This window comes from Salmo trutta, chromosome 1 (genome assembly GCF_901001165.1).
Source record: "Salmo trutta chromosome 1, fSalTru1.1, whole genome shotgun sequence".
Taxonomy (NCBI): Eukaryota; Metazoa; Chordata; class Actinopteri; order Salmoniformes; family Salmonidae; genus Salmo; species Salmo trutta.
Window position 1 is genome coordinate 41,760,093 of NC_042957.1, and position 61,500 is coordinate 41,821,592.

General features: G+C 42.4%; 1 protein-coding gene across 5 annotated transcripts; it reads right to left on the bottom strand.

Annotated features, from left to right (window-relative positions):
• Positions 1 to 3,026: 3,026 nt before the first annotated feature.
• On the bottom strand, positions 3,027 to 60,743 carry LOC115196052 (pre-B-cell leukemia transcription factor 1). Of its 5 annotated transcripts, XM_029756551.1 has the most exons (10): positions 59,306 to 60,743; positions 51,932 to 52,045; positions 50,158 to 50,231; positions 11,437 to 11,684; positions 11,039 to 11,229; positions 10,781 to 10,916; positions 10,408 to 10,456; positions 8,646 to 8,776; positions 6,908 to 6,994; positions 3,027 to 6,711 (listed from the first exon to the last, which is right to left on the bottom strand). In XM_029756551.1, exons 1-10 carry the CDS (start codon positions 59,473 to 59,475, stop codon positions 6,619 to 6,621), a joined length of 1,293 nt encoding a protein of 430 aa, XP_029612411.1. In that variant the 5' UTR covers positions 59,476 to 60,743; the 3' UTR covers positions 3,027 to 6,618. The 5 variants fall into 5 exon arrangements, with proteins under 5 accessions (XP_029612411.1, XP_029612416.1, XP_029612425.1 ...); XM_029756556.1 differs by lacking the exon at positions 51,932 to 52,045; XM_029756565.1 differs by lacking the exon at positions 8,646 to 8,776 and having other exon boundaries at positions 6,606 to 6,711; positions 10,300 to 10,456; positions 59,306 to 60,740.
• Positions 60,744 to 61,500: the final 757 nt, after the last annotated feature.

Sequence of the window (61,500 nt, forward strand, 5' to 3'; positions counted from 1 at the left end):
GACGGAGGAGCCTGTTGAAAAACCTCTTCGGCAGATTACGTCGGTAGTCTAGTCGTGATAGAACAGCGGTGCTCCGTATCGGCAGTAAAAGGGGTCCAGGCCAATTGGCAAAATAGGTATTGTAGCCCAAGGCGTGACTGATGGACCTCTTCAACTAGCCAGGAGATGGGCCTAGCATAGCCTAGCTCCAGGCTAATTGGTGCTTGTTTCAGGACAGAGACGTTAGCCAGGAGTGGCCACTCGGATAGCAGCTAGCTAGCTGGTTACTGGCCTAACACTCTAACCACTAGGCTACCTGCCACCTTTAGTGGCCCCGACTTGAAAACCATTAAATCTGTGCAGACTTAAATTGCTGTTCAGGTGGCCTCCGGAGTGGCGTAGTGCTCGCTGTGCCACCAGAGATTCTGTGTTCGAGCCCAGGCTCTGTCGCAGCCGGCCACGACGAGGAGGTCCATGGGGCGACACACAATTGGCCCAGCGTCAGTAAAATCTTTGAAATTGTTGCATGTTGCGTCTAAAATGTTGTTTAAGAGCTTGAGAACTTGCAAGGAAGAATGAGAGAAAATCCCCAAATCCAGATGTGTGAAGCTGATAGTCGACTCAAAGCTGCAATTGCTGCCAAAGGTGCTCTACAAAGCATTGACTTTGGGGGTGTGAATACTTATGTAAATGTGACTTCACTTTCAATATAGAAATTCCGACCAGAGTTAAGCACACGTAAATGGAACGTAATTCCCTTTTTTATGCACTTTTCTCTCATATTCTGACCTTGAATTTAAGCATGAGAATAGTGTGCTATTCGTTTTGGGTGGAGATCAAATAAATTGTGTGGCAGAGGTGCTTCTACAGATACGCCATATGCTGACCTTGACTTAATTCCACCACCTTTACTCGTTTGGAAACTATGAATAAAGTTGCGTGAACCTACCGGTTTAAAGTAGAGAAAGCATCTACTTCATTTTTTCCCGATAGAAATAACACCATTCTCCATGCACTGTAATTTATAACTTGGTAAGAGCTAGGTAAATTAGTTTTATTCAGAATTTAAATTATGGCCTTTTAACTTGCAGGGATGGGTACTCTTGAAAGTCTTGATTATAGATTTCCAACTTTCGCTTTCCTACTTCTATCATGTTAAATATTAACCACAATCAGTAGGCCTAATAACACATTCAACTGCCAATTTACTGTTAGTTCCCTTCATGTGGCCTAGACTACATTATCATTCCATTTAATTACAATGTTTTGATGTACTCTAATCTTCCAACATTACCATAGGTTAAACAACTTAATGTGTCAATTTTTAGAATGAATCAAACCACTTTTCTTGCTCTCCAAACCTGTTTTTATGATTCTTTAATAATTTCCTTATCTTAAGTAATCTACAAGATCAGAGTACTTTGAAATCGACCAATTGGTGCGGAAACAAAGGAGGACAACCTAGTCAGTTGTACAACTGAAATGTGTCGTCCGCATTTAACCCAACCCCTCAGAGGTGCAGGGGGCTGCCTTAAATCGGACAAAATTCGAACTAGATTGGTACACCATATTTAAAGGGATGGTTTAAGATAAATGTACTGAAAACTCAGAGAAATGTTGGCCAGCAAGTGGGAGTGTTTCCAGCTGTTGAATTATTTCAGTGTACGCAAGGGAACCGCACCTGCAAAGCCCATTACGCACCTTCATTAGGTAAGTCTGAATACCAACTATTGAGAAGTGTATAGGAAAAGCGTGCGTAAGAAAGACCTCATTTCCTAAGTCGTAATTGGGCCCTTTGTCATTATGGGTTAGTGTGTACTGTAGATGAGTGAAACAAAAAAATTGTTACAGCCTGAATTCAACAAAATGTAAAGTTAGTCAAGGTGTATGAATACTTTCTGAACGCATAGGGTACTATACGATTGATTATATTGTGTGTCTGCTCCCACAGGTAGATAATGGTTGTGAAGTAAAATCAGAGGAGAAAGCCAACTTTACTGCCCTCCAGCTGATAAAGACAGTGGTGACAAGCCTCTTCACCCTGAAGAATCAGGAGTCCTATAGACATGAGATCAACAGCCACTCATGAATTTAGGGCTCTATTCAATGTCGCTAAAGCGTTACAGATTGCACAATAGAAATTCAAAAGGTAATTTACGATTGATATACATGCAGCGTTTACTGCGAATGCAGGAACATTGTCTTTAAATTTAAAATCACACTGTTACGCTTAACCTCCACGATACAGATTGAATAAAGCCCTTAGTGAGGTTGAAACAGGAGGACAATGGACAAGCACTGGAAAATGTTATGGCACCATACTTTCACGTGTACATTTTGGGATGCTTGTTTGTACATGTACAGTATGTTTTGTTTATCTAGATGTGTTACATTAACACTGGGATACTCAGAAACATCCAAACTGTCTAGGGAAAGACTACCTCCATCTGCCACAGTTCAATTCTGTGATACATTATAAAAAGGGCCATGAGGTGCTTTAAAAATACTAGCATGGGGATATAGGGAAGCCTGGAAATTAAACTGAATCACTGTTTCACCATTTACTTCAAAAGGATATTCGATCATGCATGCATACATTTAGCGTACGGCTGGTCCCGTGAATCAAACCCACAATGCTGGCATTGCAAGTGCCATGCTCTACCTTTACCAACTTAGCTACAGAGGACCACTTATCAGGTTTCAAATCAAGTCCTCCTGCAGGCGTTTACAGGCCATTATAAACTGGGTGGTTCAAGCCAGGGATAGTATATCATAGTATATCAGACCGTATACCACAGGTATGACAAAACATTTATTTTTACTGCTCTAATTATGTTGGTAACCAGTTTATAATAGCAATAAGGCACCTCGGGGGTTTGTGATGTGGCCAACGTACCACGGCTAAGGGCTGTGTCCGTGCTTAATTTGAGTGTCGAATACACACATTGCCACACATTAATGATACCATTAAATGGTGTCATTATTTTATTTGTTTAAATGTCACAAGAGCATAGATGTAGTAATAAAAAAACTCAACCAACCCCAAATAATGAAAAGCACAAATATTTTATTAGTTTTTTTTCTTCTAAGGAGCACTACAACTTGTCATTCTTAATACTCGTTCTAGAACAATTCTAAAGTTGAGGTATAAAAAGGAGTTCATACAGACTCACAGGTCTTGAAACAGTGGGGTTTTATATACAATAGAAACTGAGAGAGACAAGAGGTAGAGAGACGAGGTGGTATTTAAAATACAGTGAGACGAGAAGAGGGAGAAATATACAAAGATACTAATAAAACAAAAAATTACATTACATTAAGCCTTTTATCGTTTGATTTGGTGCTGTGGTATTCTATGGCCGCAGGTAGAATCAAAGAATTAGAATGGTAGAATATTCTGTGGTAGAATCCTACAGTAGGTTGACTCAGTATTGGCTCAACCTGTGCTCTATTTTTGCATTGAACTGTACCGTTACTACAAAATACAGGGAAAACTCAAATTCACCAATCAAATGGCTGAAATTAAATGGATAAGGGAAATTGAGGGATTTCTAAAATGTGTGTGAAGGACGTTTTTTCCCCCCAGCCGTTGAGGTAAGAGCTGATTTATGCATTCAAGATGGCCAACAATGTGTCCAGCATTAATTCAGCGGTTATTGTTAAAAATGCAGTTTCACAAATTCTCAAGTTCCAATTGGAATTTACACAGCACCAAACTACAATACCCATAACCCCCCAACTAACAAATACCCCAAATTAAAATATGCAAATAATCATAAAAAAAAACAAAAAAAAAAACTTGACCCCAACTTCAGGAGAACGTTAATGACCAAACAACCAGGCAATTCACCCAAAAGGAAAAGCAAAAATAAAGCATTGTGTTTATAAAAAGAGAAAAACAAACATTCCAATCTGTACAGTGACATCCATTTACCGACTGGTAGAAAAAGACAGGAAGAGGGAATTAATTTGGTGTAGTAGTGGTAGCATAACTTGTAAGATATAATAAGCCATATGAAATGTTTATAATATAACAGTAAACAAGGACACTAATTTGGGTAACACAATATAAGAGCTCTCTGTAACGATGTCTGTATTTAACAAAACCCAATTTTACATTTAAAATGTCTGTATATCTGTTTAATATATAGAGTTTGTCCTTTCTTTATCAAAATGCCCAGTACTCTTAACAGTTGATGTATGATTGCAAAAAAAATTATTAAAAAAAAAGCTGAATAAAAACTACAAAGGAAATGAATCAGAGAAACTCTGATTTGACTCTAAAGACTACCTTGTTTATCATAAAACCAGTGCTGCCTTTTTGGTAAAAGTTATTAAGAACAGTAAAGCCCTTGCTGATTGGCCAAATCATAGGGCTAACCAATAGGACACATTTTTACCAGCAGATTCTGAGATGGAGTCAAGGGAGAAAACATGCCTTCCCATGGAACAGGTGCCCTCTACGGCAACGATGCTCCATCTCCATGGCAACAATACAATCAATTATTTAGCACTGGTGTGACGGACATAACAGCCCCCCCATATAACCCCAAACTTAAACGCCATGAGGCCTGACAAAACTATTAAAAAAAAAGTACAAATACAATTCCCTCTACCAAAACTGGAGACTTTTTATTCACCAACTTTTTGGTGTGAAATATAATCATCCTAATTACATTGATAACAGGTATTTTTGGTACGATGCAAAGTTGTAGTGTGGCCTGTGAGCTAAACAGATTATTATGAGTAGATGCTAGTTGTCAAGCCCTGTTTGCAACCAAAAAAACATGTTCCTATTGGCTAAGTTCAGGCAGTAGCATCTCCCCATATCACTCGGTTTTAAAAGGTTTTCACCCTACTGAACAATACCCTGCTAGTGGGGAGGCTACAGTTGTTAAATACACCAAAGAAGAACTGATAAAAACAAAAAAAATGTAAAGGCTGAATCTACACTAGATGTACTCCATAACCGCTTTGTGACTTCACGCACTTCGGTGCACGTAGCACACCCCAGGAAAGTTCTGATCCAGAGACCATTTGGTGGAGTATAAACCCAGGGTCCTATTCATTAGTGTACACCATAAGCTAAATGTTTTGCACCGTAGCAAAAATGTATAGCAACGGCAAACGAAAACAAGCATTTCTTGACGGACAAATTCAGGTAAGTCCCTCCCTGTTTCAGTCAGTTACGTTCCTAATGAATACAGCCCATCCTTAGCCCATAAGGCTGGGACCTATTTATTAAGCCATCCCGACTGAGACATCTGAGAACTCTGTACATACAGCATAACGCATCTACTCCTTTTTGGTCTGTGTCTTTGAGAAAACAAAAGTGAAGAAGCTAAATAACTTGAATATGTAAATGAGAACCATCACTGAACACCTAAAAAAGCCTACATGCATTGGAAGACTGTCACAAATATTTTAAAACATTGTCATGTTACATTTCCCCCCCCCAATGACATAGCTATCTCTGCCCCAAAACATATTTCATTCCATCCATTTCACCATCCCAACACCACATTTAGGTTCTATCAACAAACTGTTTATTTGGTGGCTGGTGCATTTCTTTGTGAAACAGCATTGGGGGGGGAGGGGGGGGGGGAAGAGGGGAAAAAAAGGGCTACAATCAACTAAAAGTAGTTGACAGAGGAAAGTAACATCTACAAAGAGTCTACAGCTTTTCATGACTAAGCGAAGGGGGACGCAATAGAAACGACCTCTGGAGGACTAAAGAGGATCGTTCATTTCCCCACTCCCTTCATCTTCAGTCCTGTCCTCAAGCTTACTGCTCAACTCCCCAGAACTGTCACCAGGTAAAAGCACCTGGAAAAAGGTGCAAAAGTTTGTGCTTGACAGATCTGTGTCCATGTACCATATAAGGGGTTGTAAAAGGTGGGTGGTGTGTGCATATATGACCTATAAAGCACTCACTTAAAAATCTTCCCCCCCAAACTGAAAGCATCAGCAATACTAAAAGATGGAAGGTGTCTTTGTGTTACTAGTTGGTTCTCAGAGGAACAGAAGGAGGGTGACAACTATTAGGTTGGGGGAAGGAGAGAGGACATCACTTTGGTACAAGCAAGGTGAGCAGAGCTCGTCTTGTGATCCGTATCGCCACAGCGCCTGGCGTTAAGAGTGTGTGTGTGACCACTATCACATGAATCAACACCAGAACCTCACAAGGGATAGCTAATGGACAGGCTGTGAACACTGTGTGGAGTTGACATGAACATATACACAGGTAATGTACAGACATCATCAGTGATCATCACCTGCCCTACACAGCCAGGTTGGTTGGGTTAGTAGTTCCCCAAAGGTCCTGGAGGCGGCGAGGGGTTATGATGTCATGATCAGGCGCCAGTCAGTCTCCTCTCCTAAAATTCAATATGAAGACAAAGGAGCCTCCAGAATTTCTGTAGGATGGAAGGAAGGTAAATGTCTTCTGTTCACTTGTCCATCTTAACGGTCCACAGAAGTGTGTGTACAGTGCCTGGCATGAGTTGCCCAGTCCGGACCGGTAGTGGAGAGGCGGGCAGGAAGGAGGATGGGGGGGGGGGTAAAGTGGGTAGTGGTCAGAGCAGACCCCAAAAGAAAGCTGTCTCTGGGGTGGAAGAAAGGGGGGGGGGGGTGGGTGTCTCAGTTGGAGGTGTCAGAGTGAACGCTGCCAGGGGGGCCTGGTGGAGAGGTGACGGAGCAGGGTTGGGTGTTGTCCTGCCAGCTGTTGCTAGGCTAGAAGTAAAGAACCAGGAGAGAAAAACAAAGACAGTTTTGTTTAACTTTTTAATATAGGTGTGTTGTGACCCTAGTAAAATCCACTTGTAAAACGCTCCAAATACATTTGCCAACTTTTTTGTTAGGCATGCATTTCTTTCGGTCTAAATAAAAGGGATACAAAAAGAAAGACAATAAGGGAGGTTTGACTCACGTCGAGGCGCCGTGGGACGTAGAGGGAGCTAGTGGTCAGCTCCTCATAGCCTGCCGTCAGGTGTGTAGCACGGTGCAGGGTATCCACCTGGAGTGAGACAAGACAGGCGCCATCAGGCGAGATGCATGCACACACACTTTCCTTGTTTTACTATCCTTGTGGGGAATTTTAGGTCCCCACAAGTATAGAAGAACCCCCCCCACACACACACACAAGACATGGGTTCAAAAATAATTTGTTTCCTTTCAAATACTTTGAGCTTGTTTGATTGAGCCTGCCTGTTTGGAGTGCCACATGGGCTTGGTTCCGTTGTGCCACGCAAGCTCAATCAAAGTGTTTAGAAGATAACATACCATTTGAACCCAGGTCTGGCACGCACACAAACGTACTTGCGCATCAATCAGGGGATAGTGTCACACAAAACACAGGTGGTCATGAAAGGAACTTTAAAGCTTCCACAAACCTCTGCTGTATCTGTCAACGCAAAAGCAGCATGGCTCTTGGTTTGGACTTCTGGTTCCCTACTAGCTAACCTCTACTCACTTGTCTGTACAACCCTCACTTTGGGTTCATACACTATCGCCTCTCTGCCGTCACAATTCTAACGTTGAAAGCCAATATCTTGTTCCTGTATTAATTCATTCCAAGATTGATGAGATGAAATTATTTCCATCTAATCTATCACACAATTTGTTGTATTCTCAGTCATCACTGATGGAATGCAGAAAATGCTGCCTACCGTCTGGTTAGCCAGGGAGAATCTCAAATTGCATGTGTCCTCTCTCCTCGCCTCCTTATCAAAACCTCTCTCTGGGATGAGAAAGCCAGCGGTCTCTCCACCCTCTGACATTCTCCTCCAATGGGTTTTGAGAAGGATGGGAGGGGAGCGGACACGACAACTCAAGGAAATGCAACTGAGGATTTTCCCTCAGCCTCTGACACTGATCGTCCGGCAACTGTTTACAGCAGAAATCTGTGGCTCCTCTTCAACAACAACAGTACACTTCCACAGGTTTACAAACAGCACAGTGACGAGGTGGAGGGCAACAACAACAGCAGAGTAATGAGGGAGTAGAGGGGGCCTTAGGCTTCCGTGGTGACAGGATGGAGAGAGATAGCCATGGGCTGCATGCGTCCAAAACGGCACCATCTCTCTCAAAAGTCGTGCATTTGGAGAAGCAACTGTGGACATAGAGCGATGAAATGGATGGATAAATAACTGGGGGAGAACAGTAAGGTAGGCACACCAAAGGCTTAACTGAAACAAGGTTATATGGAGAGGGCTGGAGAGAGAGGGGAGGAGGGTCAAAATGCACCACGAGGTGTGTTTCTCTACTAAGTGGAACAGGGACAGGTGCCACAGGGGGTCTTGGGTTGGGTGTTTAGGAATCAGGGGTGATGCTAGGGCAGGGGTGAGGAGAGGGAGGTTGGGGTAATCATAGCTGGTAGGTGCTAGGAGGAGCTGGTGTCCAGGAATTTTTGGGTCACTGGTTTTGGGGGTGGCAAAGTCCTTGAAACCTCCCCAAAATGCCCTGTTTTTTCAGAAATCTTGTTTGAAGAAATTCCAGGATTGCCTTCACTAGTCACTCCTGATTCCAGAAACCTCCAACCATGATTTCATGAAAACCAGGACATTTTGGGAACGTTACAGGAATTTTGCAACCCAAAAGGGACTGGGTTGGAGGGGGATGTGGTTGGGGCATTGAGGCAGGCTTTCCTAGAGGTCCTCAGTGCCTACCTGGGGCTGCAGAGAGGGGGCGATGTTGAGGACGGCCTCCCCAGCCCCGTTGAGGTTCGAGGGATGCAGGCCAAGGTAGGCAGCAGCTGCAGCATCGCCTACATGAGACAAGCTGTATGACCCCGACAACCCTGCAGGCAACACACCTTGTGTCAGCCAATCAGGCATCTCAGTGTGGCTCTGTCAGTCAGACACCTCTGTGCGGCCGTGTCAGCCAAATCAGGCACCGCAGTGTCCCAGGGGTCAGAGATCACAGTTCAACCAGGAAGTTAAAGGACACTGGCTTTTGAAAAGAGACAGTTATACCCGTGCTCACAAACCGTTTGCTAGTGTTGAAAACATGACGATCGTGGACCACAGTCAGAGTATTTAGAATGGGTTGAGCAGTGAATTAGTGAATCAGCCTTCTGGGTGCCAAGATGATCCAATACATGTACAGACGGATCTTCAATTTCCACCTTCTTCACATTGTTGTGAATGCAGTATGAGACGAGCGCAGGAGAATATAAAAATGGCCAAACTATAGGCCAACTGCAACTTTGTTTGAAACGGACCAAAATCAAGACAACACAAATATGTCTTATTACATGAAAAAACGCAGGTCAACGTTTTAGTTACACTGTAACAAGCGAGCATCATAAAGTGTAAGTCAGAAATTTTTAGTTGGTAAGTCTTGAGTCCTAATACTCGACAGTCCACCAGCGAGCTGTAATCTTACTGCAGGAGATGCAGACCATAGAAATAGAATCCAGATAATATAATAAATTATATTTCCATGAGGCAGGCATACAGCACAGCTCACAATGACTGAATGGTACATCACCTACCTGCTCCTGTCTGCTTCCTGAGCAAATAGGGGTAGCTGGTACATATGGGCGCGTGTGTGTGCTTGCGTGCGTGTATACTGTACACTAGTGTGTGTATACTGTACACTAGTGTGTGTGTGTATACTGTACACTAATGTGTGTGTGTGTGTGTGTGTGTGTGTGTACTGTACACTAATGTAAAGGTGTGCTGGCCGCTACATAGACAGTTTGCAGTAGTAGTAGGCTAAATAAATAATGTTAGAATGATGACATCGAAAGAGGAAGGTGAAATTGAACAGAAACCAAATTGAACAGAAATAAAAAAAATACATTGGTTAGTGATTGGAATTGGATTTATGATCAGATGGGGGATGACGGTCATTTCCTACTATGAGTTATTGCTTAGGGCAATAGCGCAGCATCTTTGATGCTGCTGAGTCAAGATACATTTATCCCTGAAAATGACCACTTTCTACCACACTAAAGCAACTTTTAACGAGGAGATTATCAATCTGGTTCAAAGTAAGATAGTCTAAATAATCTCTCCTCTATAGAAAACCTGTGAGTGCAATAACATCACAGCAACGCATCAGACACCAAACAAGCAGAAGAACAGTAGAAAAGTCTGATGGAGAGCCAGACAGAGGCATACAGCCAGACAGAGAGCGAGCCAGACAGACAGAAAGAGTCCTCATTCCATGTATGTGGTCTACACTTCTGCCAGTGTGTATAAACTAGTGTGTTTGTGTAATAGCATGAACATCAGCTGATTGGTGTGAGGCGGCAGGGTGATTGAGATATGGATGGAGGGGTGGGGGTTAGGGGTGGTTGGAAGGGGCACACGGTACCTGAGGTGGGCGTCGCCGGAGAGTTAGCCTGGCTAGCCTGCGCCGACACGCTGGCAGCATCCACCGCTGTTTTAACTGCGTAGAGGTTCGCTTCCTCCTGGAACTTACCAATGTTCTTCTTGTACCGTATTCTCTTGTTGCCGAACCAATTAGAAACCTGAGGGGGAGACGGATAGACTGATTAGTCAGTGTTTCCCTTAGATTTCTTTCCAGGGTTGTATTCATCAGTGCACGCCGTAGCAAAAGGTTTCCCAACGGAAAACAAAAACAAGCGGTCTTACTGGAATATGTCAGGTAGTCCATCCCCGTTTCAGTACATTGTCAGTCACCTGACACTTTCAGTTGAAACCAAATAAAGCCAAATTATTTTAGGCAGGGGAACCGGCCCCCCCACCTATACATTAGAATGGGAAAAGCTGGTTTCAGTACTGATAAGTCCACTGGCAGCAGAAGCATGTGGTGCGGTACAGTGGTGTGGTACCTGTGAAACTGTGATGGCACACTTCTTGGCCAGCTCTTCTTTGGCCTCCTCACTGGGGTAGGGATTGGACAGGTGGGAGTAGAAGTACTCGTTCAGCACCTCTGTAGCCTGCTTGTTGAAGTTACGCCTCTTACGCCTGACAGAGACATTGATACGACACACAAAGTCAGACAATATTCATCATCTCGGAACAATTTTAAAACGTGCTGCAGATTACAAATTAAATTACTGCAAAACTCTTGAGAAGCACAGACAGACCTGGCGTCGAGGAATCTGGAGCGTAGAATCATGACGGCCTCGCAGGTGCTCTGCTTGAGCTGCATCTGGATGGAGCTGAACTTGCGGTGGATGATGGCCACCATGCGCTCGATCTCCTTGGGAGAGATGGGCCGCGTGCGACTCTGCTCCCTCAGCAGGTTCATCACGTGGTTGGTGAACTCACTGCATGCCTGGGGTGTAGGGCAGAGGAAGAGAAGGAGAGGAGGAGAAGGAGGGAGATGGGACTTTCAAAACAAATTTGAAACTTAAATTCAGTTATACAAAATAATACAAATTCTCAGGAACACACTAATCTTTGAAGGAGAGCGAAATGTGTGTGCGCTGTTCCTATTTCTCCAGCTTAGATTGAGAAATCTGTGTAAATGTGTCTCTCCCACCTGTTCATATTTCTCCAGCTCAGAGTGGTAGATCTGTCTGATCTGTGCCAGCTTGGCTCTGTAGTCTGAGTGCTCGATGCCGCCGTCGGCACCGGGCGACCCTCCTGCTGCTGCTGCGGCCGCAGCTGCTGCAGCCGAGCCCCCGCCCTTCTCCGGGCCAGACACGCCCTCGGCCAGCAGCATGTTGTCCAGACGCATGATCTGAGGGTCTGGGGGGTCCTCATCCTGAATGCCTCGGATACTCAGCACTTGAGGCAAAAAAAAGAAGAGAAATTCAGTATATCAAATCAATCAGGCATTAAGGATAAGGGAACACCATGTCTCAACTGCAATGTCAGACTCATTCAAATTCAACCCCTTATCCTACCCTAGACACTTAACTTGAAGTAGATCTGAGGAAGTTGGATAGGTATAGGCAATATGGTAAGTAAAACTCTCAGATAGAGAAATTGAATGTACTGAAGAAAAAAAATCCAAATAGGCAAAACTGTATTTTCTCTACTGGAGGGGATGATTATTCAGGGTTCCAGCGGGTACATGGGAAAGGAGGACAGCAGGACACTTTATCAATGCTAAAACCTCAAGGAGAAGTACCGAGCTGTCAAAACAACCCTGCCAATTCTCTCGTCACTTTCTTATTGGTCCCAAATGGCACCCTAAAAGTAGTGCACTATAAAGGGGATAGGGTTCTAAATTAGCAGTACCCTATTCTAACACCAGGTGGCAGTGTAGCACCTCAGTCAGTGGCAGGCTGCCAGTACAGAGCAGAAAGAGGCAGGCAGGGCAGCAGCAATGTGAGACATGGGCGGAGTAATGGGAGTGCATGTGCTGTCACTACAAGCTCGGCTGGCCATAAGTACAGCTTTCAGCCGCTCCGCTATTCCACTGTATTAAACCCAGGACCTCTGTCAGCCCCCAGCCATGCACTCATCTCTCTCTCTCTTACAGATAGACAGACACGGAGGCACACAGTACACACTCAGACGCAAAACAACGGTGCAAACAGACGCGCACACTGCTCTCAACGCACACAGACTCCTATACACAAACACACACTTCTGACTCACAGCCTTTGTTTTAACACCATCATGCCATACTGTACATTGTCCTTTCAAGCAACTATGGTAGATGTACTGTGCTAGTCTGGTTAGGTTGCACATCTTGGCTTGGTTTGGCTCACTCAGTAGAGTGAATGGGGGATTAGGGGCCTGTAGCGCTCCTGTATTAAAGCCAAGACCAGTAGCTCTCTGAGCCTGTTCTGTCCAAATTACTGTTCTGCTGCTAACAGTACAGGAATATATACTGATCAAAAATTTGTAAAGTGTTGGCCTCATGTTTCATGAGGTGAAATAATTTAAGAGAAATACGTTTTTTTGTGCATATAGAACATTTCTGGGATCTTTTGTGTGCACAAATGTCTTCACATCCCTGTTTGTGAGCATTCCTCCTTTGTCAAGATAATCCATCCACCTAACAGGTGTGACATATCAAGAAGTTGATTAAAGAGCATGGTCATTACACAGGTGCACCTTGTACTGGGGACAATAAAAGGCCACTAACAATGTGCAGTTGTGTCACACAACACAGATGTCTCAAGTTGAGGGAGCATGCAATTGGCATGCTGACTGCAGGAATGTCCACCAGAGCTGCTGCCAGAAAATGTAATGTTCGTTTCTCTACTATAAGCCGCCTCCGGTGTTTTAAAAAAATATGGCAGTACGCCCAACCGGCCTCACAACCGCAGACCACGTGAAACAATGCCAGCCCAGGATCTCCACATGAGTCTTCTTCACCTGCAGGATCATCTGAGACCAGCCACCCGGACACCCTCTGCCCTCCCCAGGCCCATCCATGGCTGCACCCCTGCCCATTCATGTGAAATCCATAGATTACGGCCTAATGAATTAATTTCAATTGACTGATTTCCTTATATGAACTGTAAGTCCGTAAAATCGTTAAAATTGTTGCATGTCAAGTTCCTATTTTTGTTCAGTATATAATGTCGAAGGGGTTGGGTACAGCTGGAGACACATTTCCCTCTTGCATGGATTAATAAAGTATTTTTGTTAAAGCCCTGTAAATGCCCTGTTCTGTACAGCTTACAGTTCTGGAACAGAGGGGAAAAACAGGACAATTCTATTTCTACCAGCTTTGTTCTCTCTGGGTTACCACAGCCATGGGAGAGAGTTATGCTGAACAGTAAATGCATCATCTGGGATATTTCCTGCAGTTCAATGTTAATGATATAGGCCTATCAATTGATTCTTGAAAAGTATACACAAAAGTGGCAGGGTTGCTGTTGGACTAGAACACAAACTCTGGATTGTGGCTTTAACATGTAGTTACTGGACACTTGAGATAAGGATGTTTGCACAATAAAGTCAGTATCCCTTCTTTTAGTGTACTACTTTAAAGTGCATCCAAACAATTCTGCCCACTATCTCCCCCATCAGTCTCCACATCCCCTAAACAATGCTCTCTTCTATCCAACTTTCCCTCCTTTTCTATAAACTTTTTTCCTCCCCTGCTGTTGCCCTCATTTTTTCTTGTTCCCTGTTTTCTCCATCTAGATCCGCTTTCTCTGTTCCATTCCTTCTCTCTGTTGCTCCCCCTCTCATGGCTCAGGAATGTAGCAGACCCAGCGGACTGAACGAATGACCCCGATTGGCCCATCCCTCTCCCTCCCTCTCCACTATCAAAGCTGTACTTTAGTACTTATAGGCTAGTTAGAGAAAAAGTGCTTTTACCATGTGTATGCAAACTATGCACCTACTAGCTACGTTTTCTAAAGTTAGGGGGAGGGCTTGTCTGAGTAGATTGTTTTAATAGTGCTAGAGGATTAGCCTGTGTATGTTGTGCATCAGCTCTCCAATAAGTTTGGAGCTTCCAGAGTGTGTGTGTGTTCGTGTAGATGTCAGTGTGAGCTGTCCGGTCCCAGACTAACCATTTCCCGATCCAGCAGAGGCAGCAGACGGTGCAATACACTAGAGGCTCAGAATATTCAGACATTGGCTCGAAAAACTTGAGTACCAAATACTTTAGCTGCGCTTGACTGAGCTTGTGTAGACCAACAACGCCAATGGAATAGTCCCAAAGGTACAAACCCCACCCATCTAGCACTCCAGGCAAAACACAATCAAATAATTTGCTTTTGGTCAGTTAGTGCTTCTGGATGCAGTGGTCATAGAAGGAGTAGCCAACTGACCTACAGCCCAAAAGGTCAACCATGCCTCTCTGGGTCCTTCCCCTCCATCCGGCCCCAACCTCTGCTGAGACACCCCCCCCAGTTTGGCATTATTATAGCCCCCAGCTGTAGCCCCTAATGACCTCAGATTTCGCTAATTACAATTATTAAGCTGTAATTTCTGACAATCACACACACATCTATTAGGGCCGACGCACTCAGTACTGAGCAGTCGTAATGCATTTTCCAATAAAGCAATAAGGAGCTGGTGTTTGCAGCCACAATACAATTCTATAGTAAAAACCACACAATAGCACCCTAGGGTTAGGCAGGTTGTGTGGCATTGAGAGACTGGCAGGGAGAAGAGAAGAGGCACAAGGCGAGAAATAGAGGAGAGCTACAGCCATACTATGAAATATTCAGGCTCTCCAGCTGGGGTTTCCACTGCATACATAATCCTGAAGCTCATTTCTGCCTCACAGTCAATATCGCTATGCTGTGTAGTAGACACACCTGGTTTCTGCACACAGGCTAGAACGCAATTGTGCGTAGTAGGCCTAGTAGGTAGCGCAGGTAGGTAGGTACACACCCACTCTCTAGGCCCCTCAAACTCAACTCTGGACTTCAAAGCCAGTTCCACTGCATTTTTTTAAACATGGTTTTTATTGTTCCCCTTTATTCAGGGAGTGATTTAGACCAGGGACACCAGGTGTGTAATTAATGATCAGGTAGAACAGAAAAGAAGCAGGCTCCGGACCTCGTTGGGTAAGAGTTGAGAAGCCCTGGCTCTCGGCCTACATGTGTGGCGGGGTGAGGTTGAAGGCCACCCTAACAGAGCAGCAGTGTCTTCAGTACATTAGGGGGAGATGCATGTACCCCGAACACATTCAGGCCATCATCCATCCCTCAGCTCATGGCACACACACTTTTTACCCCACGTCTGTCTTCTCTCGCTCTGTCCTGCATCCCCTTTTCACTCTGACGACCCCCCCACACACGTTCTCTTGTATCCCCCTTTCTCCCGGCGCCTCCCTCTCTGTTCTCCATTTTAGTCGAGTTCTCCATGTGAGCTGCAATCCCTCATGCTGTCAGCCCCCACCTCTCCTCCCTCCCCTCCTCCTCTCCCTGTAGACAGACAGGATTAGCATTTTAATTGCATCAGCTCCCTTGGGTATTCTCAGCCTTTCACTGAGGGAGAAAACCAGGGAGAGAGGGAGGGGGAGAGAGGGAGAAGGAAAAAATAAAAAAAGGTAAAGAGAAAGGGTAGCCTAGAAGGAGAACCAAGGAGAATTAGAAAAACAAGGGAGTCACAGGAGGAGACAAAAGCAGAGGGAGGCAGAAAGAAGAAAAAAAAGTGGCTAGAGGGAACACAGACTGATAATGGAAATGCTCCTACTACTATTCCATAACTGGCCATAAATAAATCCAGAAGAAAAGAATGGTTGAACAGAAAGAAGGTTAAATATAACCTTCACACAAGAAAAAACTACATACAAGTCAAGGCTTGACATTCAGGCGAATTCGCCTAGTACCAAGTGAAAGTCACTGCCCCCCCCAAAAATGACTGTCTAATGCCAACTCACAAAGAGAAGACTGTGCAGTAAACTTTTTGTGAAATAAATTCACTATGAGCTAAGTTCCCAGTCTATGACGAGGTCGAAAATATGATGAAAATATCACACACATACATATACACATATATGTATATACACATATACATATACATATACGTATATATACATATATATACGTATATATACATATATATGTATATACGTATATATACACGTATATACATACATATATATGTATATACGTATATATACGTATATACATACATACATACATATATATACACACACACACACACACACACACACACACACATATATATATATATACACACACACACACATATATATATATACACACACACATAAAACAAAATATCAAATATTTTCAACTTAGGTCTATGACATCCATTGAATTCTATAATGAGTACTCTATCATTTGAAATTTGATGAAAGCAACCTAGTGAGCGTTCTGTGGCATCAGGAAAGGAAGGATTGTAAAGTGACTCTGGGCCCCAGGAGGAAATTGAAGACTGTTACTGAACCCACAGGTTGAATTAGGATCCCTATGCTACAGCGGGAGTCATCTGAGTGCTGTCTGGAGTACTAGTCCTACTCCAGTGGTATCCTCTTCAATTTTCCCTCTCCTCCCTCTAACACAAATAATAACATAGCCCTGGTGTAAGAGGTGGTGAACCACGCTCAGATGACAACTAACCTTGCCCGAGACCTGAAGACTTCAAGGCTTTAACTCAACAGGCTAACAGTCTTGAGACCCTGGTTTGTTGTTGGTCACGTGCACCGGCAAACATGCTGTACAAAAGGTGAGGCTAGCGGTTCATAAGTAAGCAGGTAGATGAGGGCATCGTAACATCTTTTAGGTACGCAAGGTGTCAATTTGGACTACATTCTCGGGCTCCCGAGTGGCGCAGCGGTCTCAGGCGCTGCATTGCAGTGCTGGAGGTGTCAGTACAGACACCCTGGTTCGAATCTGTATCACAACCGGCCATGAGTGGGAGTCCCATAGGGCGGCACAGAATTGGCCCAGCGTCTTCGGCCGGAGTAGGCCGTCATTGTATATAAGAATGTGTTCTTAACTGACTTGCCAAGTTAAATAAAGGTTAAATAAAACATTGAAAAAATGATTCATTCCACTAAACGTTTTAGTTTTGAGTGGTACTTTTTGGAGAGGGGCAGTAGTGTGGAAGGATGTGTCAGGTCCTGCTTTAAGCAGCGTCTGTGGTTGTGTTGATCCTCTTTACTGAAACCCTGTGGCTGGCACACACACACACACACGGTCAGTGTGCTTCCTTCCTGAGTGAGGGAGTGGTGAGCAGTCAAATGTCAACAGTGTGATGAGGGGTGTGAATGGAAGATGTCCCACCCTGGGCAAACACACAACGAACACCATTAAGCATTAAATCAACCCTTCATTAACTAGAGATGACAACTATTGAGACCAGAGCAAATCAGGGACAAAGGCTTCAATCAGATCTAGGCCTATATGGCACGACACACACCATGTTCTCAGGTGCTCTATATGAGCCTATAGCATCCAACACATTCTCCATAATAAGCACCCACTAGACAAGTGGATGGTAGAGATAGAGGAGCAGCAGGCATGAGATGAAGAGGTGAGCGGCAGGAGGGTATTTAGGATTTAAAAAAAAAAGTTTTACCTTTATTTAACAAGGCAAGTCAGTGAAGAACAAATTCTTATTTACAATGACGGCCTACACCGGACGATGCTGGTCCAATTGTGCGCCACCCTATGAGACTCCCAATCACCGCCGGTTGTGATACAGCCTGGAATCGAACCAGGGTCTGTTGTGACGCTGCTAACACTGATATGCAGTGCCTTAGACCGCTGCGCCACTCGGGAGCCCTCAGAGTTTAGGCAGAGGGTAGATGTATCCCTTAAAGTGGCCGTAGTCCCTCTATCCCTCCTTAACTTTCCCAGTCTTCACTCCCTCTCCTAGTGTTGTCATGACACCAGAATTTTGACGATACCACACCCCAAAAAAAGCTTATTAGACAAAGTCACAGAATGGCACTTGATAAAGACAGAAACTTGGCTACTGCTCTGTTCAATCTCATTACATTTTAAAAGTTGAAGTCAAATTTTCAGACACAGCCAAGCATGTATTCATGAATACATTATACAAATCATACAATTACTTTGACTAAGTTTTTACCAATCTAACTACATAAATGGTAAACATTTATTTGAATTGTAAGTCTCTATTGATGTACTGGGTAAATCAAGATGTAGGCTAGGAGGCCTATTCACAATACAGGTGCATGCATTGAGTTATTGAGCTTGTTTTACCTGATTTCATGTGACTGTAGATGAAACAAATCGGTTTCCCTTCCATTTGGGACTTATTTTATAGTACTGATCAACAACATATTGCAACTTCTATGCAACTCTTCTTTTATAAAAGTGTGCACTGTCTCTTTAAACCCAGTAATGATGTCATTCATGAAGAGGCCCACACAGTCGGTTGAGGTCATGAGAAAGAGACATGACAGGCGATGGGGGAAAGTAGCGTTGGACATGGAGAGACGATTATGTGAATTAAAGTTTTTGGTGACAATGAGCATATTTTGCGTTATGCTTGTATTTTAGCACAAAAAGTAATAGGGTAGTGAATTGATGTTAGCTTCAGCAGTAAGCTAGAAAGGAAAGTTAGCCTACAAAGCTGGAAGCTACCGGTATCTTCTTGCACTGGAATGTGTTCTAGCCTATATGGACAGTTTTGCGAACAGTAATTAACAGTTAAAACATTTCTACATGCTGTGTCGCATTATTCAAGTGTTAACTTCTGTGCAGCATGAGTGGGGAGCTAACATGATGCACTCCAGACTCCAGCGAATGAGTAAGTGGAGCAGACAAGAGGCAGGAACGGTGCGCTCGAGCTATAAGGAGACATCGGTTGCACTGATAATAGACTTGATCATCTCAATCAGTATACAACGTGAGACACAAGTAGAAGTACCGAAAGTAACAAATTACAGTACCGAACCGTTTTTCATGTTCTAGTATCAAAAAAGTATGACGATTCAGTTTCCCGTACAACACTACATCTCTCCCTTTCCCCCTCTGTCTCGATCCTTCCTTCTCCTTGTCTTCCATTTCTCTCCCTCAAATAAAATGTTACGTCACATGCGCCTAATACATCAGGTGTAGACCTTACCGTGAAATGCTTACTTACAGGCCATATATATATATATATATATATATATATATATATATATATATATATATATATATATATATATATATATATATATATATATATATATATATATAATAACTGCGTTGTTGGTTAAGTAAAATATTTTAATATCATAAAAGTTACAATAAAACAAGGCTATATAAAAGGAGTGTGGGGGTATAGGTTAGTCGAGGTGATATGTACATGTAGGCACCCCATCTTCCCTCTCTCCTGTCTCATCAGCCCAGCTGCCTGCTTTCCCGTGCTCGTTAGAGTCGCCTCTGAAGGAACTCCTAAAGACTTTGAAAAATGAACTCTCATTTGAGAGGTGGTTAATTTGCAGCGTTATGCAAATGAGGTGCCAATTAAGCAATAGATCAGAGGAGCAGCGGCCATTTATAACAAACCAACGAGTACCATGACAGTCAGATGTTACCGGGGAGAGAGCTGGAGAAGCTAAGCCTGCATGGTGGTTGTCTGATTACACTAGCACTCACTCTAATCAAACACACAGATTCAGTGGTTATATTGAAATAGTATTATAGCACAGATCTAGGGAACTGGTAAGTAGGTACTACAATGTACTCTCTCTAATTAGTTAAGCTACTCACAAACATAGCCTGCTTGAAACAAATTACACAGCCTGTAGAGCAGGGTTCCCCAAGTGGTTTTATTTGACCCTCCAAGTTGTCTGAGCAAAAAATAATTTAATGAATTTTCATTGTTGGACAGAAGACTGTAAAACACCAGGAAATCAGTGATTTTAATTTAGGAAATCTGTTCCAAAGTACTCCCATGCATAAGAAAGACGTGATTGTACACAAAATGTAAGCATGGTTTTAAATTGTGTTTGGTCCAATTATATCGGTTTGGGCTTCTTGCGATGAATTTGCGGTCTACAAATTATTTGGAATTATGTTCCGGCCTCCCGACCATCCGCCCGTGGCTGAATCTAGTTGATGATCCCTGCTGCAGACCGAGTTTTGTTTATGTGTATTATTGTATGAGTGTTGTGTTTATACCTTTGTGGGAGACTGCCAGATTAGAGTAGATCCAATGCCTAAATCCAAGGTGTCACTTATCTAAACTCCCTCTCCGGAAAACAACACAGCAGCTCCACAGGTTTACCAGGAGAAGAAGTCCTTAATACTGCCAATAACCCACTACCTAATCCTGGGAAGTCTCTGTGGCAGTCACACACACACACAAAGGAAGGTGCAAGCCACCACATATGCCAGTGTGTGGTCTATTAACCTGTTTGGGATAGGGGGCAGTATTTGCACGGCCGGATAAAAAAAGGTACCTGATTTAATCTGGTTACTACTCCTGCCCAGTAACTAGAATATGCATATAAGTGTTTGATTTGGATAGAAAACACCCTAAAGTTTCTAAAACTGTTTGAATGGTGTCTGTGAGTATAACAGAACTCATTTGGCAGGCCAAAACCTGAGAAGATTCCAAACAGGAAGCGCTCTCTGACTTTCTTGGCCTTCTTGATCATCTCTAACCAAAACAGGGGATCTCTGGCATGACGTGACATTTTCTAACGCTCCCATAGGCTCTCAGAAGGCGCCAGAACGATGAATGGTGGCTTTGCAGGCCATGGCTGAAAAACATTAGCGCATTTTGTAAGTGGTCGATCTGAGAACAATGAGACTGGAGGCGCGTGCACGAGCCGACACCATGTTTACTTTCTCTCTCTTTGAACGAAAACGACTCCCGGTTGGAATATCATCGCTTTTTTTACGAGAAAAATAGCATAAAAATTGATTTTAAACAGCGTTTGACATGCTTCGAAGTACGGTAATGGAATATTTTGAAATATTTTGTCACGAAACGCGTCGGGCGCGTCACCCTTCTTTACCCTTCGGATAGTGTCTTGAACGCACGAACAAAACGCCGCTATTTGGATATAACTATGGATTATTTGGAACCAAACCAACAAGTCCTGGGAGTGCATTCTGACGAAGAACAGCAAAGGTAATCAAACTTTTCTAATAGTAAATCGGAGTTTGGTGAGTACCACACTTGGTGGGTGTCAAAATAGCTAGCCTGTTATGGCTGGGCTATCTACTCAGAATATTGCAAAATGTGCTTTCACCGAAAAGCTAATGTAAAAAGCTGGTTTTTGATATAAATATGAACTTGATTGAACAAAACATGCATGTATTGTATAACATAATGTCCTTGGATTGTCATCTGATGAAGATCATCAAAGGTTAGTGCTGCATTTAGCTGTGGTTTGGGTTTATGTGACATTATATGCTAGCTTGAAAAATGGGTGTCTGATTATTTCTGGCTGGGTACTCGCTGTAAAGCCTTTTTGAAATCGGACAGTGTGGTTAGATTAACGAGAGTCTTGTCTTTAAAATGGTGTAAAATAGTCATATGTTTGAGAAATTGAAGTAATAGCATTTCTAAGGTATTTGAATATCGCGCCACGGGATTACACTGGCTGTTGAGTAGGTGGGACGCAAGCGTCCCACTGGCCCAGAGAGGTTAAAACAAGTTGCTATGAGTTAGAGAGAATTCTATCCAAGTGAGTGAAGACCTTTATTCCTTTTTTTATGTCTAACGGGGGTCTCTGAAAGAAAGTAATGCACTTTAAAAGGCATGGGGTGTCATTTTGGACACAGTCATGGTGTATGTGTGTAAAATATACAAAAACATACTCTCTGGGACTCGGTTGGTGTGGAGGAGTCCTACAAGCGCTTAGTCTGGACCAATATCTGTTTGTGTCATCTTGCCAGCTCTTATGGTCATTGTCTGCAAGACAGCACCAACATATCTGGAACCAGGCTAGAAGGCTCCCTCCCATCAATTGTAATGAATCCTTCAATTAGTGGGGATTAGGGCACTGGGAGCTCTGACAATCCAACCGCCCACCACTGCCACCATTAATGCAATCCAGCGGAGGCCACATTTACATGTCTTTAATTAAGAGGACTGAGTGGCTGCCTTTACAACAAGCTTCCCACTGACCAGGAGAGAGGGAGAGGAGAAACAAGCTGAGGGGTATTGGCTAAGAGCACTGGAACACAGGCATGGCTCCCCATGTAGGCTAGATCTGACTTCATACACTGTCATCCCTTGCATCTATGAATTTGTGAGTAGGTAGGCCTACATTTCTCCAGCGGTATCATTCAGCTTTATAGCAAACCAAGTGACGAGGCTGTCTTGTTTCAAATTGAGGAGAGGGCCTTTAAAGCATGAAACAGAGAATCTCACTGCCAATAGGTACTTTTTTGTTTTTGCTAGAACAATAGCGGTATCTGCTGCATGCTGAACCAGTAGCAACGAACCTACTGATTCTACTTGCAGAAGCGTAATGCTCAGCAGTGACCAACAAGTTAACTTTGGGCCAATCCAAGAGCACAACCCCCCAAAAAGTGGGTATTTTCTCCATACATCCACAGATGTGCCAGTCACACTTCACATGCAATTAGGCTATGGGATGGTAGCTAGCTAAGTGCACAGACGCAATGTACTCAACACTAAATACTTCAAACTAGCTAACCAATGTAGCTAGTATTGACATAATTAAATGACAATGGATTAGCTCGTTTCCGTGTAAGAGCTGCTTGTGTTAGCTGCCGAGTTAGTGCAGTGTCCTTAGCTAGCTAGCTATGTTGTGCTAGCTATCGAATATGCTAACTTTAGCTAGCTAGCTAAACATTTGGCTATGGGCTGGCACTGGCAGTACGGGATTATGGAGAGTGAATGTAATTGTTTCACCTTGCTCAGAGCCGGTCCTGACCTCTCTGGGGCCCGAAGCAAAATTCTGCTATGGGGCACTCCTACCTGACCCGTGAGCCATGTAAACCATTTGCCATTGCCACAGTCACACCTGCCACCCCAGTGCTCCCACTACAATCCTCCCTCCTTTAAAACAGTTTGCTCCATCTGTCGGTCTAAGAATAAGTAGATCTATGCAGAACAGAATTTAATATTTTCTATAAAATCTTAAGATAAGTGAATATTAACAAGAAATTGTAGAAAATATAAAAATATAACACTGAGCTTTGGCTCTGCTGCCTGGTAATTAGTCCAGTCCTCACAATATTATACAATTAGCTTTGGCTATACAATGTAAACATAAGCCTATAGTCTATGGCTGCAGCTATATGTCTCAAAATAATAAAATAAAATCTATACAGTTGTGTGATTAGCTTTGGTACCCTCTACAACCTGGGATTTACAGCATCAGCTGATGTAATAAGGGCTTTATAAATGTATAAATACATTTGATTGATCAGCATGGGCACCAGTCTATCTGGACTGTCTGGAAGAAATTGAGAAAGTATGTCACAGTTAAGCAGTCATTTACACAAACGCATTTCTGTCATACAATCTTATAAATGTTACTAAGTGTGTAAACATTTGAATTCCTATCATTGCTATGCAGACGACACACAATTAAATCTTCTCCTTTCCCCCTTCTGTTAACCAGGCGGCGAATCGCATCTCTGCATGTCTGGCAGACATATCAGTGTGTATGACGGATCACCACCTCAAGCTGAACCTCGGCAAGACGGAGCTGCTCTTCCTCCCGGGGAAGGACTGCCCGTTCCATGATCTCGCCATCACGGTTGACAACTCCCTTGTGTCCTCCTCCCAGAGTGCTAAGAACCTTGGCGTGATCCTGGACAACACCCTGTCGTTCTCCACTAACATCAAGGCGGTGACCCGATCCTGTAGGTTCATGCTCTACAACATTCGCAGAGTACGACCCTGCCTCACACAGGAAGCGACGCAGGTCCTAATCCAGGCACTTGTCATCTCCCGTCTGGATTACTGCAACTCGCTGTTGGCTGGGCTCCCTGCCTGTGCCATTAAACCCCTACAACTCATCCAGAACGCCGCAGCCCGTCTGGTGTTCAACCTTCCCAAGTTCTCTCACGTCACCCCGCTCCTCCGCTCTCTCCACTGGCTTCCAGTTGAAGCTCGCATCCGCTACAAGACCATGGTGCTTGCCTACGGAGCTGTGAGGGGAACGGCACCTCCATACCTTCAGGCTCTGATCAGGTCCTACACCCAAACAAGGGCACTGCGTTCATCCACCTCTGGCCTGCTGGCCCCCCTACCTCTGAGGAAGCACGGTTCCCGCTCAGCCCAGTCCAAACTGTTCGCTGCTCTGGCACCCCAATGGTGGAACAAGCTCCCTCACGACGCCAGGACAGCGGAGTCAATCCCAACCTTCCGGAGACACCTGAAACCCCACCTCTTTAAGGAATACCTGGGATAGGATAAAGTAATCCTTCTAACCCCCCCCCCCTTAAAAGATTGATGCACTATTGTAAAGTGGTTGTTCCACTGGATATCATAAGGTGAATGCACCAATTTGTAAGTCGCTCTGGATAAGAGCATCTGCTAAATGACTTAAATGTAAATGTATTAAAATCTTACCATCAAAATATTCCTCTTCTGCACTTTGAGGCAAAACCAATGAAGTCATCATAGGACATGTTTCCCTACATCATGATTTATATTCATGATGGCCAGACCACTCAAACGTTCCCGTGACATGGAAGACCTCAGGTAGCTTTTGATGAGCTCACTGCCGATGCTACTGTTACTGGTAGGATGACTGCAATTCTTAGGGCTATCCAAAAGGTTAGGATAGAGTTCCTCCAGGTTTTTCCTCACAGGGAAAAGGAAAGCAGCACAAAAGGCAGTCATCTTATCTGAGTCGCGTGTTCCAGATCCATTCATTCCACGGATGTCACAGTCATCTCTGAATGCTAGAGCGTTTTAAAACTTCCATGCAGAGACCCTTTAAAGATTCACTGGACATCTGAGAGGCAGTGCTGAAGTTCAGCAGCGCTCCATATTTGGTTCAATGTTTCAAAGCTCTCATCCATGGATGTCACAGGAGAGTCGACTACAATGTTGAAGTAGTTGACTTCAAGGTTTTTCAGTGCATCAGTCACTGGTTCATCAGGAGCCTCATAGCTGAAATGCCCCTTGCTGTTTCTCAGTCTCTTCTCTTTCAGAACAGCCTCTACATTAATTTCTTCAAATGCTTTTGGTTGTCTGGGCCTCAGAGAATACAGTTTCCCAGTATGTAGTGAGGGAGGCCTTCGCATTTGCGATGAAATTCACTGCGATATCCAACTGCATTTAGGCGGATTGGAGGAGCCTGTTCACCTTGTTTGTCATTGTCAGTAACACACCATACGACAGCAAATCAAGCAGCAGCAGGACCCAACTTCCTCTGCAAGTGCATGTGCCTCCACTTTGGCCACAGGATCGGTGATCGTCTGCCTGGCTTCCAGTAATGCCTCCCGAACCTCAGAAGCCTGATACCTGATTGCATGAACACTTTGGAGCCTATTCTCTCATCTTGTGTCACTCCATGTCTTCACAGTTATGTTCACGTGTTTCTTGAAAAGACTCCATCTTTGTGCACCAGCTGAAAAGGTGAAGAGCTTTTGCAAATGCCCAAAAAACCTGTTTGGGCTTCACATGGAACAAACACAGCTCAGGGATTTTTTATGAGCAGTCTGGCTTGTACTCCTTGGTGCTTGCCCTTCATGTTGGCCCCATTATCATAAGCTTGCCCTCTGCGGTCTTCAAATGGAATCTTCAGCTCGTTCAGCTTATCTAAGATGACAGTGGACAGATTCAAGTCTGCTGTAACCTCAACATTCACAAAGCCGAGGAAGTGCTCCTTGATCTCTGGCTTTCCCTTTAAAGCAATGCGTCTCAGAATAATGGACATTTGCTCCTGGTGACTAATGTCAGGTGTACAGTCCAAGATAAATGGAGAAGTACTTTGAGTCTTACTTGACTCACTATTGCTTCCAGAATCTTGTCACTCACAATCTGTATCAGCTCATTCTGTGTGCTCTTCTTAAGGTAATGAGCATGTGTCTCTCAATCTTTAATTTTGCTGAGATGATGTTCCATAACGGGGTCAAATTGCGCCAGTAATTCAACCTCTATTAGGAAGTTTCATTTTCTGGTTGAAAGAGTTGGTCTGATGAACCCCTGAATGCTAGATTTCTTTCAGCAAGAGACCGGGTGATTCTTATTAAAACGTGTAAGGACATCCCGCCATCGCTTTCTTTCAGCCTCCAAAATTGTAATTTGTATCTGGTCAAGAGTCTGTCCCCGACTTCAGCGCAGATCAAGTTCTCTCCACTTAATCATATTATGTGTGTGTTCAGCACTACCCTCATGGCGTTGATAATTGACCAGTCATTCACGCATTCCTTTATTATTTTGTAGTCTTTTGTAGAAAAGAGCTTACAGCAAAAACAATACACAGCGTTGTTTTTGATTGAGTATGAAAGCCAGCTCCTGGTAATCTTTAAGAAAAATCCAGTCCTGGTTTAAAATGGACCTCTGCGCACTAACTCTGTTAAGACTGGGGGCCAATCTGCTGGGTCATTTGGTGGAGCAGCAACTGTCCTATTAGGGTCTGAGCTGCTTGTATCTGATGCTGGCTAACAAGTACTAACACAGACCCAGTACTGGCAGCTTCAGCAAGTACTAACACCGATCCAGTACAGCTGGATTCAGCAAATACTAACACAGACCCAGGTGAAGTACAGGCAGCCTCCACCAAATGACCCAGCAGAAACACTGGCTGAGGCTGCCTGTACTTCACCTGAGTCTGTTAGTATTTGCTATCTTCAGCAAGTACTAGCATAGACCCAATACAGCTGAAACCAGCTGTACTGGATCGGTGTTAGTACTTGCTGAAGCTGCCAGTACTGGGTCTGTGTTGGTACTGGGTGGATCAACTGAGTCTGTGCTTGTACTGGCTGATTTACATTTACGTCATTTAGCAGACGCTCTTATCCAGAGCGACTTACAAATTGGTGCATTCACCTTATGATATCCAGTGGAACAACCACTTTACAATAGTACCTTTTTTTTTTGATCCAGCATCTGACAAAACTTAAGCATAGCACCTGTAAATTATAGATAATACTATTATTAATTTTAGCAGCTGCATCAGGCCTATTCAACCTGGATCCCCCAGATTTCCTTTTATACATTTTCAAATATAAAATACTATTTAAAATGCTTGGCTGAATGGCTTGGCTGAATACTTGGTTATTATTTACTGAGAGATGTGCATCCATATTGCTCAGTATGCCCTGCTATTCAACAATTCAATATAGAAATCAATAATAATAATAATAATAATAATAATAATTCCATATTGCATTAGTCTACAGTTGTAACTAAACCTTGACTGAGAGACTAGATAATGTTTTTGCGTGGGTTTGTAAAAAAGAAATTGGGGGGGGGGGGGGGGGGGGGGAGATGTGTGGACTTTCTTTTACACATTGCACGTTTTCATTGCTTGCTAGTAAATTGATAAAAGTTGTCTTAAAAAGAAGGTTGGATGTGTCTGACTATTCATTAATTCAACAGCAGTTGACATTGTTCTGGCTCTGAGGCCTATAATGTGTTAAAGGGACAACACACCAATCCTCTGACCTGGTATAATTTGAGAGTCTTCACTTAATTTAGACTAATCAACGCTGATCAGGCCAGATCCTGGCCGATATGCCGCCCTAGGCGACACCCCCCAAAAAAGGTTGACTTTCCACGTGAAAGCTATGATCCCTGATGTCACTTTTTAAATCCACTTCAGAGTAGATGAAGGAGAGGAGACCGGTAAAAGGATTTTAAGCCTAGAGACAATTGAGACACGGATTGTGTGTCATTCAGAGGGTGAATGGGCAACACAAAAAATGTAAAGCTTCAATTACACAGACAGCGTCATTGCATTTTGGTACACCACAATTACATTAATTTCCAATGAAACGCTGCATTTGCTTTGAAGCATTGAGTTGCAGAGGCAGTTGCAGTGCGTTCGGTGCATACGCTGGATTTATCGAACGTATGCGTCAAACTGTATGCGTAGACGGCTTGACAGAAATGGTAGCAAGGTGAAGGTGAATGTTGAACTTTTGTTGCATACATATCCAAATGATGGTGAGTACCATTTTGTGCAATGACTGTCGGTGTGCTCAAAGTGAAAGTGCCTTTGAATAGGGTATGGTAGTAGGTGCCAGGTGCAGCGGTTTGGGTCAAGAACTGAAACGCTGCTGGGTTTTTCATGCTCAACAGTTTCCTGTGTGTATCAAGAATGGTCAACCACCCAAAGGACATCCACCCAAAGGACACCCAGCTTGTATTGGGGGCCGGTGATTGGGTGTCTGTCAGGTCCAGGGGTCTGTGTGATATTAGCCGTCTGCCAATCTGGCGTGGGGGAATGGACACAGTAATTACTACTGCTCTTACTGCCTCATCAATCTCTATATCGCTCCTTCTCTCCCCCACCCCTCTCACTCTTTTTCATTCTCTTCATTCCGTGAAGGAACAAACAGATTGAGTGACAGACAAACAGAATGAAATCTAGTGTGTGTGTGAGCGACTATATACCAGCGTGAACGTAAATGCAAAAAAAAAAAGTGTCCTTAGTAGAGAGTATGAACAGTCAAGGAGCTGTGTATACGAGTGTCTGACTGGGTTATCCCCATTTGTCTATGTAGTTGGTAGCATTGTCACTAGGGATGCACTATATATCAGTATCAGACGATATTAGCTAAAAATTAGGTATCGGCCAATGTCTAGTTTAAAGCAGATGTGCAAAACCGATGTCAAAGCTGACGTGCATACCTATATTACGTCATGTACCTACGTTATGACGCCACGTAAAATTTTGCACTACACGTGCAACACAGCATTCCTAACCTAGCCCACAATGTCTGCTGTGTGGATCGAGCAGTCAACAAGTCGAGCAGTCATTTGAAAGAGTAAGAACATTTCAGCGAGACAACTCAAAAAGCGAAAACTATTAATGCCAAGATAATGGAATTCATTGCCCTTGACAATCAACCGTTCTCTGTCGTGGGTGATGTAGGCTTTCTGACTGGTCGAGCACCGGTACACAATACCAAGCGTGCTATTTTTCAGATGTTGCCCTACCGGAGCTACCCAGCAATAACGTCACTGCTATTAGCTTCCATACATACATACATACATACATACATACATACATACATACATACATACATACATACATACATACATACATACATACATACATACATACATACATACATACATACATACATACATACATACATACATACATACATACACCGTTAGGGTCTTTGCATGTCAAAAAAGATACTGTCAAAGCTGTACAAAAAAAAAAAGAGTCTGCAAACAAACACCGGCCACGAACGATGTGTTTACAATACCGTGTTGGTAATAAATCATATGTTCGACGGCAACTTCTGGGGTACCTAGCTAGCACCAATACAACCAGCCTGAAAACAATGACCAGTAGAAATTGCAGTCATTTTCATTATTCTGAGCAATGATTTAGGTATCCTTGTAAGTATTAGCTAGCTTGCCACTTGTTCGCCTATTGAAATTGAACTTCAGTTCATGAAAATAAATAGCTAGCCAACTACTTAGCCCTGTTGCCCCAAAGCTAACGTTATAAGCAGCCAGCTAGCTTCATCTGGCTAGTGAGACTCGGCCGGACTTGGTTGTGTAGTGAAGCTAGCCATAATAGTGGAATTTACGGTTTGCTTTTAAAATAAGTCATTGAAAGTGATGCAAATTAATACAAATAGTAGAATTATGCCATACTTTTATTTTGAAGGCTAACCGCAAAGTCCACTTGTGGCAAACTTCACATAGATGGGTCCAACCACCATTAATCAAATATAAAACGGTCTTATAAATTAGGGTTATTTTAGTTAACTACAGCTACTGAAACAGATTGTCGTTTCGCCATGTTTTTGGGGAAGAACATTGTTCCATGAGCTAGCTAGTTTTTTTTATGACCAGCACTGTAGGTGCACGAGACAACTTGACCAGCATCATAGCATACGCATCTATGAATCATTGTGACATAAAACATGATTGTGTAATTAATGTGTAATAACTAAGTAAAAAATGTATGAACGAGTTAAATTGTGACGTGCAGTCATATTCAGGTCCTGATTGGTCAACAAGCTTATTTGACACATCAAATAGTGTTACCTACTGGTCATTGTTTTCTTTTTGACACAAAGACCCAAACGGCGTTCCATAGTAAAGACCCAAACGGCGTTCATTAAAAATCCTGGTTCAGAATGAAATGACTGAACAAATGAACAACGGAAAGAAATAAGGTTTGATTATGTTTTACTGGTAATGGGGACATACATAAATGCCAACAAAATAACTTTTTGGTCAGTGTGGTGTGTGTAACCTTTTATTTAACTAGGCAAGTCAGTTAAGAACAAATTCTTATTTACAATGACGGCCAAACCCGGACGACGCTGGGCCAATTGTGCGCCACCCTATGGGACTCCCAATCACGGCAGAATGTGATACAGCCCGGATTCGAACCACGGACTGTAGTGACGCCTCTTGCACTGAGATGCTGTGCCTTAGACCGCTGTGTCCGTGTGTTAACTATTTAACTGTACGAGAATGCTTAAAAGGCCGCTAAAATTTGAAATAATCTATGTTTTTTTTGGCAAGGAAAATATTGGATATCGTATCAGACAAAAATGTAATATCGGTGCATCACTAATTGTCACGATAGCAGAATGTTGACTTCGATACCAGGTTTAGTATCACAATACTCAATACCGAAAGGATACCATGGCAAAAATAAGTGTATTAGCTTATCACAAAATAACCACTGGGCTTTATTTTTGAAAACATTGAACAATACTTTGATAACTGGTAGAATTACCAGAATATCTTCTGTATTACATTTATTTCAAAAATAAAAACACCATATTAAATAACAGAAGAATATATTTAAAATGTTCCTTCTGCAGAACCATGAGACTCAGCGCATACAAAATAATTGTCGTACATCTAAAACCGTTTTAACATTTTAATTTGATACATATATCAGGGTTAATTTGCTCATCTACGGCCATAATATTAGGTAAAATTACATTAGACCTGATTCATTACAGCTAATTATTGTATTAAATTAATAGTTTAGTTCCAAAACAAACACTTTAGCTCGTTTCTTAAGCTTCTATATTGCAATAGTCTACACACACAATAGACACACACACACACACACACAATAGAAATACAATGGATTTTACACAGCATGCTACGATTTCCAGAGTGCATTTCAACTCCCATGGATGCTGGCTGGCTAGTGGCTACTGCTAGCAAGCCCAGACAAACGCAAAGTAGTCTTAATATATTGCTATTATAGCTAAGTTATGAGTGCATTTCACATTACTTTTTGGTTGTAATCATAGTATAATGCTCACATGAATGTCATGCTGAATACACTGTATGATCATGCCACCAACTAGGTTTCCATCCAATTGGCAACAGATTCATGACAATATTCTAGAATCAGCATAAAGAAAATATGCATATTTTCCCACCAGTGGTGTTTCCACCAAACAGACTTGTGGATAAAAATCTGTGCTTGATGACATGCACACAAAATGTATTATTTCGCTCGAGTTTTCATTTACCGAATAAAAATCTAACATTCAATGTGTTTCCATTGCATTTCTAACTCTACCAATAGTTTTGTTACAAAAACTGTTGTGTTAAATAGCCTATTCTGGTCTTGGCACGTGCGCTCTAGCCAACAGCTTGCAGATACAATGCAGGTAGGCTAGTCTACATGAGATTATTATGGATAAGAGCGAGAACGTTTTTATTTGACAAAACGGCAGTCAAACATCAATCATTATGTCACCAGAATAAGAGACTGGATATTTATTGGAAAGGGCATCAAAATCACTGTGCACTTTCACCACTCTGAAGTTCATAACTTATTTCATCTTGTAGCCTAATAAACTGCATGTTTTCCCAAGTCGACGTGGGAGGACAACACACCATATCACGTGATTCCAAGTTTACTTCGATATGGTTATTAGATCAATATTGGTGCATAAAAGGAGTTTCCACCGCCCTCTCTCGCATAATTAATTGTACAGACACAAAAAGAGCCACCATGTCGAACATGATCTGTTGACATTTATAGAAATGTACCCAAACTTCCTGTTTCCATCAGCGCTGTTGTGATTCATGTTTTACGTTATGACCTTACTCGCATAAAAACTGTGGATGGAAACGTGGTCACTGTCACTCAAACCTTATTCAAATGTTGTTGCTAGTAGAATAACGTAACAATGCAAAATGTCATGTGTAAAATAGTTTGTCGTTTTGCTACAAACTCTCCCTTACCCTGTACTGCTTTGTAACTCCTTTCACATAGTTGTTTTGATGGGCTGGCCCTCATCTGCTCTGAAAGCAAAGTATTCCCATTGTTCGCTTCTGGAGCTAGTTTTGTCGAGTTGCGGGCGTGGAGGTACAATGTTTGTTATAAGAAGCCATGCCGTCAGTATTTTCTCTCTCCTCTCGCTTCTCAAAAGTGGCTTGCACTGTGTCAATTGCATGCGCAAGTGCAAGTAGCCTGGCTAGTTTACTACAGCCCCCTTGAGAAGATTCTGAAAAATTACAAGACAGTCTCGATCCTCTCATTCCGGATATGACATGAGACATTTGACAGAAGAACCAAAAAGTACCAAACCATATTTCATGTTCTAGTATAAAAAAGTACAGAAGTGTCAGTATACCGTGCAGCACTAGTAGTTAGCCTGCTTAGGTTCAAGTTGTAAAAGGCTTAATTTACAAACCAAGTTGAGAACAATTCTATGTTCTACATTCAGTTAACCAGCTTCAACCCAGTTGTCCTACTGTGTTGTAAACGGTATGTGTTTCTCTTTTGTCCCAAGTGGCATACTGTACAAGGCCTATATGAATTTACCTTTACCCAAAGCTTGGGTGCGGCCTGCTCTTCAGCCAACAGACGCCTAAAGCTTCAACCTTGTAAAAAATGCATTAAAAAAAGTATTGAGGTTTCTCCAACAACTCATTAAGTTTTACAGGTAGGTTCAAATGAAGCTCTTTGAAAAATAATAATTAAAAGGGCTTAATTAGTCCTGTGATTCACTGGACGGCAGGGCTGATGGCTCTAGTCTGGTCAGTACTAAAGCAGAGCCAGGACCAATGCTATAGGTCTACAGCTCTGTGTGTATGAAATTGTACACATTCTGACCAGGGCAGGTAAAAAGGGTTCCTTTTTTGACACAGACAAGTATTTCTCAACCTTTTCTGTACTTGACCGGGCAAGATAGGTGTTTTGCTCCTTGGAGAACATTTTACAATAAATCTAGGCCTAAATTCTGAAAGCCGTCTAAATCAGTGTCCGAACTATCTCAAGCAGCGATCAGCATCATCCCAGGTAACAGTAGCAGTCCACAGACTGGAGGTTGACAAACACTGATCTAGAACAGTCAAGGATGTCTACGGTTAGAGACATTCAATATTTAACTGTGTTGTCCTTTATGGTTCGGTTGATAGGGCATGGCAATGCCAGGATTGTGGATTAAATTCCAGAGCCACCCATACGTAAAATGTTTGCACACATTATTAAGTCATTTTATATAAAAAAAATCAACTGCTAAACGGCATACATTACATTATATTATCGATTTTCATTGCCTAGTTCTAGACAACTAGGTTCACTTCAGGAAAGAATTACAGCTTATTGCCTTTTCAATAAACAACCAATAAAAAAAACCAGCTTCATCTGGAGGCTGAAAAACAACATGGCTGGTGCTTTTAAGTGGGTTGAAGTCGATTTCAAAACCCTGGCTTGCACCTCGGCATAAATATTTCAATAAATAGGCGTGCTTGAGGCAGTCATGTTCCGCCATTAGTTTTTACTGCTTGGTTAGAGCATTGGACTAGTAACCGAAAGGTTGCAAGATCGAATCCCCCAGCTGACAAGGTACAAATCTGTCATTCTGCCCCTGAACAAGGCAGTTAACCCACTGTTCCTAGGCCGTCATTGAAAATAAGAATGTGTTCTTAACTGACTTGCCTACTAAAATAAAGGTAAAATTAAAAATAAAAGACCTCTGTGCTGGCACATTCAGTAGAGCATGGCGCATGCAACTCCAAGGGACGTGGGTTCGTTTCCAGCTGACCCATATGTAAAAATGTACACATGCATTATGTCGCTTTGGATGAAAGCCTCTGCTAAATGGCATATTATTAACCAGGAAAAACAACAGTGCAGAGAGAGGAATGAAAGAAATGTGTAGTGTCATGTCGAGAGTGAATTTAGCTGCAGAAAAGGCAGGCGAGCACGCAAGCAAACTAGGATTAAAAAGTAATAGCAATGGCCTGACAAAACTTTCCCCATTGCACCAGCAGCTATTTTCACTGCCAATGCCCGAGAGAGAGAGAGAGAACAAGCCGTCAACCCAGAATGAAAGCAAAGGAATTGTCTCTTCAACTTTGATCAATTCCTGTCTCTCCCTTCCCATGGCTTTTAAATTTGTTTGAGTGAATCTTCAAAAGATTTTAAAATAAAATGTTCACGCGTATGAAGGTAATGTTTAACATGAGAGAAAAAGAGAGCATTTTAACATCTTGACCATGTTACATTTTAACATCTTGACCATGTTCTGTTATAACATCCACCCGGCACAGCCAGAAGAGGACTGGCCACCCCTCATAGCCTGGTTCCTCTCTAGGTTTCTTCCTAGGTTTTTGGCCTTTCTAGGGAGTTTTTCCTAGTGAGTTTTTTCCTAGGGAGTTTTTAGCCACCGTGCTTCTTTCACATGCATTGCTTGCTGTTTGGGGTTTTAGGCTGGGTTTCTGTACAGCACTTTGAGATTTCAGCTGATATACGAAGGGCTATATAAATAAATTTGATTTGAGCAGAGGGGGGGGAAGAGAAAAATAAAGAGCGAGAGACTGTGGTGGAGAAGTGAAGGGGGAGAGGGTCCTGGTATTTTGAGCAGGACATTTCCTTAACAATGAAAACAATCTACCCAATAGCAGCACTCAGAGGAATTCACCTCCCCTCCCCCATTATTACCATATCAAAGCCCGGAGTTCAGAGCAAGGCTGCTCTTTCAAGAATGGGAGCGAGGCGAAGCAAGAGAAGGAGGGGTAGAGGACAAGACCGAAGCAGCAGGAGTAGACCAGAGCACTGACTTTGCTTTTATCCCTGCTGTTCAGTGTGTGAAGACTGCAGAAAATCTAGTAGAGATACTAGAGGACTACTGATTGGGGCCTTCCATAGGCTGCAGGAGAGAGAGTGCGAGAAAGAGGCCTACGCCTTCACTATATTGAAACAAAACAAAGAAATGTGCTAAGGAAAAAGAAAGAACAGGTCAGAAATCAGCTCAATGTAATTTAGGCTTTGGTGGTATACCGTATACTGGGGTATTTGGAAATAGGGCTTACACTGCTTAAAAAGCCTTCTTCTAAAAACTTTAGGGATAGCCCACTTTTTTTCAATTTTTGCCTAAATGACATACCCAAATCTAACTGCCTGTAGCTCAGGCCCTAAAGCAAGCATATGCATATTCTTGGTACCATTTGAAAGGAAACACACTGAATGCAGGAAAATATGACACAATAGAGTTGGTAGGGGGAAAAAAAAAGTTTTTTCTACCACCATCTTTGAAAAGCAAGAGAAAGGTCTTCGTTCTAGCCATCACTCTGGTTGTAATTCCGATCGTGTCCACAAGATGGCAGCAGTGCATGTGCAAAGATTTAGGTAAATAACTTGAAGTATGAGTGAACTTCAAGACTTTTATTGTGAAATCCCCAGGTAAATTTGGGCAAATCGTGAAGGAGACACTCGCATTCATATTCCATTTTTCTGCAAGAATATCATCAAATATGTATACTTGGACTTTGATTTAGCTTTCCAAGTATTAGTAGCCATATTATAAGTTCAACATTTGCAAAACAACCAGTTTTCAAAACTCTGAATATCCTTATAATTTTTCTCCAAAATGAAAAGGCATGCTGTCATACAAGGTTAGTAGTTACATTTTACGACATATACACATGGTTTCCTGTAAAGCCCAGCTCATTGGCTATCTAGCTAGCTTTGTTTGACCCCGATTTGTGCTCATTTGACAAAGATAGTCGTTCAAGTGATGGCCGCCCGCGTCATCAGCGTGCAATGAAGGCGTCGCTCTCTGACCAAATGATGTCCTATAGGATATACTACACCCCTAATGAAATAGTGAAGTCTTGTTATCTTCTAGGATCTCTGAGGAATAGATACGAACGTGATTTGACTTGTTGAAACAACGTTTATGGTGAGATTCACAGATTCCTTTCTTTGCAAATTGAACGAGTGGAAATACAATATCAATCGTGCATGCTATATGGACCTTTTTAGGCAACAAAACGGAACTGTGTTCATGTTATGGGACCCTTTGGATGATAAATTGGAGTAGACATTTCACCTTCAAAGGTGAATTTATCAAACCTATAGCGGTGAAAAAAAAGTTGTTAGGAGCTCTCATCAAACATAGCATGGCATTTTTTAGCAGTAATATCTACTGTTAATTGGACAGTTCAGTTATATTAACAAGAATTTAAGCTTTTAGCTGATATAAGACAATTATATGTACCGACATTTGTTTCTCTAAAATCTGCGATCTTGACATAACGAGCTGCATGATTTACAACTGTCTCGTTGACGGAATGCCGATCCTTAAGTTTTAACCAGTTTCCTCTCCTTGATTGAAGGCTGAACAGCCTGATGGTATTTTGTAATACCGTCAAAACTATTTACTTGACGTTTTTTTTGGTAGCTACTCTAAGTAAATAACTGCAGTCAACTTGTGCTATACGTTAGGAGATAAAGATTGTGTTCTTCATTTCATACAATTTTCATTTTGAAACCTACCGGTAGTACCCAGTCACGTGGTGCTTGTCTACAAGCACGGCCCGCCCGCTCATTAAATGGCCACCAATGGCGGCAGATTGACAAGGGAAACATTTGAGTTAAACTGACCAAGAGGCACCTCCAACAACACATAAAACCTCACATAATTCTGCCCCAAAACAATGACAATCTCTCAACCGGCAGGATAAGGGCTTCTTAGGTGAGCAAAATATTTTGCTTGTCCATTCCCAGCACATCTCTCCAGGGTGCTGTTGGAGAGACGTCACTGCGGTGCTCCACCAACATTCCATAAAACCCCAAAAATCTAAGGGCCTACCAAGTAGTGCAGCGGTCTAAGGAACTGCATCGCAGTACTTGAGGCGTCACTACAGATCCGGGTTCAATCCCGGGCTGTGTCACAGCCGGCCGTGACCGGGAGACCCATTAGGCGGTGCACAATTGGCCCAGCGTCATCCGGGTTAGGGGAGGATTTGGCCAGCTGGGAAGTCCTTGTCCCATCGCTCTAGCGACTCCTTGTGGCGGCCGGGCGTGTGCACGTCGACTTCGGTCAACAGCTGTACGGCGTTTCAAGACTAATTACCAATCAAATAAATCACAAAATTGGGGGGAAAAAATGGGGTAAGAAGTACAACAAAAAAAAATTATGATCTAGCATAAATCATATTGCAGATATAGAACATGGTAGAAAGAGTATGTGGCCTTTTCTGTAGCCTACAGGCTGGAGATAAAATTTAATGAGATGGACACCATTTACATCATGCAGGTTTCTCCGATCAAATAGCCTAACCCAAATGGCGCCCCCCCCAAAAAAATGCACTGTCATGTTAACAAACATATCCTAAAAACAGGTCAGGTCAAAGTAAAATGTACAATCACAAGTGTTTTCCAGGAGTTTCCCCCCATTGTCATGATTAGTACTTTCAAGTTTGTATATGTCCCTTTTTGACAAGCTGATCATAGCAAAAAAGAAAAATCTGCATTTCCCGCTGTGTAAAGACATCGCAAATAGGCTCACGATAACTCCTGATAAATTTGTGTAGCTGATATTCAGAGCTTAAAATAGACAAATCAATTTGTCACAGGAATCAGGACTAATAAAGCCAATGCAACTGACTTTAAAAAATGGTGGGCATACCACATGGACGGGCATTCATAAAATTCCACTGCTGGCCGACATTGTACGCTACACCCCAGTAAATACGAGCCCACGACTTTTGAACTTTTTTTGGTCTTGTCCAGACGTTCTTTTTTTTGTGTTTTACAAAATGGTAGGCTTACCACATAAGACAGGCATTCATAAAAATCAACTTCAGGCAACAGTGTAGGCTACACCTCAGTAAGCACAGACCAACACCCTTTGGACTTTTTTTGGTGCAGTCCGAACTGGCGTTGATTTACACATCCACGGACGTTGGTTTTTGGCCCAGTCCAAATCTGAACCAGTCAGAGTGTGTGGTTCAGATTTTGTCCAGCCTGGAACAGCCTTGATTTGGCCCAAACTGATGTCTATAAATTACATTTTCTACTTTCATAGCAGAATACCTGTCACATCTGTGACTGACCCAAAATTAAGGAAAGCTTTGACTATGTACAAGCTCAGTGAGCATGCACTTGCTATCAAGAGAAGACAGGCTATGTGCCCTCTGCCCACAAAATGAGGTGGAAGTCGAGCTGCACTTCCTAACCTCCTGCCAAACGTATGACCATATTAGAGACACATATTTCCCTCAGATTACACACCAAAAATTGGAAAACAAATCCATATCCTGATAAACTCCCATATCTATTAGGTGAAATACCACAGTGTACAACCACAGCAGCAAGATGTGTGACCTGTTGCCACAAGAAAAAGGCAACCAGTGCAGCACAAACACCATTGTAAATACCTATATTAATACCTTTATTGATTCTCTTTCCTACTTCAACTATTTGCACATTGTAACATCTGAAATGTCGATCCTTTAACTTTTGTGAGTATCATGTTTACTGTTAATTTCTGATTGTTAATAACCCTTGCTTTGGCAATGTAAACATATGTTTGAATTGAGAGAGAGTGTGAGGGATACAAAGAGCAGGAGGAAGGGATGCCTTCTATTCACATTCCAGAGATACATCATGGAGCCTGCAGGGGGTCTTGTGGAGATGCAGGGAACTGGGAAATGGCAGATCAGGTAGGCCTATACAGAGCTGGTAGGAAGAGGGCCACTAAATACAGAATAACCAGCAGACTGGAGCAGTGGCTGAGATTCTTGACAATAGCATAGGCCTACATACAACCACAGGTATTGTAACTCTTTAACAAGCTGCTTTGCATGGATGCAAGTACACTGAACAAAAATATAAAACGCAACATGTTAAGTGTTTCATGAGCTGAACTAAAAGATTCCAGACATTTTCCATTTGCACAAAAAGCTTATTTCTCTCCAATTTTATGCACAAATTTCTTTACATCCCTGTTAGTGAGCATTTCTCCTTCGCCAAGATAATTCATCCACCTGACTGGTGTGGCATATCAAGAAGCCCATTAAACAGCATAATTACACAGGTGCAACCTTGTGCTGGGGACAATAAAAGGCCACTAAAATGCGCAGTTGTTATCACTAGAGGTCGGCCGATTTCAAGTTTTCATAACAAATAGGTAATATGCATTTATGGATGCCGATTACATTGCACTCCACGAGAAGACTTCGTGGCAGGCTGACCACCTGTTACGCGAGTGCAGCAAGGAGTCAAGGTAAGTTGCTACCTAGCATTAAACTTATAAAAAAAACTCTCCACATAATCACTAGTTAACTACACATGATTGATGATATCACTAGGTTAACTAGCTTGTCCTGCGTTGCAAATCAATGCAGTGCCTGTTAATTTATCATCAAATAGCCTAACGGGTGATGATTTAACAAGCGCATTCACGAAAAAAAGCACTGTCATTGCACCAATGTACCTAACCATAAACATCAACGCCTTTCTTAAAAATCAATACACAAGTATATTTTTTTTTACTTCTTACTGATCATTGGGACGCTACCGTCCCACCTGGCCAACATCCGGTGAAATTGCAGAGTGCAAAATTTAACTTACAGAAATCGTAATATTAAACATTCATGAAAATGCAAGTGTCATACATCATTTAAAAGCTTAACTTCTTGTTAATCCAGCCGTGTTGTCAGATTTCAAAAAGGCTTTACGGTGAAAGCACACCACGCGATTATCTGAGGACAGCGCCCTGCACACAAAAGCATTACAGCGATAAAATAAATCACTTACCTTTGAAGATCTTCATCTGGTTGCAATCACAAGGGCCCCAGATGCATAACAAATGGTCGTTTTGTTTGATAAAGCCCTTCTTTATATCCCCAAAAGGTTTCAATGGCGCGCTTGACTCAGTAATCCACCGGTTTCCCTCGTTCAAAATGCATACAAATGAATCCCGTAAGTTACCAATAAACTTCTTCTAAACAAGTCAAACCACGTTCCTCAGGTACCCTATTATGTAAATAAACGATCAAAATTTAAGACGGAGAATACCAGAGACCATTATCGGAGATAAATAACGAAGTACGCTCACTCAGAGGAACGTGCTACAAACACTACAGCCAAAATGGGAGCCACTTAGGAAAACTACAAATTCGAGACAAGCATGAAACTCTTTCTAAAGACGGTTAACATCTAGTGGAAGCCCTTAGGAACTGTAATCTGGGAGGACTTCCTTCTATATTCCCATTCGCAGCCATTGTAATCAGAGGTGAGCTGAAAAAAAAAAATCTGGATGGATTGTCTTCGGGTTTTCGCTTGCCATATCAGTTCTGTTATACTCACAGACATTATATTAACAGTTTTGGAAACTTTAGAGTGTTTTCTTTATCTATCTATATATATACGCATATCCTAGCTTCTGGGCCTGACTAACAGGCAGTTTACTTTGGGCACCTCATTCATCCAAACTTCTGAATACTGCCACCTAGCCCAAAGAAGTTAAACCTGCATATTTAGTTAAAAGAAATTCATGTTAGCAGGCAATACTGTTGTCCGGGCCTCTGGCAGTCTCTATGGGGGTGCCACAGGCATCAAGCCTCGGGCCAACTCTTTTCTCTGTATACATCAATGATGTCGCTCTTGCTGCTGGTGATTCTCTGATCCACCACTACGCAGACAACACCATTCTGTATACTTCTGGCCCTTCTTTGGACGCTGTGTTAACCCTCCAGACGAGTTTCAATGCCTGCACCTGCCCGCCCCTCCAGTATCACTACTCTGGACAGTTCTGACTTAGAATATGTGGACAACTACAAATACCAAGGTGTCTGGCTAGACTGTAAACTCTCCTTCCAGACTCACAAACATCTCCAATCCGAAGTTAAATCTAGAATTAGCTTCCTATTTCGCAACAAAGCATCCTTCACTCATGCTGCCAAGCATACCCTCGTAAAACTGACCATCCTACCGATCCTCGACTTCAGCGATGTCATTTACAAAAAAGCCTTCAATACCCTACTCAATAAACTGGATGCAGTCTATCACAGTGCCATCCATTTTGTCACAAAAGCCCCATATACTGCCCACCACTGCGACCTGTACGCTCTCATTGGCTGGCCCTCGCTTCATACTCGTCGCCAAACCCACTGGCTCCAGGTCATCTACAAGACCCTGCTAGGTAAAGTCCCCTCTTAGCTCGCTGGTCACCATAGCAGCACCCACCCGTAGCACGCGCTCCAGCACATATCTCACTGGTCACCCCCAAAGCCAATTCCTCCTTTGGCCGCCTCTCCTTCCAGTTCTCTGCTGCCAATGACTGGAACTACAAAAATCTCTGAAACTGGAAACACTTATCTCCCTCTCTAGCTTTAAGCACCATTTGTCAGAGCAGCTCACAGATTACTGCACCTGTACATAGCCCATCTATAATTTAGCCCAAACTACTACCTCTTCCCTTACTGTATTTATTTCTCTCCTTTGCACCCCAGCATTTCTACTTTGTACATTCATCCACTGCAAATCTACCATTCCAGTGTTTTAATTGCTATATTGTATTTACTTCGCCACCATGGCCTTTTTATTGCCTTTACCTCCCTTATCTCACCTCATTTACTCACTGTATATAGACTTGTTTTTGTACTGTATTATTGATTGTTTGTTTTACTCCATGTGTAACTCTGTGTTGTTGTATGTGTCGAACTGCTTTGCTTTATCTTGGCCAGGTCACAGTTGTAAATGAGAACTTGTTCTCAACTTGCCTACCTGGTTAACCTCTCTGGGCCACCTACTCAACAGCCAGTGCAATCCCGTGGCGCAATATTCAAATACCTTAGAAATGCTATTACTTCAATTTCTCAAACATATGACTATTTTACACCATTTTAAAGACAAGACTCTCGTTAATCTAACCACACTGTCCGATTTCAAAAAGGCTTTACAACGAAAGCAAAACATTAGATTGTCAGCAGAGTACCCAGCCAGAAATAATCAAACACCCATTTTTCAAGCTAGCATATGTCACATAAACCCAAACCACAGCTAAATGCAGCACTAACCTTTGATGATCATCAGATGACAATCCAAGGACATTATGTTATACAATACATGCATGTTTTGTTCAATCAAGTTCATATTTATATCAAAAACCAGCTTTTTACATTAGCATGTGACTAGCATGTGACTAGCATTCCCACCGAACACTTCCGGTGAATTTACTTAATTACTCATGATAAACGTTCACAAAAAAAAAATTATTTTAAGAATTATAGATACAGAACTCCTTTATGCACTCGCTATGTCCGATTTTAAAATAGCTTTTCGGTGAAAGCACATTTTGCAATATTCTGAGTAGATAGCCCGGCCATAACAGGCTAGCTATTTTGACACCCACCAAGTGTGGTACTCACCAAACTCCGATTTACTATTAGAAAAGTTTGATTACCTTTGCTGTTCTTCGTCAGAATGCACTCCCAGGACTTCTACTTAAATAACAAATGTTGGTTTGGTTCCAAATAATCCATAGTTATATCCAAATAGCGGCGTTTTGTTCGTGCGTTCAAGACACTATCCGAAGGGTAAAGAAGGGTGACGCGCCCGACGCGTTTCGTGACAAAATATTTCAAAATATTCCATTACCGTACTTCGAAGCATGTCAAACGCTGTTTAAAATCAATTTTTATGCTATTTTTCTCGTAAAAAAAGCGATGATATTCCAACCGGGAGTCGTTTTCGTTCAAAGAGAGAGAAAGTAAACATGGTGTCGGCTCGTGCACGCGCCTCCAGTCTCATTGTTCTCAGATCGACCACTTACAAAATGCGCTAATGTTTTTCAGCCATGGCCTGCAAAGCCACCATTCATCGTTCTGGCGCCTTCTGAGAGCCTATGGGAGCATTAGAAAATGTCACGTCATGCCAGAGATCCCCTGTTTTGGTTAGAGATGATCAAGAAGGCCATGAAATGGTCAGAGAGAGCGCTTCCTGTTTGGAATCTTCTCAGGTTTTGGCCTGCCAAATGAGTTCTGTTATACTCACAGACACCATTCAAACGGTTTTAGAAACTTTAGGGTGTTTTCTATCCAAATCAAACAATTATATGCATATTCTAGTTACTGGGCAGGAGTAGTAACCAGATTAAATCGGGTACGTTTTTTATCCGGCCGTGCAAATTACTGCCCCCCTATCCCAAACAGGTTAAATAAAGGTGAAATAAAAAAATAAACTAGGGAAATTATTTCACTTCTCTTGCGTTCTATGCAAGCAGAGTATATGCAGCAGTTGGGCCGCCTGGCTCGTTGCAAACTGCAAAGACCATTTCTTCCTAACAAAGACTAATTAATTTGCCTGAATTTTACATAATTATGACATAACAGTGAAGGTTGTGCAATGTAACAGCAATATTTAGACTTATGGATGACACCTGTTCGATAAAATAAAGAACGGTACCGTATTTCACTGAAAGAATAAACATTTTTTCGAAATTATAGTTTACGGATTTGACCATATTAATGACCCAAGGCTCATATTTCTGTGTGTTTATTATATTATAATTAAGTCTGATTCGATATTTGATAGAGCAGTCTGAGCGGTGGTAGGCAGCAGCAGGCTCGGAAGCATTCATTCAAACAGCACTTTCCTGCGTTTGCCAGCAGCTTGTCGCAATGCGGCAATGTTTATGACTTCAAGCCTATCAACTCACGAGATTAGGCTGGCAATACTATAGTGCCTATAAGACCATCCAGTAGTCAAAGTTATATGAAATACAAATGGTATAGAGCAAAACAGTCCTATGATTCATATAATAAACTACAACCTAAAACTTTTTAACTGGGAATATTGAACCACCAGCTTTCATATGTTCTCATGTTCTGAGCAAGGAACTTAAAAGTTAGCTTTTTTACATGGCACATATTGCACTTTTACTTTCTTCTCCATCACTGTGTTTTTGCATTATTTAAACCAAATTGAACATTCTTCATTATTTATTTGAGACTAAATTGATTTTTATTTATGTATTATATTAAGTTAAAATGTGTTAATTCAGTATTGTTGTAATTGTCATTATTACAAATAAATAAAAACTGGCCTATTAAAATCAGTATCGGCGTTAAAAATCATAAAATCGGTCGACTTCTAGTCGTGACGCAACGCCACAGATGAGGGCGCGTGCAATTGGCATGCTGACTGCAGGAATGTCGACCAGAGGTGTTGCCAGAGAATTTAATTGTTCATTTTTCTACCACCTCCAACGTTGTTTTAGAGAATTTGGCAGTACGTCCAACTGGCCTCACAAGCGCAGACCACGTGTAAGCACACCAGCCAAGGACCTCCACATCCGGCTTCTTCACCTGCGGGATCGTCTAAGATGAGCCATCCAGACAGCTGATGAAACTGCGGGTTTGCACAACAAATTGTCAGAAATCGTCTCAGAGAAGCTCAAAGCGTGCGTGTCGTCCACGCCAGGGTCTTGACCTGACTGCAGTTCTGCGTTGTAACCGACTTCAGTGGGCAAATGCTCACCGGCACGCTGGAGAAGTGTGCTCTTCAGGGATGAAGCCCGGTTGCAACTGTACCGGGCAGATGGCAGACAGTGTGTAAGGCGTCATGTTGGCGAGCGGTTTGCTGATGTCAACGTTGTGAACAGAGTGCCCCATGGTGGCGTTGGGGCTATGGTATGGGCAGGCGTAAGCTACGGACAATGAACTACTATATTTTATCGAAGGCAATTTGAATGCACAAAGATACTGTGACGAGATTTTAAGGCCAATTATCATGCCATTCATCCACCACCATCACCTCACGTTTCAGCATGATAATGCACTGCCCCATGTCGCAAGGATCTGTACACAATTCCTGGAAGCTAAAAAATGTCCCAGTTCTTCCATTGCCTGCATACTCACCAGGCATGTCACCCATTGAGCATGTGTGGGATGCTCTGGATCGATGTGTGTGACAGTGCGTTCCAGTTCCCGCCAATATACAGCAACTTCTCACAGCCATTGAAGAGTGGGACAACATTCCACAGGCCACAATCAACAGCCTGATCAACTCTATTAGAAGGAGATGTGTCGCGCTGCATGAGGCAAAATGGTGGTCACACCAGATACTGATTGGTTTTCTGATCCACACCCCTACTTTAAAAAAAGGTATCTGTGACCAACAGATGTTTATCTGTATGTCCAGTCATGGGACATCCATAGATTAGGGCCAAATTAATTAATTTAATATCGACTGTTTTCCTTATATGAACTGTAAATCTTTGAAATTGTTGCATTCATATATTTTGTTTAGTGTATTTCATGTAATAACCATGGCAAAGCTAAAGGTGACATCCAAACCAAACTGATTTAACCTATAACCATTGGCGCTCTATGCCTCCATTTCATCCAGCCACACATTTTTCAGGCCTCTCTCCACCAGAATGCTTATGTGAAAAATCAAAGGCATTAGGGTAAACAAGGCCGCTGGTTGCCTGGGCAACAGGCTATCCTACCCCTTCCAGCCTACCCTTTACTCTGGTCCTATGAGGAGAGAGCAATAATGCACTACTGACAGGCCACCATAACAGGCAGCAGTGCAGCAGCACTTTCAAACTGCATTACAAAAGGAGAGCGATAAAGGGGAGAGGAGAGAGAGCAAGAGAAGGGGAGAATAGAGGAGGATGGGGAAGTAATTAAGGCAGGGAAGAGAGAGAATCCATGAAAAGGAGAGGTAAGAGTGGAGAAAGAAGGAGGGCAGGTAGCTCTAAAGCCCAGCCCCTCTCCTCCCACGCCAGCCAACATAACCATCAATCTGCCATCCATCCATCCATCCATCCCTCCACTCCTGAGCCGGCCTCCTCCTTTGAACCATGCCAGAGAGAGCTAGCTGACTAGAATAGCTAATAAGATAGGAACAAATAACTTTTTAATGAGAGCCATGGCTGGTCTGGAAAAGCTGCACTACATGACCAAAAGTATGTGGACACCTGCTCGTCAAACATCTCATTCCAAAATCATGGGCATTAATATGGAGTTTGTCCCCTCCTTTGCTGCTTTAACAGCGTCCACTCTTCTGGGAAGGCATTCCACTAGATGTTCGAACATTGCTGCGGGGACTTGCTTCCATTCAGCCACAAGAGCAATAGGGAGGTCGGGCACTGATGTTGGGCGATTAGGCCTGGCTCGTAGTCAGCGTTCCAATTCATCTCAAAGGTGTTCGATCGGGTTGAGGTCAGGGCTCTGTGCAAGCCAGTCAAGTTCTTCCACGCCGATCAACAAACCATTTCTGTATGGACCTCGCTTTGTGCATGGAGGCATTGTTATACTAAAACAGGAAAGGGCCTTCCCTGAACTGTTGCCATAAAGTTGGAAGCACAGAATCGTCTAGAATGTAATTGTATGCTGTAGCGTTAAGATTTCCCTTCACTGGAACTAAGGGGCCTAACCCGAAGCATTAAAAAAATACATTTAAAAAAAACAGCCCCAGACCATTATTTCGCCACCAAACTTTATCATTGGCACTATGCATTGGGTAGGTAGCGTTCTCCTGGCATCTGCCAAACCCAGATGTCTGTCGGACTGCCAGATTGTGAAGCGAAATCCATCAATCCAGAGAACGCGTCTCCACTGCTCCAGAGTCCAATGGCGGTGAGCTTTATACCAATCCAGCCGACTCTCGGCATTGCGCATGGTGATCTTAGGCTTGTGTGCGTGCGGCTGCTCGGCCATGAAAACCCATTTGATGAACCTCCCAATGAACCGTTCTTGAACAGACGTTGCTTCCAGAGGCAGTTTGGATCTCGCTAGTGAGTGTTGCAACCAAGGACAAATTATTTTTACGCGCTATATGCTTTAGTGGTCCCGTTCTGTGAGATTTGTGAGGCCTACCCCTCCGCAACTGAGCAGTTGTTGCTCCTAGACATTTCCACTTCACAATAACAGCACTTACAGTTGACTGGGACAGAAATTTGACGAACTGACTTGTTGGAAAGGTGGCATCCTATGACGGTGCCATGTTGAAAGTCACTAAGCTCTTCAGGAAGGCCATTTGACTGCCAGTGTTTACCTATGGAGATTGCATGGCTGTGTGCTCAACTGTATAAACCCGTAAACAACGGGTGTGGCTGAAATAGCCGAATCCACTAATTCAAAGGGATTTCCACATACATACATACACGCGTATGTATGTATGTATGTATGTATGTATGTATGTATGTATGTATGTATGCATGCATGCATGTATGCATGCATGTATGTATGTATGCATGCATGTATGTATGTATATATAAATAAACAGTGAGGGGGAAAAAGTATGATCTCCTGATTTTGTACATTTTCCCATTGACAAAGAAATGATAAGTCTATACATTTTAATGGTAGGTTTATTTGAACAGTGAGAGAGAATAAGAACAAAAAAATCCAGAAAAACACATGTCAAATGTTATAAAATGATTTGCATTTTAATGAGCGAAATAAGTATTTCACCCCTCTGAAAAACATGACTTAGTACTTGGTGGCAAAACCCTTGTTGGCAATCAGAGGTCAGACGTTTCTTGTAGTTGGCCACCAGGTTTGCACACAATCTCAGGAGGAATTTTGTCCCACTCCTCTTTGCAGATCTTCTCCAAGTCAGTAAGGTTTCGAGGCTGACATATTGCAACTCGAACCTTCAGCTCCCTCCACAGATTTTCTATGGGATCAAGGTCTGGAGACTGGCTAGGCCACTCCAGGACCTTAATGTGCTTCTTCTTGAGCCACTCCTTTGTTGCCTTGGCTGTGTGTTTTGGGTCATTGTCATGCTGGAATACCCATCCACGACCCACTTTCAGTGCCCTGGCTGAGGGAAGGAGGTTCTCACCCAAGATTTGACAGTACATGGCCCCGTCCATCATCCCTTTGATGCGGTGAAGTTGTCTTGTCACCTTAGCAGAAAAACACCCCCAAAGCATAATGTTTCCACCTCCATGTTTGACGGTGGGGATGGTGTTCTTGGGGTCATAGGCAGCATTCCTCCTCCTCCAAACACGGCGAGTTGATGCCAAAGAGCTCCATTTTGGTCTCATCTGACCACAACACTTTCACCCAGTTGTCCTCTGAATCATTCAGATGTTCATTGGCAAACTTCAGACGGGCATGTATATGTGCAGCGCCAGCAGGTGGACCTTGCGGGCGCTGCAGGATTTCAGTCCTTCACGGCGTAGTGTGTTACCAATTGTTTTCTTGGTGACTATGGTCCCAGCTGACTTGAGATCATTGACAAGATCCTCCCGTGTAGTTCTGGGCTGATTCCTCACCGTTCTCATGATCATTGCAACTCCACGAGGTGAGATCTTGCATGGAGCCCCAGGCCGAGGGAGATTGACAGTTCTTTTGTGTTTCTTCCATTTGCGAATAATCGCACCAACTGTTGTCACCTTCTCGCCAAGCTGCTTAGCGATGGTCTTGTAGCCCAATCCAGCCATGCGTAGGTCTACAATCTTGTACTTGACATCCTTGGAGAGCTCTTTGGTCTTGGCCATGGTGGAGAGTTTGGAATCTGATTGATTGATTGCTTCTGTGGATAGGTGTCTTTTATATACAGGTAACAAGCTGAGATTAGGAGCACTCCCGTTAAGAGTGTGCTCCTAATCTCAGCTCGTTACCTGTATAAAAGACAACTGGGAGCCAGAAATCTTTCTGATTGACAGGGGGTCAAATACTTATTTCCCTCATTAAAATGCAAATCAATTTATAACATTTTTTACATGCGTTTTTCTGATTTTTTTTGTTGTTATTCTGTCTCTCACTGTTCAAATAAACCTACCATTAAAAGTGTAGACTGAATTTCTTTGTCAGTGGGCAAACATACAAAATCAGCAGGGGATCAAATACTTTTTTCCCCTCACTGTAGCGTACTGTCAGATTCTTTCCCTGTCCTTTGAAATTGCTCAGACACAGAAAATGTAGTTCAAATTGATGATATTAGCTCGATTGCTTCCAGCAGGTTTAGATCAGCTCAGCATAACAAAAACATCCACCTACTTTCCTTTCAAACCTTAGTTACCAAATCAACCAATGACATCAATATCCAGTCAATAGTGTTATCTGAGGAATCAATAGGTAATGAACCATGTGCCAAGGTTGCCATTAACGAACCAATAGAAGCACCCATAAGGCCTATATGTCTGAAACAACCTGAAAATATTGGTGCAGGGTACTGGTCCGCAACCCAAATGGCACCTTCTTCCCTATATAGAGCACTTTTGACCAGGGCCTATAGGTCCCAGTGAACGAGTGCTCGTTCAAGTTCTGCACTTCCCTTCATCGATTTAAAAAGAAAAGCACTGGTATAAGAGATATTGTAACTCCCCAGCTCATGCTTACACCAACCCAATGCTTTGAAATGTGTGGGGAGGAATAAGGTAACCGACAATAAAATTGTATTTTTTCACAGAAATGTGGGTTTGCGTTATAAAACAATTCCTTTTGAGTGCACATTTCAGTAGAAAGGTAGCAAACTGAGATTCAGGCAGACTGGGATGAGAGTTGAGAACAAAAAGTGGAGACTCACCGGTCTTCTCTTTGATCTCACACAGAACGCTGAAGAGGGCAGGCTTCATTCTGTGACAGTTCAGGGCGTGTTTCCTGCCGGCGAGAAAGGAGAGAGGGGGGGAGAAGAAAGAGAGCGAGGAAGAGAGGGAGTTGGAGGTAAGATTAGAATATATGCCTGCTTGTCCTAGTCATTTTACAGCATGTGCCATGCCATGGAAAAGCGAGCTAAATTAGAGTCGATGAGGTTCGTCCATCCAGCATTGATCTAGTAGTGCAAGGTTCTGTATTAATGGATTTATAAAAGCTAATTTAAAAAAAGAAAAAAGTAGTTATTACACACTCAGTTTCACATTGAGCTTAATATCTTGGTCCCCCATAGCACTTATCAAGTTACCTCCAAAGCCATGTTACTTTTGTACACGCAGCAATTTTTTGGTGAAAGCATACTCTGCTGAACACCCACTCAACGACACTTGACTTTTAATTATATTATAAACTCTCAATTAAAACATTTAATTATGCAAACAAACTAATGGGCCAGGCGCCATCACTGGTAGTCCAGGGTCTTATTACTAACAGCCACGCAGGGCTTGCGCCCTGGGGCCCCAACCTCCATGGGTACCCAACCAAATTATTAATATTTCCGGCGGCAGGCCCCCAAACAAAACTTAGTTAGGTACCCAATACTGCTCAGATAGCATACGAACACAGCATAAGCCATGGCAAAATGTGTAGAATAGCAGGAAATTTGCTTTAAAACTGCTAAATTCTCTCTCAACCTCATGGCAAAATGTGTAGGATTACCACTGGTAGTCATTGTAAAGATTGTGAGCTCCATGGGGCTCTCGGGAATTTTAATGGCAGCTCTTGAAAATGCAATTTTAGTAGGGGGTCCTTGCCCACGGGCTCATAATATTTAGGAGGCCTTGACATTAAAAAGTTTGAAAATCCCTGACACAACACACACAGAAACATGACTCACATATTCCTCATTGCTCTGATCTGTGCAGCTTCAGTGAAGAGCTTAATATTGAGTCCTTCCAGAGTCTCATGATAACTCCCTAGAGCTGTGATCCTCAACTGAAGGGAACCTTTATGATTTTTTTTGCATCTATGCCTATTTATAAACCACAAAACATCTCATATTCAAACTCATGAAATACATTGGGGAATCATGTGCTGAAATACGCAACAGTTAAAACGTACAGTCATGGATTTGATGGATAAAATAAATTGACCAAACAATACTACTAAAAATAATACTACCCAAAAGACGAGCTTGACAAAGGTAAAAAGGTGTTCAACTGATAAGCTGTTTTGAAACATTGCCGACACAGGCATCAGAGAGACAACAACCATGATACAACATATGAATGGGTAGGCAACACCTAACCTCAACACCAACTCCAGTTGTGTCCATGTAGGAGGCCTAACCTTGGCTATATCATATTGGGAAATGCGTGAGTATTTATATGCTGAGAAGAAGTGTATATTGATGTGTCTGTCGATAACAAGGGCATCGCGCGTTACATTACTTGTTTGAGCATAATTGTGTCCACCTGTGTGTCAGTCTTAATTATATATTTAACCTTTAATTACACAGGTTTGTCTCCCTGAGCAACATTTTTTATTTTGCAAGTGAGAGGAGTTCAGGTACAAACTTTATTTTTTATCACTGCTGGATTTGAGTGGGAGAGGGGCCATGGAGGGAGATGGGGGTGGTCAGGGGGGTATGAGCAGGAGCAGGTGTGGTGCTCTCATGGGGCATGCGGTCAGTCCTGTACACTACTGACCTGTGCTGGAAGTTGAGTGGCAGGCCACCCCCTGCCGTGCCCCCCCCAGCTCCCCCTCCCTCTGCGGGGTCATCTGATCCGCCCCAGTGCGCCGGCGACTCCTCTGGCCAGCATCTGGATATGGGGTAACAGGGGGAGAGGGTGAGGGGCGGGCAGGACAGGTTGAGTGGTAGTGCACTAGTAAGGCACTGTTGTCGTCGTCTCCTCATTTGTTATCGCCGATGCCACCCCAGATAGTAAAACAGCCATCCTACCACACTGGGTCAGACCCGGTACATAGTGCACTAGCATGGCACTGTGCTGTCCAGCCATCTCATCTGTTCTCTCCTACCACCTAGCCCAGACAGTCACCCCCCCAGGTCAGTATAAGGGCTATGCATGCATGCATGCATGCATGCATGCAAGGGGCCCCACAGGTGACATGCATGGCCTAGGCAGGCTACATTTGATGGCGTGTGTCTGTGTGTGCAGAGATATGCCAATAAAAGTGGAAGTCACCTCTTTGGTCCTCTCATTTAAAGTTTGAGTGATAGGAGAGCATTTAGTCCAAAATCAAAGGCTAAAATGTAAGTCATTGAATAGGCCTTTATCAGACCATCTAAATCATGGACTAGGGCTAACCCATGATGGGCTATATCATGTCCAAGCCGAAAATCAACAGTCCATTGACTTTATCCATCTTGCTGCTGTATGGAAATATGCAATTGACTTTCATCCCTGGCAAGTTTCCAAATGTATACTGTGGATGTATTTTGTTAAACTTTCAAATAAAAAATAAATCAATCTAGCCTATAGACTACTACTAGTGAGTAATTTCACTGATCTAGAGCATCTCAGGTCTTCAGACCTGCATATACAACTAATTAGGGTTGTCACGATACTCAGAGGTATCGTGGCAACAAAAAAAAACATGAAGCAGACTACATTTTCAAAAGAAAACAGTCCTAATGCTGAAAACAAACAGCCTTACGTTGTCACCCAGAATAACGTTTATTTCCCAAGCTATAGCACACAATATTTTACATGCAGTAGATTTTTTTTTAAAGGACCCAAGAGTTCAGTCTGCTTTGTGTTTCCTTTTTTGCCAAGGAAAATCTGGTATCGTTGCATCGCGATACAGGTATCGTGACAACCCTACACCTCAGAATAGGCTTTAGCTGCTGCCTAAGAGTTTCTGATTCCATCCTCAGATGAGAAGGCCGGACACATGTAAACAACAGGGAGAAGAAGTGCCATAGACGCATGCTCAGTCTATCCCAGGGCAAACATTAAGCGCCTTCTTGACAGACTCATTGAATCCCTTCTCAGAAAAATGTTGCCTATGTTTAATTGTTCCAAAAATGCTATGCAAGTCAGAGCAGTGGTGGTGCGGTGCAACTCTAATTAGTATCAGAGAAGCCCTGATATGGATTGGCATGCTGTAGTCTGGTAGGGGGTGGGAATCATAAGTATCCTCTTGATGGACTAATCCAATCCCAGAATCCCCCCAAAAATGCTAGGCAAGTAAAAAAAGAAAATAATTTACTAACTGCTCAACTCTGAACATCTCTCAGACACAGAGTATAAATCTATAGCACAGCCATCTAAAAACTCAACCACATCATGCACACACACCATAGACATTGAGAGAAAAAGACTTCAACATTGTAAACACACAAACGTTATTTTGGACCTAATTTATTTATTGAACACATATTCCAGTAAGTGACGTTTTCAAAAGTTATACCCTTAACAGTAAAGGCAACATCCTTGAGTTCATCAGAATCATCATAAGCTGTGAGTGTAGCGTCCAACACCCCCCCACCCCAGCTCATTAATAGAAACTAGATTTTCGGACAGCTGCACCCCCATACACGTTTTAGGAGAATTGATTGCACCCCGTGCAAAATGAAAAGGATGCACACCACCAGGACGGGAGGGAGTGAATTAATTAAGAGAACCAGGTGGTCAAATGTGGGGTGGAAAATCACATCACACACACTGGTCTCGTATTGGGACAGCCGCATCTTTTGTTCACAATTCTGATCCCCCCCCCCCCACCACCCCCCACTTCAGCTAACCTACAGCTTCTCAAAGCCACATGGCATATGAGTATGGGCAATTTGCTTATTGTCATGCACACACACACACCAAGAGTCATGATATGCAAACATATATTTTGCATGCATTAACAAGTGAAGTGAAAGACCTAAATTATTAATAATTGTTCTGTCAAAACAAGTGACTGATTAACATGTCCTATAACTACACCATGCTATTATACATTTCCATAGCCATGTTGACGTGTCATATCAGATCTGGCGATGCAAATAACTTTTACAAGCCCACACAAGTGAAGTCCCTCCAACATTTTAACTAACAACTATTTGAATTTCAAAAGATCATCACCGACAGCGATGGCTCAATTAAAAGCGGCCTGATTATCTATGCTAATGACAATGTAGGAGATTAATCAAGTGTATTTACGTGTCCAAACTTGCACCCTATATAGTGCACCATGTAAAAAATAGTGCACTATATAGGGAATACTGTGACATTTGGAAGGCATAATTAATGGTCCTTGCTATCTGGGTTCTTTGGGACGTCCTTACCCCATGGAAGTTGAAATTTACAATGGCTAAGGTAAGAGTTCAGAGTCGGTAAAGGTTATGGGATTGCAGATAGCACTAACACCATTTATCTAGCAGGGCTAACAATTTGGCAGGCCTGTGATGGGAACAAATGGTTTGATTGAGCTTGCATGTGTTCAGTGACGTAGACAAAAGTAATTACAAAAAAATAATACATAAAAAAAAAAAAACACTAAATGAATGCTGATGTAATTGAAAAGGGAAAAGTGACATTTCACAATGTTCATCCACTTTTTATTAAAAAGATGGTGGTCTGACACACACACACCTTCATTATGATGTAGGTTGAACAATAGTAGACTGTACAATGTGCCAAGATTAAATACTAACCCTAAGCAGAGTTAACCTGTTATGGATAGGGGGCAGTATCTTCACGGCCGGATAAAAAACGTACCCGATTTAATCTGATTATTACTACTGCCCAGAAACTAGAATATGCATATAATTATTAGCTTTGGATAGAAAACACTCCAAAGTTTCTAAAACTGTTTGAATGGTGTCTGTGAGTATAACAGAAGTCATATGGCAGGCAAAAACCTGAGAAGATTCCTTACAGGAAGTGCCCTCTCTGACCATTTCTCGGGCTTCTACACTCTCTTTATTGAAAACTGAGGATCTCTGCTGTAACGTGACACTTCCTACGGCTCCCATAGGCTCTCAGAAGGTGGCAGAAAGGTGAATGATGACTTGAGCCCATTGCTGAAAAACAGTAGCGCATTTGGATAGTGGTTGATCTGAGAACAATGAGACTGGAGGCACGTGCACGAGCCAACACCAGTAATAACCAGATTAAAATCGGGTACGTTTTTTTTATCCGGCCGTGCAAATACTGCCCCCTATCCCCAACAGGTTAACCTCTCTGGGCTAGGTGGGACACTATTTTACAGCATTTTAAAGACAAGACTCTCGTTACTCTAACCACACTGTCCGATTTCAGAAAGGCTTTACAACGAAAGCAAAACATTAGATTATGTCAGCAGAGTACCCAGCCAGAAATAATCAAGACACCCATTTTTCAAGCTAGCATATAATGTCACATAAACCCAAACCACAGCTAAATGCAGCACTAACCTTTGATGATCTTCATCAGATGACAATCTTAGGACATTATGTTATACAATACATGCATGTCTGTTCAATCAAGTTCATATTTATATCAAAAACCAGCTTTTTACATTAGCAGGTGACTAGCATGTGACTAGCATTCCCACCGAACACTTCCGGTGAATTTACTAAATTACTCACGATAAACGTTCACAAAAAACATAATTATTTTAAGAATTATAGATACAGAACTCCTCTATGCACTCGATATGTCCGATTTTAAAATAGCTTTTCGGTGAAAGCACATTTTGCAATATTCTAAGTACATAGCCCAGCCATCACGGGCTAGCTATTTAGACACCCAGCAAGTTTAGCATTCACCAAAGTCAGATTTACTATAAGAAAAATGTTATTACCTTTGCTGTCTTCGTCAGAATGCACTCCCAGGACTTCTACTTCAATAACAGATGTTGGTTTGGTCCCAAATAATCCATAGTTATGTTCAAACAGCGGCGTTTTGTTCGTGCGTTCAAGACACTATCCGAAGGGTAAATAAGGGTTACGAGCATAGCGCATTTCGTGACAAAAAAATTCTAAATATTCCATTACCGTACTTCGAAGCATGTCAACCGCTGTTTAAAATCAATTTTTATGCCACTTTTCTCGTAAAAAAGCGATAATATTCCGACCGACAAAGCCTGTTTACATTCAACGAGAGAAAAAGTAAAAGCATGCTATCCCCTCATGCACGAGCCTCGTCTAAAGGCCCTCTGATAGAGCACTTGCCAAACGCGCTAGTGTGTTTCAGCCTGGGCATTGAATTACGTCATTCAGCTTTTTCCCGGGTTCTGAGAGCCTATGGGAGCCGTAGGAAGTGTCACGTTACAGCAAAGATCCTCAGTCTTCAATAAACAAAGCCAGGATGAACAGCAACTTGTCAGACAGGCCACTTCCTGGTTAGAATCTTCTCAGGTTTTTGCCTGCCATATGAGTTCTGTTATAGTCACAGACACCATTCAAACAGTTTTAGAAACTTTAGGGTGTTTTCTATCCAAAGCCAATAATTATATGCATATTCTAGTTACTGGGCAGGAGTAGTAACCAGATTAAATCGGGTACATTTTTTATCCGGCCGTGTAAATACTGCCCCCTATCCCCAACAGGTTTTAAACAGCTTGGAAAATTTCAGAAAATTATGTCATGGCTTTAAAAGCTTCTGATAGGCTAATTGACATCATTTGAGTCAATTAGAGGCGTACCTGTGGATGTATTTTCAAGGCCTACCTTCAAACTCAGTGCCTCTTTTCTTGACATCATGGGAAAATCAAAATAAATCAGCCAAGACCTCAGAAAGATTTTTTGTAGACCTCCACAAGTCTGGAGGTACCACGTTCATCTGTACAAACAATAGTACGCAAGTATAAACACCGTGGGACCACACAGCCGTCAAACCGCTCAGAAAGGAGACGTATTCTGTCTCCTAGAGATGAACGTACTTTGGTGCAAGAAGTGCAAATCAATCGCAGAACAACAGCAAAGGACCTTGTGAAGATGCTGGAACAAAAGTATCTATAGCCACAGTAAAACGAGTCCTATATCGACATAACCTGAAAGGCCGCTCAGCAAGGAAGAAGCCACTGCTCCAAAACCACCATAAAAAAGCCAGACTATGGTTTGCAACTGCACATGGGGACAAAGATCGTACTTTTTGGAGAAATGTCCTCTGGTCTGATGAAACAAAAATGGAACTGTTTGGCCATAATGACCATCGTTATGTTTGGAGGAAAAAGAGGGAGGCTTGCAAGCCAAAGAACACCATCCCAATTGTGAAGCACGGGGGTGGCAGAATCAAGTTGTGGGGGTGTTTTGCTGCAGGAGGGACTTGATTATATTGAAGCAACATCTCAAGGCATCAGTCAGGAAGTTAAAGCTTGGTCGCAAATGGGTCTTCCAAATGGACAATGACCCCAAGCATACTTCCAAAGTTGTGGCAAAATGGCTTAAGGACAAAGTCAAGGTATTGGAGTAGCCATCACTTCAATCCTATAGAAAACGTGTGGGCAGAACTGAAAAAGTGTGTGCGAGCAAGGAGGCCTAAAACCTGACTCAGTTACACCATCTCTGTCAGGAAAAATGGGCCAAAATTCCCCCAACTTGTGGAAGGCTACCCGAAACGTTTGACGCAAGTTAAACAATTTAAAGGCAATGCTACCAAATACTAATTGAGTGAATGTAAACTTCTGACCCACTGGGAATGTGAAGAAATAAAAGCTGAAATAAATCATTCTACTATTTTTCTGACATTTCACATTCTTAAATTAAAGTGGTGATCCTAATTGACCTAAGACAGGACATTTTTTACAAGGATTAAATGTCAGGAATTGTGAAAAACTGGGTTTTAACGTATTTGGCTAAGGCATATGTAAACTTCCGACTTCAACTGTAACTGTACATCAAAACATGAAATCAGGCAAAGATGCCACGATGTGTGAAAACCACAATGCAATGAGAGATGTTCTAATCTTGAGCTGTAAAATAGGAGCCTAATATTAACCCTTTATAGTCCAAAGACCTTGGCTCTGCCAGCCAAAACAGCCAAATACTCCATGTAAACGTGAATATTGCGGTACGGTTCTAGAAACATAAAGCCGGCTTTCATATCACATTTTCACAAATACTAAATTTACACTTACTGTACACTGCTTTAACCGGTTGTAACAGTTGCAGCCGAAAGTATTTTTCAGTGACAACACGTTTGTGTGGCATCAGTCTTCTGTTTACACACAGGTGTTTGGAGACGCTGATAGCCAATTAGCACAGGTAGTCGACTGTCTTCCGTAAAACATGCGCTTTAACTTGGAAATATGGCCCCGTGGAAACCCTAAAGCACAGTTAAAAAATAAAATAAAAAAAGTGTGCGGTAATTTAACCTTTTGTTTTTTGAAAATGATTTATTGCTGCTATGAAAGATACAATCATTATGTTTCCAAAACTGTACCACAAGCGATGCATGTTACCGTTTTGCATATGCGTGGGGCTCTTAACTCCCCTGGCCAGAAGATACTGTCATCACTAGGCGTTAAAGGTGGTTAGCATCTATGAATGGGCTGGAGAGCTGCACTGAAAACATGTTCTTCTTCCTTGCCTTCAAAATTGGCAAAAAATCCATAATTTTCCTAATTTGATGCTCCCTGACTGTTTAGCTTTCATTTTGGTGATTTTTTTGTGAGCCAGACACAGTCAAGAAACTGTATGAATGTAACTCCATTATCATGTATACACAGTTAAGATTTTGTTTTAGTAATTTAAAGTATTTTGACTGTTTTCCTCCACACAAAAATAAAAAAGATTTTACACAAAACACCTGCATGATTGGACCCCTCCCTCGCGGGCCGGATATGGCACCTGGGCCGTATGTTTGGCACCAATGGGCTAGGCTATAGAAATATTCTGTGTGTATGTGTGAGGAGCCTGCTTCTTTTATTCGTGTAGCCCACCATTCAATTATTAGTCAGATAATGGAATCTTCTGTTGTTGACAAACCACAAGTGACTGAATAAAGCAGCATCCATCACAACAAAAATAGCCATAATTGTACTGTACAAGGCAACAAGCGAGCAACAGAACACAAGACGAAAGCATTAACAAAAACATATCGTCTCATCTTGGCTCCATATTTCCATTGCAGCACGTTTTTTACCTGGCCTGCGCCTCGTCCAGGCTTTCGTCTGTGATGGCCATGATCTGTTGTAGAATATCCCCAATGTCTTGTTGAGGTTGACCGAGCTGTTTCCTAACCGAATCTGGGTCGCCAACGTCGCCTTGTGATAACCCGCCGAGTCCCGCCAGCATCCGCGTCTGATCATCCATAGCTACTTAAAAAAAAACCTAGGTCCTTTCCTCACAATCGAATTCACACAATTAGCCAGATAGCTAGCTAACAATGAAACCCCCAGCGTAAATCATACGCCACTGGCTGATAGTAATTAATTACAGCCAGCTAACGTTAGTTAACCTAAAAAAAATAATCCCAAAGCAGTTCCACAGTCATAAACGATTTGTGCTGCTCGCCGATGTCAATAACCACGGTAAACTACTATAGCGAATAAATGCTGCTTGCTAAGCAACTGGCAAGCTAGCTGTGTAGACCTAAGAAACATACAGGAAAAAAAGCAACGGACACATGCACTAAGTAGGGAGCTGGCAGACAGCGCCTCACGCTAAAACAAGAAAATCGTTCTGTCCCGCGACTAAAATATGCATTCAAAATAATGCAAAAAAATAAAGACAAAACAAAATGTGGCAACACCTTGCTAGCTAGATGCACACATCGATAATCACACTTGCGGTGGTTCAAAGGGGTTATCAAAACAGAGTATTGTTTTCGCAGACTGGAAAAAACTGCGCGAGGACCAGTGTGCGTCGTTCACATTACACCAGCTCGCACTAGCTGGTGTAGCCAATTACCAAATTAGCTGGCTAAGTAGCCAGTTAGCTAGATACTTCAAGTGCAGAAAACAAACTCGTATGGCATCGGTAAAGAAAATAACTGAGTTACTATAATTTGATAACACTACCTATGCAAATAACAGGCAACATGTGGGTTAATTTAGATAACTATGCTGGCGCAAGTAAATAACGCTCGCTAAGTTAATCAACAAAAAAAAGAAAGTGGCTAACGATGTTATCGAGGACCACAATGCTAAAGCTCAAAACACAGCTAGCTAGTCGATGTGTGATAAAATAGAATCACATCATCGGTATCGCAACTGATTGATCAATTCCAAACAAAATGTAGCAAGTAGGCAATGCTAGTTTAAAAGGCAACGACGCTGGCATGCTAAATAGTTAGCTAACAAGATGATCACCCGTGTATTTTCACGGGTCCTCAGCTGGGACAGTCACTCTCCTCCCACATAAAAATCACGTTTGAGGAAAAAAATGTTTGCTGAAAGTTATAATGGCATTTCCCACCGGCCACCCACGGCAAGTTGAATTCCATTACACTCTCGGCTGCAGTAGTGTGTGTTTTCTCTGATCATTTTATTTTTGCAAGACAAAGGTTAGCATTTCCTCCCTTCTGCTCACGAAGCCACAACAAACTGACCATACAATATCGCGCATTCGATTCATAATGCTACTGCGTCACCGCCCCTAGGCTGTCAGATCGTATTGATGAGATATTTACCTTCCATTTTATTGAAATATTTTCCTGTTTCATATAAACTAATCCAGGGACACATGAAAAACTTAAGTCGGCTATTTTAGACTTTTGTTTTGAACCACTTCCCTGACATGCAGATGACCCATGTCATCTGTATGACCCTGAACAGTGTTAGCCCATTGAGCTCAGGCTGGCAATTAGGCATTCAGGTCACAGGCATGGTTCCTATTTATGCGAAAGATATTCATGGAGCACTTCTGCTACAATAGTATACTGCCAAGAGGTCTTGACCTCAGTGGCACAGGTGGTACACTACATTTGCAGGGGGCAGATCAAGGGGTTGAGTTTGAATAAGGGGGTACTGCTTGGACTTGGCTAAGTGTCAGTCTGACACAATTGTAATTAGTAGTGTAAGCTTTCTTTACTGTCAAGATTACCTCAAGCCTGAACTGTCAATTGATTGAATTACCACCACGCTCAACCCATTGACCAAATCAATGACTGAATCATACAGTAACTGGGACCAATATTGAAGCATCTCATAATTAATCTACAAAAAATCTGTCAAATTGGAACAAATCAGACCATCAAATAGGCCACTATTAAACTGGATGTGTTCAGAAACATCCAATGAATGAAACTTCCTGTCTTTTAGTGTGAGAAATATGGACAGCACAGATTAATTTTTTTTCTGCAAACGTGGACGATTTTGCTGTCATTTATCACTCAGA

What these genes read in the sequence shown, in the direction of transcription:
- LOC115196052 (XM_029756551.1), bottom strand. Translation starts at nt 59,475, where the DNA reads ATGGATGATCAGACGCGGATGCTGGCGGGACTCGGCGGGTTATCACAA. An exon ending in TCCAGATTCCTCGACGCCAG is followed by an intron (nt 10,917 to 11,038) that starts GTCTGTCTGTGC and finishes TGTCTCTGTCAG; the next exon opens with GCGTAAGAGGCGTAACTTCA. An exon ending in CCCCCTCTCTGCAGCCCCAG is followed by an intron (nt 6,995 to 8,645) that starts GTAGGCACTGAG and finishes GTCTCACTCCAG; the next exon opens with GTGGATACCCTGCACCGTGC.